General features: G+C 40.3%; 2 protein-coding genes across 12 annotated transcripts in view; one reads left to right on the top strand and one right to left on the bottom strand.

Moving 5' to 3' along the window:
* Positions 1–5,329, bottom strand: part of acanb (aggrecan b) — a 21,424-nt gene extending 16,095 nt beyond the window's left edge. The window contains exon 1 of one of the 3 annotated variants that reach the window (XM_023400326.2): positions 5,250–5,329. The gene's annotated coding sequence lies outside the window, so the exon portion shown is untranslated. The other 2 variants (XM_023400327.2, XM_087172334.1) reach the window with 2 other exon arrangements.
* Positions 5,330–17,399: 12,070 nt separating this feature from the next.
* Positions 17,400–70,204, top strand: LOC111650400 (inositol hexakisphosphate and diphosphoinositol-pentakisphosphate kinase 1-like). Of its 9 annotated transcripts, XM_023400288.2 has the most exons (32): positions 17,400–17,632; positions 24,534–25,117; positions 26,670–26,865; positions 29,000–29,090; positions 29,313–29,398; positions 29,800–29,954; positions 30,211–30,312; positions 30,468–30,629; positions 31,504–31,625; positions 33,122–33,223; positions 33,770–33,856; positions 34,212–34,287; positions 34,682–34,791; positions 35,106–35,129; positions 37,407–37,492; positions 38,175–38,300; positions 40,118–40,162; positions 41,197–41,318; positions 42,351–42,533; positions 42,750–42,891; positions 43,091–43,314; positions 44,014–44,141; positions 44,276–44,390; positions 45,406–45,513; positions 46,312–46,428; positions 47,757–47,897; positions 48,117–48,225; positions 51,229–51,378; positions 54,018–54,080; positions 63,418–63,555; positions 64,152–64,265; positions 67,444–70,204. In XM_023400288.2, the coding sequence occupies exons 2-32, from the start codon at positions 24,929–24,931 to the stop codon at positions 67,533–67,535; spliced, it is 3,705 nt and encodes a 1,234-aa protein (XP_023256056.1). In that variant the 5' UTR covers positions 17,400–17,632; positions 24,534–24,928; the 3' UTR covers positions 67,536–70,204. The 9 variants fall into 9 exon arrangements, with proteins under 9 accessions (XP_023256056.1, XP_023256057.1, XP_023256059.1 ...); XM_023400289.2 differs by lacking the exon at positions 35,106–35,129; XM_023400291.2 differs by lacking the exon at positions 40,118–40,162.
* The last annotated feature ends 1,885 nt before the right edge of the window (positions 70,205–72,089 follow it).

Below are 72,089 nucleotides of genomic sequence, written 5' to 3'. Positions count from 1 at the left end.
GAGGATCCTTTCCAAAAATAGTAAAACCTCTATGAAGTTTAAATTCCTTTGTCCTTCTTTAGACATGTTAGCTGAGTGGCTCTATTTATGTTGGTCTGTCAGTCTGCCACACTAAAATATTTTCACAACTATAAAATTCAAGGGCCTTTTTGTCAGTTTTCTCTGCTGCCTAATGTGGTTTCTTGCTGGGAGCAGGTAGTGATGATTGACTAGAGTTTCGGCTATCGCTGCGTTTAAGAGACAAAAGGTTATAATACGCCTTCTGAGCAGCGCAGGGTCTACAGGGCAGATCAGAGGCTACAGTGAGACGCTATCAGAAAGTGATGAGACCGGCCGGGGCTAGCTGGTTAGCGTGCTAAATTCAGTAGAAGAAAAGCTGTGATGGAGACAATAGTTTACATTGCGTTGCTTTCCACTGCTGGAGACAGCTGTTGGTGAGTAAAGGAATAAAGTTTGATGCTAAAGTTTCCTCTAGACTTGTAAATAAACAGCTGATAATGCTAACACTGGCTATGTAGCATTAGCAAAACTTTTAAGTACAGATTGCATGGTGCCCAGAGTATGAATCCTACTGACTTTGGTGATCCCCTTACTTTTCTTTTAGCAGTGTAATGAGGTCAAAATTACTTACAGTACTTAAGTTTATGACCAAGTACCTGCAAAACTGTTGACATTCCCATCAGCCACATCTCTGCTTTATGTTTAGGGCAAATTAGCAAATTACTAAACTAAGATGGTCAAAATGGTAAACACTACACCTCCCAAACATCAGCATGTTAGCATTGCCATTGTGAGGATGATAGGCTGAAGACATTAGCATTTAGCTCAAAGCACTGCTGTGCCTAAGTACAGCATCACAGAGCTTCTCATGTGTTTGCTCACACCAAATATATATAGCTCCTATATATAGCTCATATGTCTCTAGTGTCCAGAGTTTCTCTCCATTATCATGATAATTGATTTTTTTTTTTCTTCTTCTATTTTTGGATAACAAGTCAAACGTTTTTTCTTTTTTTTCTTTTTTTTTTACCATAAATCTGATTCATGATCATAAAGTCTCAACTTCAGTCCAGACACGTGTTTCAATATCACAAACCCACATCTGTCAAAACCTGATTTCTACATTGCTTATTTTCCCTCAACTTTCCACTGCTGTGACGTACAGACCATTCAAACATGCCAGTCCCAACTGAACCTTCATTGTGCTGCATTCACAAGACCAAGGCTGCAGAAAAAAGCTGCCAGTTAATTCCCAACAGTCACAGTGAGACATTTACAGCCTATAAACCTAGAGCTCACGGTCACCATGCGTTTGGAGTGGCTGAACTGAGGTTGGCACCTGGTGGTAAAAGGCCAAAGGAGGAAAGCAGTGAACCTTTAAGTTCAGCATTAAAAAACACCATTATGTACTGTATAATGTATTTAACAGACATCAATCAATCAACCAATCAATCAGTCAATCAAACTCTATTTGTATTTTTCATACAGGTTAGTGCAATTCAAAGTGTGTTACAGATGACTGATAAGCTAATACTATGGATCCAAGCTGATATCCACATGTAGAAACACTGTAGAAATACGTGATAACTTTGTGTTGACCCATTCATGTGTGTGTGTGTATGAGTGTGTGCGTGTGTGTGTGTGTGTGTGTGTGCGTGCGTGCGTGCATGCGTGTGTGTGTGTGTGTGTGTGTGTGTGTGTGTGTGTGTGTGTGTGTGTGTGTGTGTGGGCTGCTAGCATTCTCAGAGTTCCACACACATTACAGTAGCACTAATATTTGCCCTGCTGTCTAATATCTACCTGAGAGTGACTGTTGGCCGAGTTTGGGCGGAAAACACAAAATACCACACAGTATGTGTAGACACAGTATGTGTAGACCCTAACCCACCCTGGAATATTCACATACTGTTCATTATCTATGTGATGTTCAGTCATGACAGGTTGTAACTCATTGATGATTTGTTATTTTTGATATTCTCCACTTTTGGGAGAGATTCCTGACTTTTGGCCTTTTCTGACTTTTCTGGTTTAATCTCAAAATGTCAGTTATTCCTGACTTTTCCATGATAACACCTGGATTTTGGGGGTTTTTCAAACATTATTTGTCTTATTCTGGATTATTACCACATTTCTGTTTTTACAAACTACTTTCCAACAACCTCTCATGAACATCTCCTTTAAGAACATTGCTTGTGTGTGTGCTTAGTGGATTTTCTTTTGGCTACTGCCAGTGGAGATATTTCTATCTCTGCATCTTCAATGATGGACGTTGATTTCTTTTTGGATGATTGTTGAAAGTTGAAACGTGAAAAATGTCGAGTCAAGAACAAGGCCTTTGCGATATGATTTTTCTTTTTTTCTTTCTTTCTTTGTGCAGAAATGAAACTCTATTGCAGCTGTGTGAAAGCTATCATGTGATAATGTCACACGATCTTTATTGAGTCTCTCATCCATCGGATTAACAATCGGATAATACAGTGCATGTCCTACAAAAACAAGGTATGAAGTTTATCTCGATTAAAGAGCAACTTAACACCAGCTGGCTCACTAAGCAAGGTATTAGGTTTATTTTCATTAAAAAGCAACTTAACACCAGCTGACCTACACAAAAACGAGGTATGAAGTTTATTAAGCATGATTGATGCTGGGTGTGGTCAGAGGTACAACAGACTTGAAGCTTTCAACCAGAAAATGCAGTGAAACACTGCTTTTCAGCCTATTAAGTTACTCATCCTGCAATAAATGTTCAAATGTTTCCATATGTATTTTTCTTGTATGTTCGTGTGATAATGGGCAAGGTGATTCATTTTTCCTCCTGTGCTTTTCCCTAAATCACTTACTAATATATTCTCACAGTCAAGGTGGGCCTCCCAGAAATGGATAAAGACAGCAATCAAACTCGACTCACACTCTCACAATGCATGAACACAGAAAACGCCAGCAAAAACCTTCCCCCGTTTCCCTCACCGAGCCAACCAAAACCTTCTCATTGCTTTCTATCCGATCATTGAGCAGATCCCCGGCTCTCTTTAATGCATCATTTAAACTGTGGCCACTTCATAATGTGCACCAGCATTCGTGAGCAAGCCACGCCAGGGCAGGTCAAGCCAATCAGCCCTCCACAGTGTGCCCATTCAGTCGGTGGGATGGCTGCTGCTGCCCTTTTCGGCTGCTGTGGTATGTTCCGCTCCCAGCTGAGGTGGAGCTCAATAAGACCTCGGTCTGTTCCAGTAACGGACAGGGGGAGGGTCTTGGGAGGGGGGGAGGCAGCAACCCTGCCAAGGTAAACACACGGCGGGCATCCAGGAGAGGCTCACCACCTTAACCACCCCCCCACCGGCCCCCACCCCTCCTCCCACTCTCCTCCAACCCTCCAGAGTCACTCAGCAGTAGAACAGAGTCAACATTGATAGATACACAAACAGAAACACAGACCGACACTTATAGATCATGGAGGGGATGTGTGGGAGCGCACGTCCGACAGCCTTGGTAAAGAAAGAGGGTGTGTACATATGTCAGTATTGACACACACTGTAAGGCCTGTGTCTGAGAACACACACAGACTCTTGTACAGTCTGATGGGTGGAGGGGAAAAATCATATTCACAGGTGCTTATGGGTGCATTAGTACATGTCCTGATACTCAGCAGTGTAAGACCAAAGACATCCTTGAGGAGCATGTGCACATTAGCCACTTAAATGTAATTAAACATACACACCAGTAGACACACACTCACTGACGATGGCTGAGACAAACTTCAAATGTGAGTTTATTCTAAATGATATTCAAAAAGTGTGAAGATATTTGCTTTAACTGAGCCCACTGTCAATTGTTTTTTCATTTCCGACACCTGAGAATTATAATTCACAACATGCCCTCACACAGCCTGATGTTACCATAGTAACGGGATGTCACTCTTTGACAGTAGTTTCCTATATAGCATTGTTTTCCCCATAAATCAAACACTGTTTTGTGCTGCTCAGCTGTTCCCCTCATAATTTAAATTCAAAAGGAAAATAAAATATTTCCTGTTTTTTCCATTATGATCTCCAAGAACTTAGGATCCAACTCCAACATGGAAACAATATAAGTTGGAGCTTGTGTGACAGTGACTGATTCATCTCTACGGCTCAACACTGAGACCGCAGCGCCTCACATATACAGAGCTGTTATCATGCTCCGCTCAGTCATAAAGTCACCTGTGAGGAAGCGCTAATGCACATGTTGCCCGGGGGTCTACGTCAGTGTTGGATCCCCACAAGGGGTCGCAAGATAAATCTGGGGGTCATGAGATGATTACAAGAATGGAAAGCAGAAAAAAACTGTCATTTCTCAAAGTTTCCTCAAACCTTTGCTGTTATTTTCTTTTTTTAATTGCTGGATAATTCAACTTTCCATGTCTCTCAAAATTATTATAAAACAAGCAAAACTCACTGTTCGTTGGTTAAAATGGTCTGAACTGAAACAAGGGGCCATGAGTAGAAATTACCTCATGAACCTCTGAACCATTTTGTCTAGATGATCAATAAATATGAAAAATGGCCAAATCATTGAGAAAGGGGCAACTTAATGTTCATCAGCAATCTCATACAAAAACATGAGAAATTCAGGCACTGAGTAAATTTGATACATTAGTAACATGATACAGCTTCATACAAGCTACCCTCCAACCAGAGAAACCATCCAGAATCCAAACTGACCATTTAAATGATTCATTTCCATATTCCACATAAAAGTTTAACAATTTCCTGCTCTTAAAACTCCTAATTTAGCCATATTATACTGCACATTTGAAATCACCATGGATATATACTTTTCACATCAAAGTTATAAAGTGTTGTGAAATTGAAGCAACAAATCAAACATCACCACCTAGTTTGTTGTAAACAGAAGGTGATTCCTTCAATACCTCACCGAGGTCAATTCACCAAGGCTCAAAAAACATAGATAGACTTCCAGAGAATAAACTTCCACAAAATAATGACCACAAAAACTTGAAGTTAACAAATCACATTTTATCAAATGTTACATCAAATTTTAGTTCTATTAGTTAACAGTTAACTTCCCAAAGAACAGAACTGCTTGATATTGAGAAAGAAATTTCCAGAAGTTACCTTTGGTTTGACATCTGAGTAACTGAATCAATACCTGTTCCCCAAGCAGAGGGTGAAGAAGAACCAGAGTATCCCCTAAAACCCCCCTTCACAGTATTCCTTGTCAGGGACTCCGGTGGTGAGTTGAAAACGTACCGTTGATGCTCCAAAGCTCCCAGTGCCAGAGACTCCAGGGCCCTCTCGCTCCTGCCTGTGTAGGAGAGCAGAAAGAAGCTTTATTCAAACTCTACCACACATTTAGATGCTGGAAGGCGAGAGGGAGGGAAAGGAAGCGCGAGAGAGAGAGAGAGAGAGAGAGAGAGAGAGAGAGAGACAGAGAGAGATGTGGTCCTCTCCTGCCAGTTGGTGAGGCCATACAAACAGCCTTGAATATTAAAGCTGAAACTCAGAATCAGACGAATCCTGGAGCTGAAGAAAGGCTCAAATTATCCCATTGTTTCTGCAGTTATTTGCCAAATTGGTTTGAATGGAGGTTCATGCTGTTTTACACACAGAGCAGAGGATGTAAAATATAAAAGCTGTAGAGAAATGTAGTTTAAAAACTTTCATGGGTAGATGGGCATTTTTAAAATAAACTGACAAATATAATTTAGTTATGATTTAGCATCAGTAAAACAAATCAAACTTGGTTTTATGAAATTATACAATCAGGGGGGAAACTTCAAGTTACTGTGGACGTGTTTATTCTCAACACGTCCACACACAGGGGTCACTGAGGTGATTCATCAGCACACTCATTACTGCCACTGGTTAATGGAATATGCTGTCCTTCGGTCTTAAGCACAAAAGGCTCCCTCACTAGTCTTTAAGGTCTAGTTATAGAGGACTGAAAGTCATATGTGCTCATAGATGACAGTTGGTGGTGGAGGCAGATCATCAAGAACTCACAAAGTGTCATTTTTTATTAGCCATGCTAGAGGCGTGGCTCCGGGGATGAGAAAAACCATATGGTAGAGTTAAATGTCGTCATGACTACTGGAAGGATTGCCATGATGTATACAGACGATGGTACAGGCATTCATTCATTCTCAACTGCATGAACTGTGATAACTTGGTGATCATCTTGCAGCATCGTCAGGTCTGAATACCAGCTTGTCCCATAGCTGCAAAACTAGTGACATTCACACATTTAGTGCTAACTAGCAAATATTCTACATGTTCATGCTAACATGATACACTAAAGTGGCACGCATTGTAAAAAATTACATCCTAAAAAGTGCGTCTATGCACAGCCTGACAGAAGAGCCAGCGTGGCAGTGGACAATTACTCATTTTTAATCCTAGACTACAATCTACAGTGTGTTACTGATGAGAAGAACGTTTATATTTCAGCTCATTCTGCCTGAGAGCAAATAGGAAATGAATATGGATCAGTCTGCCGTGTCTCCCCTCAGTGCATGTAAGGTTTTTTGTAATTCTTGTACTCTGCAGGATAAAATGTACAAAAATAACAGAGAAGACAAAAATGAAGAACCTGAAGTTGTGTTTTCTGCCTCCTCTGGTGGCGTTTTATCTGCCTCATACTACATCCACGTACTACAGACACAAGTATTTTTCCATGGCTGTGGTGCAACACGTCCTGCTCGTTGCTTGGCTAATTTGCATCAAAGCTACCAAAACAAGGTGTAGTGCCTTCATTTTGTACTTGGCAAAATAAATGGGTTTGATTAACTGATTCTGGGCAGTTTCTCTGCTCGGCTGGAAACATAAATAACCCTGCGTCCTCTACTGTGATAGCTTGACGCTGTAGATAACATTACAGGTATCCACTCATAAAACAAAGGCAGTTTTCCCCCATTAAGGTCCCACTCCATCATGTTGAAATATTTATAGATTGTCAGCACTATGGTAAAGACATGAGGTGCTATATAAAAGCGATTTAATGCCAAATAAAATTGGAAAAAAAAACTAGCTGCAAATCTGTCTAATTATATTAGAGAACATGACATATGTGTTGACAGTTTCTGTAATTGTGTGAGTAGGTGTGTTTGTAAAGCAGCTGATTAAAAGGCCAAAATCATGAGGTATGTTTGTGTGAACACGTGTTTGCATGCGTGTGTGTGCCCAGTTGAGCGACCGTATATACTCCCACATGTGTCTGCCGCTCGCGTCTGTGTGCATTCAGTTTAAAGTTAAACATGCTAATGTTGGCCTGAGGTTGAGGAGAGGCATGTCTCCTGTTCGTCTCCCACCAAACTCTATTCAAAGGTGTAAATACTGGCTGTGTGCTCCGCGCACTCACTGACGCACACTCGCCGTCTACATCTTCAAAGGGAAATGTATTAACAGCCGATTTACTCTAATTTTGTGCTTATTTGCAAACTCACTGTTTATTCAGCAGCTGCACACGGATGAAATAGAAACACCAGGTTTACTCACCATCATTCATGTCAATCAGCTGTTGCTGGGTAACATATCTCAAAGAGCAGCACAGAAACTTAGACACCAGGACATTTTTATACCACGCCGCCTCCAAACATCTATTTTATAGGTTTATGCTGCAGCTTTTTTTACACAGAGAAGGTTTGCCTGGTGACACATGCCCTTCTTTATCGACATTCTGTTGCACATTCATAGTTATGTGGCCTCTACAACCACAGTTTTCTGATGTTGGCAGCAGAGCAAAGCTCCGCTGGAAAGCTGTTGAGCAAAGGTACTTCAGCAGGAGTTGCTGAACGGAAAGACGTGTTTCCCAGCAGGCTCAGGGATTCCAAATGGCTTGGTAAGTCATAAGAAAGTTTCTCAAATCTTTGGACCAAAAGCCCCAAAAATGTGTAGTTTTTTATAAAAGATGGTAAGCAGTTAGGAACTTTAAAAACTGTATCATAAGTCAAAACTCATTTAGCTCATTTACCAATGAGCGAAGCACTCTGTATGAGAGAAATGTGTGACATTCATAGTTTTGTTACATAGAAAATCCATTAATAACCACAAAGTAGTTCACAGTTGCTGTTGCTCAGACAAGCTTGTCTTGAATTGTGGGAATGAATTTGTCTCTCTCAAGGTGAAGCAGCTAAAACCGTTGGTAGCCAAACCCTACAGCTGCTCCTTTACAAGAAAACTGAATGTCAGATAAAGGAAAAGTATGTCAGCTCCTTCTACAAGACCATAGTCATTTTTTCCACTTTACTCTTTATGGAAGAACTATGTTTTCACATTTCTCTGAAACAAGGAGAGTTATCCATCTTTACCAAAACTGATTCACACTGAGGTAAACTATGACGCCACAGACGTTTCAGCCGACTGTCATCTCAACTTCATAAAACTAAGACCTTTCAGTCCAACTGCTGTTGAACACGATGTGGACAATTTGCTCTACAGCTCTACTTATGTCTTGAAATCATTAAAACATACATATAAACCTACACTATTCACCTTTCTATCTACGAACACACTGCTATGATCGGCCTGAATCACAAAGTGAGAAAGCAAACCTTTACATTTTCAAAAGCTTCATGGGTTTGCACATGTATGTTTTTATAGGTAGCATCTCTTGTGGGACTTCTCACAGTGCAGGAAGTGACACAGGACGAAGGAAGACAGCTGCTGCTCAGAGAGCCATCAAAATCTGGTATAGGCAATAGGACTTACATGAGATTTGCATTTCAGATCTGCAGGTGATGAACCCTTATGGATTTTTTTGTGAGCCCTTTACCTGTTTTCTTCGCAACACCAGTACGGCACAGTTTCTTCTTGTACACAAAAAATAACAAAAACTAAAGAGCAGGTTGCCATTAAATGTACTTTATCTGTTCCCCAGAGGATAAACCCTTTTGGCTCTAACTATCCCATGGCCTTCCACCACCCACAGAACAAACCTAACTCCTCATGAGGCTCTGGGAATAACAAATTCATCAGTATGCGCAGTTATTTGTGTTACTTTTGTAGGTTTAAGCAACATTCCAGCCTCCTGGGACCTCTGGTCGGGCTTTAGATTTTTGGATTTGTTAGTTGAAAAATAAGCTCTCAACATAGTAATGGCTTTAATCAGATTTATCACTGTTTGGATACTGATACTTCACTCACTATATACTATATAATATACTATATACTGTTACTCACCACATAACGTAAAGAAATCCTGCCCCATGGAGTTTAAAGAAATGAACCACTCTTTTGTTCTGTTTGTGGCAGCAGGAAAAACCCCTCCAGTATGTTATGGTGTCATTGCCCTGAAATTGCACTGAGGTTGTTAAAAGTGTTGAGTGTATTGGCTTTATGTGTTGGGCTAACTATATATTAAAGTGCACAAGGAGAAACAGACAGGTAGTGTGTTTTCACAGTCTGGGTCGTAAAGAGATTGTGAGGAGTAGAGCTGACTCACAAAATCAATAATATTTTAACATTCAACGTTTTAATTGGCTGTGATGTCCTGTTACTCACCAGTTTATACAATATAACATGTATAGTTTGACCATGAATAACCCTTTTGTTCCCCTCAAAAATTAAGAATAAGGTTTGTTTATTTTATGAGTTAACTTGAGTTGTGCTAAGTCATGTTCACCTGAAAATAGATTGTTCTTTATTTGTGTGTGTGTGTGTGTGTGTGTGTGTGTGTGTGTGTCATGTTCATCTGTTTCTTTGTTGACACACCCAAACCATTGGGTCACTGGTTGTAGTCACTGGTTTCAGCTCATTTACAGTCTCTGTGAGTTCAGACTTGACTTGCAATGAGGAGCATTACACAGGCTGCCCTGAAAGACCTCTCAGAGTGGACGAGGGAGGTCAACACAGAGACACTTGTTTTCTCCCTTCTCCGACTCAAATTATCCAAATATGAGCAGCCACACGCTGGAAACAAGCTGGAATATTGCTCACACAGGGTCGGACAGGATCAACTGGAACCAGACTGAGGCTTTTTCTTGAGGGTCACAAATTTCAAATTCGGAAAAAGTGCTGAGACGTCTCTTTTGGTTGATGGGTTGATGCAGTTTCTGTTCACACATAGGCACACACACACACACACACACACACACACACACACACACACACACATATATACAAAGACATCACACCCTTGCATATATGATGCATTATGCATAGATAAACATATGACTGATTGATATATGACTGATGATATGATTAAATAAGTTATTCACCAAATGGCTTTTCAAACACAAGGACTTTGTCCTCTCAGGTCACATAAATCGAACAAAAACACAAAGTTATAGCATATTTCTGTTGTCTGTCAGCTGGTCTGTCCACCACTTGTGTCCCCTCTGAAATATCTCAACAAGTACTGCATGGATTAAGCTAAATCTGGTGCTGATACTCATGGTCCCCAGAGGATGAATCCTACTGACTTAAGTGATTCCTGGACTTTTTCTATAGCTTCACCATCAGGTTGAAATTTTCACTTGTCCAACAAGTTCAAAACTAATTACATAACATCATCGTCACTTGTGGTTTGTTTTGCGTTTGTGCTAACTAGCTTAAAGGAGCTATTTGTAAGTTTTGCTATTGCTACATAGCCAATGTTAGCATTAACAGCTGTTTATTTACCAGTCTTGCGCTTCAGCCATCATTGTGTTTACAATACAAGAGGTCATAATACATCCTTTGGTCAGCACTACTTCTCCAGACAAGCCTGGATGCTACAGTGACTCAGTATCGGAAAGTGATGAGATGGGCAGACTGGGCCAGGGCTATCTGGTTAGCATACCAACTTCAGTAGAATAAAAGAAATGATACAAATAAAAGCAAAACAAGATGGTTGCTTTCACCACCACCATTAGAGACAGCTCTCAGCGAATAAAGGAATGGAGTTTGATGTTGAACTCGCAATGTTAGCATGCTATCACGATGTGTCAGCGTTTAGCTTAAATGCGCAGCATGTATTCGGCCGCTAGGGGTCTCTCAATTAAAACAATAAGACGGCGTTGGATTACATCATGAAATAGCATGGGATCACAATGTTGTCTTCACCACAATTACCATAAGCTTCTCCCAGTTTGGATTCCTTCAGTGACAGTCATTCAGGAATTCAAACAGACCCAGTGATTATGACCGTTAAAAAAACACAGAATAAAGCAGTGTTCATGTTTAAAGTCAGTGTTTCACCGACGCTGTAAGGAGGACAGAGCCGTCAGGGAAGAGTTGGGAGCTGAGACTGCTGCTCACCTTTGTTTTGATTGTTTCTCTGATAACTTATGACCTTGACATTCAGGAGGTTTTAATTATCCACAGAGGTGTCTTTCTCTCCATAACAAATGAACCAGGGGTTTAAAACCGGTAAACTCATAAAGCAGTTACACTTAAAAAAAAAAGAATTTGTGATTAGCCAATGTTGTTTGGCGGAAACAGGACAGGACTTTTCTACTGCTGGGAGCTGAACTGTCTGACATTTGCCTGGCTTTTTTCTCTGACAACTAAAGATCCAGACATCCGATGACCAAAATCCTTCATGTGGTTAAGATTTATACTCGATAACACTAGATATAAGTCGATTTTGAGATCCTGGCAGGCAACTACAATGCAGATCCATGCTCATAAAGGATATGATCTCATTGACAGTGGACCAAATGACACGGAGCATTACCATATTAAAATTATGTTTCTCTAGGTTTGCGAATTACTGGAAACATTTGGGAAAATGTAAGAACACAACTCAAAAAAATGTATAACATAGGTCTATTAATTTTTAGACATTTAATTGTGGAAAAGTTACATATTATAACTTTAAAGAACCGTGCTAATGTGCCGCCTGACAGAGTTGCTAGCATGGCCGTGGACTGAGTCTTATCTATTTTTTGAACACTGTAATGTATACACCCAGTACCCAGCTGAGAATAACTTGTACTTAACAATCTCATTTGCATTTGCAAATATATTACTTTGTAAATGTCAGTGGTAAGTACATCAGAGCTCCAGAAACAAAAGACCTCCACACTATAGAGTAAAACTTGTGTTACCTGATTTTGCACACACTGCAGAATGTAAATCAGCACAGGAAGAGAGAGAGACAGAGAGAGAGAGAGAGAGAGACAGAGAGAGAGAGAGAGAGAGAGAGAGAGAGAGAGAGAGAAACTTGGAGAGGGAGAGAGGCAATTAGACAGATAGATGGATAAGTCAACAGATAAATATTAGTAGCAAGTGGAAAATATCACAAGAAGAGAGACAGGCAGACAGAAACACTTAGGTTAGGCTTTCCCTGTCTGTTCACTCTAATGGACCTGCATGTCTCTTTAATGTTTCTTACGGGACCACTCACACTGAAATCAACAGCATCAGACAGAATATGTATTTAGTAACAGTCTAGACCATTTAATATGTCATGTCTCAGGGGTCCAGCACTGGTTTGGAGAAATGTAAACATACTTTAGATGCCAGAAAATTATAGTATTTCCCAGAATTCCTTTCAGTGTTATAAATGTGCCTGAAATAGACATTTTCAGTTTAACATTTTGTAGCTGCTTGTACACAGTGGTTGTGAGTTTTTTTTGGTGTATATATTAAGTATAACTATTTGCTCAATGTCCATTATACTCAAATACATTTTAGTACATATTAAGTTTCCTCTACAAATACATGCAAAAGTCTTTCTCATAATAAGGATGATCTCTGTGGCTAAACATGGACTATAACTGCTCTTCAGTTTTCCATGTTGCTGTTAAATACAAATCCCCATCCCCAGACATTTGACTCATCTGAGACAGGTGAGATTGTTTGGCCAAGTATTGTTCAAACCCAAGTTGATTTGAATTCCCAATGAAGATCCCTAACACTGGCCCCAAAATCTTCCACAAGTATTCAGCTGGGTGGATCTATATGATTCATTTTCATTCACATAAAACCATTCATCAAGCCCTGGCAATTAGTCTGGAAACATCTGCATTTGTTCATTTGTGTAGCAAATCGTGCAACTTTTTTCCTTGACCAGAAGATGGCAGCACCTCTGATAGGAGAGGAGGTATTCTGTGCATGCATTAGTGAGGAGTTAGAATGAGATCATACTGTATATTATCACAGGACACTGCATCCTGCAGCTGCTAACACAGTCTGGTATAAGGTTTTCATTTCTTTCTACCCAGGATGGTTGTTTGTTAATATATGGATGTGTGTGTGTGTGTGTGTGTGTGTGTGTGTGTGTGTGTGTGTGTGTGTGTGTGTGTGTGTGTGTTGACACAGCCTCTTGCAGTCTATCAAGTGGGAGGGCTGCATTTTTTCTTTACAGTCTCTCCATAGAGGTGAATAGCTGCTTTATGGCTATCAGGACCCACTCACCAAATATAAACGTATATATGTGTGGATGTATGAGCCACACTGACACACCGATAGTTCTATGGGGTGAGTCTGGACAAAATGTGAGTGCAGATGTACAGAGGATCGTCTTTTTTTCATTCTGTGATGGTCTTTAAAGGAGTGTTGATGTTTTATCTGGTTGTTGGAGAGGCAGAGATACAGAGGAAATAAAGATAAACATCTCAACAGGACTGTATATAGACTATGTTGAGAAAACATTTACTGTAGTTTTGACATGTATTTTTTATTAAAGACTCAGAGAATTAAAGCTGCAGGCACTGCAGCCAACAGGAAATGAATACTGTGCTGCACTGTACTATATGTCACTATTGTTCAACTTGAAGAGGAACTGTCTGGGAAAGTCAAGTTTCATTCTCATTTCAGCCAGAAGACACAAAAAAGGATTTGACCCCCAGTCATTGAGACTCAGTCTTAGTAATACTTTGCAGTGTTATACTCAAGTGCGACAGACGTAAGATAAATGCATGATATGCGACTAAGACTTACAGTATATATTGATGATTTTCAAATTTGTGATAGCAAAACTTATAAATACAATGCATTGATAAGGATTAAACCATGTAGCTCTCAAACATTTTTGGCTTTCTTTTTCTTTCCTCTCTCATTAGTCATTTCACGACCCCTCAAGATTTATCTTGTGACCCTTTGGAGGGGCCCACCCCAAAGGTTGGAAGTACTGGACTACCCAACTGTAAAGTAAAAATTACTTCACCTCAGCAACACACTAAAACACAAAAAAGTACATTTTGCTGATGAAAAGTTATGTACTTTTACTTAAACAGGATTTTGAATGAAGGACTTTTACTTGCAATTGAGTATTTTTACAAATTTTTATTTGATACTGATATTTTTACTTAAGTAGTTTTCCAAACATTGGCCACAATGTAAAGATACTCCATTAAAAGTGAATTTGAAATGGTGCCAGTCGTCAGTTACTAATGTACTGACATGTAAGCAGTATTTAAGTGTTGTAGGTGTGCGAGTTGGAGCAAGTTTTGACTTTTGTATAAACTCTTGCGTTGTTTGATTTACAACGTTATTTTAATCTCACAATAGGTTTTCTATGTAAAATCTTAATTTGAAGTGATGGGTAACTGTGGCTGTTAAATAAATGTACAATATTCTCTGAACTCTGAAGTGGAGTAGAAGTATTATGTAGTAAAAAAAAAGTACTCAGGTACAATTACCTCAAAGTTGTACTTAAATACAGTACCTTAGTAAATGTTCTTACGTTTCACCACTTTTATTATAGTTAATTTTGTTTCTTACTGACAACTGTGACAAATACAACTAAAGTGTATTGTTCTGCATCACTGTCATCACTGCACCTATTTTAACCAACCTCAACCATTAGTGAAATGTATTCCACAGTGACATGACCTTAAATGAGAAACATCAGTGCAGTCCTGTATGAAGATCAATCTCAGTTTCAGTAAATGTGGGAGAGTTTATGAGTCAATATTACAGCAAATATGTTTAATATCTGGAAGAAAGGCACTTGGAAAACCCATTCACCTCATTATCCATCATTAGTAACTGTCCACACTTTTCATCCATGGAAACTACATGAAGAAAAAGTTTCCTGTTTTTTTATTTGGGTAAGGAAATAAACTGGTCACAGCAGACACATTCTAACTACTTCCTCTCCATAGGTGTCTACAGTAATTTGACTGTTGACTTATATGTCTAATGTTGCAACGCTGGACACTTCTGACAGACCTTTTCACCCCTGTTCCCTTTCTGTGTCTGTCTCAGTGTACGCTGAATTTCTCTGAAAGTGGATAAGGACTTGTTTGTCAGCAGGCTGCAGAAATCCAAAATGGCCATCACTGATAGTGTGCCCATTGAATCAGTGAAGACAGAGCGCTTCACAGAGCATTTAGACTTCTTTTTTTTCCTAATGCATTACATAATTTTAAGTGTTTAAAAAAAAGAGATTTTTGGATGGATTTTAGGCGGTGAGAGAGAGAGAAGATGGGGAGAGGTCGTTACTGGTTTTTAGTGAACACTACTTTCTTATACTGCAGCACAGACTGGCCTCTCATGCTCTGCTGCATGATGGGACAGAGAGCCAGAGTCAAACCAGCCACACAGGGCTGTCTTGCAGCGACCAGGGCCAGGCTGATGCTGGGAACGACTCAATGAGAAGCAAAGCGAACTGTGGGATTATGGAAATCTATGTAAGGCTTGTTTCATACCTCTGATGACTGTGTGTGGTTTCTGTGTGAGGCAATGAATACATTCACCTGATGAAAGAAAAACGTTGTGTGTTATGTGTTATAGTCTTCAAATGACAAAAATTAGATTTACATTTGATGCTTTCTATACACCAACTATTTAGTTTAGGATTACAGTAAATACAATCAGAGGGAGGCCTTGAAGTGGCTTTAATAAGTGTTATAATATAGAGAATATAGAGAAAAGAGAATAAATGTCTTAATTTCGCTTTTTGCCCACAGCACACTACTATCTGATGACTTCCTGATCGCCTTTTCCCTCATATTTCCACTGTGAGCCGTAGAGACCATTGCTGGTCTAGATATATCGAGTGTATGTGGGAGTGCTACAGTCTGCAGTCTTTATATTACACCCAAGGGAGAGGTCGTAAAAATATAACTGAACCAACAGCGTCCATAAGTTTATATCATGACGCTGCCTGTTTTAATGTTAATTTTAAATTATCTTCACAGAGTCTCCACAATAAGGAAACAATAATGTACAGCAACCTCTCCTTGTTTATAGACTGGAAAATGTAAAGGGATAATGCACAGTCTGTGGTTACATCTCCAAGCTGCAAAAGAGAAACCGCAGCCAGCCAGGGAAACCTCTTCTCCAGTGCTTAGTCTGACAAAGAGGATCCAGAGGAGGCAATTAAACCTGAGCTGAGCTGTGACTCAAGTTTATAAATGATCCTTTTCATTTAAACAGACAAAAGCAATGGAGAAATCATTTGCATATGAAGAAAGAGATGGAGCGCTGTGGTACTAGTATTAATTTAAAAACACAACAGATTATTTTCAGGCATAATAAAATACCATTTTACACTAAATAATAGTATTCCCATTTTCTGCAACTGTTTACTGACACTATATTTCATCTACAGTCTCTGATTCTAGGGAAGACCGAGCATGTTATACATAATGTCACTATGACACAACGACAAAATGATCGACAAAATAGTAAATTGTGTATTGCACAATTTAGACAGGTAAGCTGTGACACAGATCGCAAGTTGAACAATAAAATAATTTCGAGTAGCCTGTCTCTGCTGTCCTCAGGGTGTATGTTGGATACACATTACTGTCAAATGTTTGGACACACCTATCCATCCATTGGTTTTTCTTTATTTTGACTATTTTCTACATTACAAGTAGAGGAAATCAGAATCTGAAGACATCAGAACTATGAAATAACACATATGGAGTTATGTAGTAAACAGGTGTTGATAAAACAAACAAAATGTTTCATATTTTAGATTCTTCAAAATAGTCACCATTTACCTTGATGACAGCTTTGTACAATATTGGCATTATCTTAACCAGCTTCATGAGGTAGTCACCAGTAATGATTTTCAGTTAACAGGTGTGCCTTGTTAAAAGTTAATTGAGCGGAATTTCTTGCCCTCTTGATGCGTTTTAGACCATCAGTTGTGTTGTGTCGTGGTGGTGTCAGTACACAGTAAAAAGCCCTATTGGACAACTGTACAAATCCATATTATGTCAAGAACTGCTCAACTAAGTGGAGAGAAACGACAGTCCATCATTACTTTAAGACATGAAGGTCAGTCAATACGGAAAATTGCAACAACTTTGAATGTATCCTCGAGTGTAGCTGAAGAGAACAGCCTCAGATATCGCCAGTTAACAGCACTTCAGATTAGTCCACATGAACCCTTCACAGAAAACCTGTATTTCTTGACGCGGCAGCGCTGCAATGCACCAGTTTAGCCGCTAGATGGAAGTGACGACGCTGCTTCAAAACCCCTAAACTTTATGTATAAAAGAAAAAAAAAAAAGAGGTGAAGAGAAAAGGAAGGAAGCTAGCATCAGCGGCAGCGGCAGTGACCGGGTGTGAACTTTAGCGGGTAGCTCACAACTTTACTGTGGTTCACGAAAAAAAGAAGAAGAAAAAAAGAAACTAAACTCCGGCAGCGGCAGCAGCGGCAGCAGCAGCAGCAGCAGCTTCCTCTCAGCCCAGTCCAGCCCAGGGGAAACGAGGAAGTGAACAGCTGACTGACTTCCATTTGTTTTCCGCCGGTAAGTCCCGTGAATTTGAAGACTTTTGTGTTGCCCCCTCACGGCGTGGCTGCGACGGAAGAAAAGTTGGATTTAGCTGTTGTTTCGGTGGAAATACGCAAAAGCAGGCAAGCTCTTAACGAAACTTTCCCGTGTCTGTGGAGAGTGGTGTGTGATGAACAGGCCGACGCACTGATTCATTTATGTGTGTTTAGTTGGGTTTATTTCTCCCGGAGGAGCCGTGTTTTACTACCAGACCTCCATCTGACTCATTCATTGTGTTTTATAGTGAGTTAAAATGCAGGTTGTGGCTTCAAACACCTGTGACGTGTGGTGCTGATACAGTTTGTATAAACCACCAGCAACTACTTAAACCATGAAAGCGTGTTTGACCACTTCTGAATGTGAGTTTAGTTTATACTGATAGTGATAAATGAATGACACTGGGAGGGTTTAGATATTGTGTGTGTGGCTGCCGAGGGTGGGAATAGGCTACATGTGTGCCCCCGCCCCCCATCATGCACCGTCATTAGAGCTGAAACAAGTGGTCGATAATCAATTAGTTGGTCAACAAAAAAATATTCCACTACTACTTTGATAATCAATTAATCTTTTCAGTCATTTTTCAAGCAAGAGTTGTGAAACAATGCCAAATATTCTCTGATTCAGCTCCTAAAAAGACAGGATTTCTCTCCTGGACGAGCAAAACAAGGCAAATGAAGACTCCTTGTTCTGCCCTACTGAAGTTTTAATTATTATTAATGATGTTAATAATATATATATATATATTTATGTCTGATTTTTGTAAATCAAATTACTATCATATTTGCAGCCCAAATTCTCATGTCAATTTAATCTGCGGATTATTTTCTCCAATAATCGTATCTGTGTGTATGTGTGTGTGTGTGTATTTATATATATATATTTATATATATATATATATATTTATGTCTGATTTTTGTAAATCAAATTACTATCATAACATGCAAAGGTGAACCATCACTCTTGCTAATCTAAAACAAACAAAGGCATTTTTTAACTTTTGATGACATCAGCTCTTGTTGAAGTCGAATGCACGTATTATTAGTAACTTAATGTAATGTAATATGATCAATATGGTCAGTGCATACAAACTGAATAGATCCAGCTGTTATTTTGGGGAAGATATATCCTGCTGTGATCTATTCTTCTCCTCATTCATAAATTGTACTTCCAGTGTTCTGGTGCTGAAATTTTCACCTTTGTACCATATTTATATATAAACCCCATCAGCTATATCTGTGTTTATATTCCTGTTTATCCTCTGTTTTGCTACTGTTGCATCTTTTTATTGTCTGCTGCTGCAGCAGCCCAGATTCTCCCAAGGGTGCCATTAAAGTTTCATTTTATTGTAATCCTGAAAGCGGTATGCCTGGCAAAAGTTATTTAGCAGAAGCTCAGAGGGAGGAGAATACAGTCATGTATCTTTCCATGCTCCATAAATCATCTTGTTAACCTTGCAGTGCTTTCATCTGCCACAGTGAGAAATATTTGTGTTGATGAGTGGGAAGTAATGGGTCTGTTTTGCAGGGCCTGCGGTGCACCAGCAAGCCGATTATGGCCTCTGTTTTCAGTGATGATGGCAATTTGTATTTGCAAACAAAGCTAATTTCTCCAGTGCTCAGTGCATAATGAATTTATAAGCTTGTCGAGCCAGCGCTAACTGTTCTCCCACTGCTAGTTGTATTCTGATAACATCACCAGCATGTTATCTGACCCTTAAGGGTGATAATGTTTTCTTACGGCTGATGTTAGTGTCACGTCTCAATAACTTTGTGCACTTCAGCAGTGAGTTTTATTGGATATAATAATTAACTGTTTTGTTAATGATTTAATCTTGAACTCCATTTAGATAACAAGCTACTAATTTATTCAGCATCAAAGTCGCTCCAGTAGAAAATTTGTGATACTGGACATAGCAAAATGCATTGTCTATTAAATGTCTTTCAGAATAAAAGCCTGAATCACAAATGCATCATAATATAATTCATAATTTCTTTTTCTTATTCAATCCAACCACTAAGTATAACTGACAGAAAAACCATTGCCATTTGCAGTGTGTTATGATTTTTTGTAATTTGCCAGTCAATCAGGGAAATGGTGATTGTGAACAGGATCTAATGACCAACTCCTCCTCGTCATAAACACAACGCTGGCTTCCTGTGGCAGACAGTCTCAAATGTTAAAAGCCTTTTATTGGAGAAATGTTGTTGATCTCCAGCCCTGCGGCGATGACGGAGGTGACTCATCCATGGTTGAAGGCCTGCAGGTGACAGCTGGGGATGTTTTTAATCAGGCTGCTAATTTATTCATGGGGGATAGAAGGTTTTATTTTTCTGCAGGTGAACAATACAGATGGCAGAGAGGAGACAGTCCGGCACAATGATTTTTGTCTGGTTCCCCGATCTGTCTCATTTGTTTTGTCCTCAGTTAAAGGGACATCAAGTCATTTATGATGTTAATCATCCTCTGTTGGCATCCACTAAATGACAACATCGCCTGCGAGCCCTGGGCGCAGCTTGTGTCGGCCCATGATGGACAGAAATATGAAAGTCATACTTTCTTGAGAAAAACAATCATTAGCGGTGGGTGTTGTTTGTCGTTTTTATAAACCAGTGGGAATATGGAAGTTTAGTTTGAGAAATATAGTTTGACCCAACTAGCTTTTTGAGGCCAAATCTGATAACAATTTTTTAGCAAAAAGAAATGCTTTTCATAACCGTATAACATTACATTCTTGAGAAGAATCCCTTGAATTTGTATTTTTAAAGGAGCTATTTGTAAGTATTGCTATTGCTACATAGCCAGTGTAAGCATTAACAGCTTGTTACTTACCAACAGCTGTCTGCAGAGGTGTAAAGCAACACCGATTTTAACCCTTATCTCCATCACATCTTTTCTTCTACTGAAGTTAGCATGCTAACCAGCCATCTTGTCATTTTCAAGGTACTGTAAAAGGACTTTGCCTAAATGAAAAGTAAAAAAAATCCGAAGATGTCCAATCAAAGAACTAAGCTAAGTTTAAAAATCTGACCAAGCTTTCATCAGTGCCAGCTGAACAGTGACAGTTTCTTACACTCAATTATATGGGCTCCTTTTGATGCCCAAGTCCTTCTCAAGCAGCAGACTCTTAAGTCATTAGTAATTAAACAAATACTGTGCAGCCCAACAATGCTCCAATCCACAGAACTTTACTTTAAATTCTAGTCGAGGTCCCAGAGTTTACAAAGATACCACACTGGGGCTGAATTTTGTAGAATTATATAGAATATTTACAGCTATTAAAAACCTGGGAGTCGGCTCGGTATAAAAACACATAGTTTTAATGAAGAACTGAAACAAGCTGATAAATGATGCGATCAGACAGAGTGGAATGAGAAGATTTTTGTTTATTTGTGTTTTAACACTGTTGAGTTACAAAGAATAACAACCTTAAAGCTACATTAGGGGAAATCTGAGTGTAAATGGTTTAAAGGTATTTAGGTCATATACCCATAGCCCTTATAATGGTCATACTGGTACCACCTGTTACCAAACTACAAGTATAATACAATGGAAGTAGTGTTACCCAAAAGGAACAGTAGATTATTTTTGTTTTCAGAATTTATTTCACTGCACAGTTTGAAAACATTGTATTTATAGGACATGGCTCAGATATATAGATGTTGTTACGGTCACGTTCAGTTTCATTTTGTCAGAAGTTTTACCATCTTCTTGATCTGTGACAAGGAGTGGTAAGACTTGTGTAAGCACCATGCATACCTCCCAAATCACCAAATCAGCTGTAAGAGGAATTTATTTTCTGGGGAAATGTTCCTTCAGCCACAGTACACCTGGAAAAATTACAGTGGCAGGCCAAGTTGAACTATCAGTGCTGTTGCGTCATGTGCAATTGAATGCTAAGTGTTTTTCCTCTCCAGCCAATCATGGCACCAGCTGATTTCATTGCTGAAAGTTATTTTAATCATTGCATGATTAAAAGCAGCTGGTGTGAAGTGTTTGCGTACAGGTGTCTCCACCCATCCTGCAGCGTTGTCCTCGTAGTGCTTTGTCGGCTTATCCTGGCAGTAGAGTAAAGTTCATGTCCTTGGTGTAGTAAAGACTGAATAAACTCAAGCTCACAGCAGTTATAGGTATTTATTTACAAGTTTATCTCTGTTAGTGTTCTTCGACCCCGGGCTGGCAAGAAGTCTTCCACTTGGTTTAGTGCAGCCTGTCATCGCCTAAGAGGTTAGTAATGATGAGTTGTCTTTGGGTAGCGTAGCTGGCCCATGGCACCCAACACTCGTGCCTTGGCTCCACCCCTCACTTCCCATTTGCCCCTCACCCATCCCTCCTCAGGACACAGTTATTTTTGGGTACCAAGGTTAGGCTGGGTCGTCTGTGGTGAGACTCGGTTCAGGTATGTCTTGGCAGAAAGTCCAGGACACTGGAAGACGAGTCGGCTCTGTAGCAGCCAAATCGTTTCATGTTGCCAATTAAGTAATCTGCGCTCTGTGTGTGAGTGGAAGTGACTTTAAATAAGTTCTTGTAGTCATTCAAAGACTGCGTGCAGAGCACAATCGGCTTTCTGGTCCATCATGAGAGGTGATATGATCTGCCCGTCTGTTTCTGATGCCTTTTCCCCTCGAGTCAGCTGTTTGCTGTAGATGGTGGGGTGAGGGTGGCGGTGTTGTTTGAAGGGGGGAGTTGGACCATACTGATGAGAGGCACATGAACTGGCTTTGACTGTGTCTCATGTTTGTGGACACGCTGCCGTAAAGTAGCAAGCTTCTGCTTTTTAGCTTAGCTTTGTTTCACACCTCGCTCTCTGTCTTTGGCAAAGTTACAAGAGAATGACGTAACAGCTTTGTTTCTTTATTGTGTGGTATCAGGTCACAGATAAGCAGCGACCACAAACACCCACTATAATAAATGCACTGGAGTTGCAACTGTTTGGTGAAATCTGACCACTGTTCACCGTTTAACAAATGATTTCGCCTTGATTTTTGTCAAGACAACCATGGTCTCCTGATTTTAATAAAGCACTAACATCTGTTGGTTTGGTGTGTGTGATTATGTAACAGCTAACCGTTCACTTATGACATTTTTCATATATTCTGGAAATTGTTTCAAGGAATAGAAAAGCTAATACAAACCGGACAGTTACTCTATGGATTAGTTTATTCTTGCATATGTTTTATCCTATTTCTGTGAGTTTTCTTGGGAGACAGTGGAAACTGAGTCTCTAGGGATCATGGTATTAGAAGAGATAGATAATGGAGGTTCATGTTTCATAATATGACAATTCTACATGGATATTCCCTCCATTTATCAGTGAATATTAGTTTTATTGTACTTATAGAGCTACTAGTTTTTGTGCATTCAGTGCATTTTAAATACTCGTGACTTATACTCTTACGCTTGACAAACAAAGAGTGTTGAATCCTTACTAACTGGGCAGGGAGAGTTAATGAATGAATGAGAGGCTCTTGATTTGGTGTGATTATGTCCGCAGCCAACAATTATTTTCATTACCAATTAATCTGCATATCATTTTCTCAATTAATCAATTAACTGTTTTTGTTTATAAAATCTAAAAAAAATATTGAAAAATGCTTGTTAAAATTCCCCAGAGCCCTTAAGATGTCTTCAAATGTCTTATTTTGTTCTTACAACGGTCCAAATTTTCTGTCGACTGATAGATGAATCGACTAATTATTGGAGCTCTAGATTTGATTTCAACTTAAACAACTGAAGTCCAGAGGAAATTATGCAGTTATTTATTTTAAGATTTAATAATTATGATAAAAAAACAGTAGTCAGACTGTCGTCAAGGATGTTTCATGAGTGGCTCCGTCTGAAAAGTGAAATGCAAACCAGGGTAACATGAACTACTTTAATGTACAGTACACAATAGAGACACAGCCTGGCTACTCTTCAGGCCCTGTCGCCACGGCAACATCAAACAGCAGCAAGGACTCTTTAGAAAATTAAATGTGCTGAGTGATCAGCAGGCTAACGTGGAGTAGGTTGATGTTGTGTATAATAAGACAGTTTGGTGTGTGTGTGTGTGAGATGTCAGAATTCTGTGTGTGTGTGATGTCAGAATTCTGTGTTAGAATTCTGTGACATCACATTGATCTAGAACTTCGGTATCAAAGCCACATTAGAATGTGTCCTTCCATTGACTGTACATACAGCTGGCAGACACACTTTGGACCTGGTTGGATTGATGAGAGCTGCACTTCTGAGTTTTTACTCCTTAGTGAAGTTTTTCTTCATGGCACATGGAAAAAAAATCCATAATTTATGGGAGAGGAAGAATACATGTTTTTTTTTTGTTTTTTTTATTCATCACTGTCATGATAAAGCTTTTGATAATTGGTTCAAGTTTTGCCGGTGAAATTGGTAAAGTCTTGCAGCAGGTAGATGCAAGAACTTCTTTGACGCAGCCAAGTGTGTGTGTGTGTGTGTGTGTGTGGTGCATATATCTGGCATGTCTGTAAAAATAACCCTCACTATGGATTAATGAATGTGTAAGCTGCTATCATCTGTCAATATTTCCCCCGTCAACATTGCAGGGGTTCTTTCTATCTTCATTTAAAACTTGAGTAACATTTTCTCTTGACTCTTGAGTGTTGCAATGACCCAGTTTCCTCAGAAATCAATAAAGCTTGTCTTCTATTGTACGGCTGATGGTACAATCTTATTTCGCAAATGGTAGCTCCACTACACCAGCACTGTGGATACTCAGATATCTGCCAGTGAGTTCACACAGCTGTAACTGTCTCTGCAACTGCCAGCTGTTGTTTAACTTGTCAACTTTTACTCTTTTGTGTAACAGGGTTAACCTGTTTTTAAACTAGTTGCTGAACCAGTTTCTCCTTGTTTTTTGTACCAGGGCAAGAAAGATGGTGTACAGATGTTGACTGTGGAGTCTCCAGACTGGGACATGTTGTCTCTCAGAGCCAGACCTCCTCTGTCCTGACACAGGGAGTTTTACAACCAGGATCCGGACTTGTCTACCTCAACACACGTGGAGTCCACTCCCTCTGTTTTACCTCTTAGGACATCCACTACTCCTTTTCTACCTCAGCACGTACTGTACCCTCACGTAGCTGTTATCAGCCAGCTGAGAAACGCCAACAGACCCTTCACTTTATCACCACGGCTCTCAGTAGTCAGACATCCAGCGATAGTTGAGAGGGTTTCTTCCTGCTTTGCCGCCATAATCGCTATCTGACCCCTGTGCTGGGAGGAGCCACCTGAAGCAGCCATGTTACGTGTTGGTCTGTGATGTCCGAGCCCTGCGAAGGACCAGGAGCTGGATCAGGAGTAGAGGACGGAAAGGGGTGGGGTGACAGAGACTTTCCTCGGTTCGTGGTTGGCTGTGAAGATGATGAGCAGGACATGGGTCAAATGGAGGCAGGCATGAAGAACGAGATGTTTCGAGAAGAAGAAATGGAGGATGATGAAGATGAGTCGGTAAGTTACATGTGTTAATTCAGGTGTGCACATGGTCAAAGGTTTCCTAGTCCACAGGTGTATAATGAGCTGTACCTTGTACCTTAAGGTATTAAAGGACTGTTTTTGGTTGTTAATAGTTGCCTAAATGTTTCACCTCAAAGTTAATTTCCCCTCTGTAAAATGAGTTGTACTTCTTGACTAGTTTGTTTTTCGACCTTTTTAACACATAATAGTGTTTGAGATATCAGTCATACATTTTCCAGTGACTATTTACCATGGAAAAAGACAAGTTAATTTTGGAAAAGAACAGGGAGCTACAGTACTGGTCATTTTTAGGCAATAGGAAGTGAACAGGCAAATGGAAATTTTAAAGAGGAAAGTTTTATTTGGAATTGGATAGTGGAAAAAAAAAAATAGAGACAGAAATATACAAAGGTTGGCATGAGAACAATGCAGCATATAAACAACTGTAAGGCCTCTGGTCTGTTGTGTGCTTCTGTAACTATAAAAGGACTTCATGGTAGTGCTGTGCTAGCTGCTAGCTGATATGATTTCCACTCTCCCTTTTGACTCTGTATCCGAACAGTAGCTGAGGGTTTGCACATAGAGAGCTGATTCATACATTAACTGTCACTGCAGCCCCTGTGTGGCACAACAGCAAAGCCTTCTCATTAAAGAAAGTACCAATGAACAAAAACTACCTGGTGTAATGCTGTGAATCAAATACGTGTGGTAAAGAGTGTCTTCTGATAATGTAAGAACTTTTCATATATATTAAAAAATTGCTACATTTTCAGGTTTCAAAAAGTAAATACCTGAATCAATGATCTGACATTAATTTTAAAAAAATCAATACACAGCTGTCATCATCTGTCAAATCTTGGCATAAGATGTGATACCATAACGGAACAAGAACAAAGTCTGTAGCAATGATAGCAGCCCTGCAGCTCATTGCACACCAGATGCAAAATTGATTGATCGCTGAAAAGTGGATTACAAACTGTTTCTGAGGTCATTACCATTAGCAGGCAAATATGTACCTAAATTAAGAAGGTTTTCTTTTTTCATACAGTGGCCATTTTACTTTTGGATTTAACCAAGTTCACAGGGTCAGTGCCACGATTACAGTGTAGTGGCCACAGTTGAAATTGCAGGTCACATGATTATTTTTTTGCCCTACACATCCATTAGAAAAAAAGACTGTGCGGTTCAATTGAAAAAAAACAACACAACAACAACACAAGACCCCCAGGGCTCCTTGAGTTGGTTCCTTTGGGTCCCCAGCCAAAAGGGGACGACCATTTTGGACATGGGTTTATATCATGTTCATTAATAAAAGCAAAAATCTAATCAGATGAGGGACCCTGGGACAAAATCTTATTTAAGGGGGGTCCATGGTCTAATTTTTGTCAGTTTAGGGGTCCTTCATGTGAAAAAGTTTGAGAGCCACTGAACTCTGCTGTCCTGCTGTGTTTACTCTCCCATGTACACGGGGAACACGATCTGTTTTTATTACATTTGCTCTGTCTCCTTTATGGCATGTCTCCATCCTCCCTGTCCTCTCCACCAGCCATCAGAGCGACAGATTGTGGTCGGCATATGTGCCATGATGAAGAAGTCCAAATCCAAGCCCATGACTCAGATCCTGGAGCGCCTTTGTAAGTTTGACTACATCGACGTGGTCATCTTTCCCGAGGAGGTGATCCTGGAGGAGCCTGTGGAGAAATGGCCGCTCTGCGACTGCCTCATCTCCTTTCACTCCAAAGGTAAAGCTTAAATTCATTAAGAGCATCCTCTCGCATGAGGGGGAATGTGTTTTCTTCACAGGGGTTTTGCAGCTTTTCTAGCTCCACCTGTTATGAGGAGTATATCTGCATGACCTGCAGATGAATATTTAATTGGTTTAACCTCCTCTCTTGTACTCCTGAATACCTGAATGTCATAAAAAATGGTCCACTGCTTTAAAAAAAATTGTGCCTGATCTCCCTTGAGAGCTGAGCTGAAGGTTATTAAAGATAAAATGAGGAGAGGAGATGAAAATCCACCTATATTGTAACAGTAATGAATAATAAATGCCCTCTCCTTTGTTCTTTGACATGAAGTTTCTGTTTAGAAATTCCATTTTATGTTAGCAGAAAGAAACGGAAATGAGTGAAACGCCTCCCTGTTGCAGTAACCAATTTATCCTCAGACTGATGGTCATCTGATATTTATTTAAGTTAAATTGACATTAAATTGCCCCTTTTTTTTATTTTTATGTAACAGCATATAAATCTGTTAAATAAATGAAATGCTCTGTGTCCTCTTGAGAATTATAAATACCTTAAAAGTCCTACCATATATTGGAGAGTTTGTGTCAGGCAGTGACCAGTTTATGGGAAGGTCTCAATGGGAAACGAGAACTGTGGGACTGGAAATATCTATTTAAGGTTGGTAATTCATTGTACTCCTCAGCCAACCATGTGTGATTTACAGAGGCAGTGCTAGATGAATAAGAGAAATACACCTCTATATATATATATATATATATATATATATATATATATATATATATATACACACAGTATAAAGTATGTCCTCTGTCTTAAATGACACTTATGAACACGTTACTGCACACACATTTACATTTAAGCATCAGCTCAAACATTAGGTCCAGTTCATGTTTTTATCACTGGCAGTTCAACGGTCAAATAAGGCAAAGGATGAAACCACAGTACAGCATCTTTAAATTTAAGTAATGACTCTTTGACTCTGATCTGTCTCTGTGTATTTGAGTCAGAGTTGATCACATGCGATTGCTCTTTTCCATTCTGTTTTTAATAGAATGAGATTTCATGAATGATTGCACAAGTCCTTTGTTGTTATTGTTGGAAAGAAAGAAAAAAAATGTTGAATATTACCCACAGACCTGGATGTTTGACACACTCTTAACTAGAGGATTATGGTGAATAGTGAGCGCCGTGACCTTGAGACTGTCTGTCTGTTTTTAGGCACTTGTGACATATAATATGTGTCAATACCTTTACCAGTACTTGGCTAAGTGTATTTAAGTACCTTCCCCACACGCTGCAAGCCTGTTCAAATAGTGGTAAAGATAGAAGTTCTGTTCCTTGACTTTTCTGTTAATGGAACATTTTCCGATTCCTTCTTCATGATGGCAGCTGCTGCTCATACACAGTTCCTCTGAGGCTCTGTTCAGAGTTACATTGAGTGATATGACACCATGCAAATGAGTACCATAGCAAACATGCTGTGCTGCCATAAAATGAGCTACATTGGTCACTTATCTACTGTAGCTCACAGTGAATCCTACTGAAATTCACTGACACCTGATATAAAATATGGTTTAAACCTGTTGAAACTCTGCAGGAGAACTGACAGGTTCTAATGCCTCAGGATCAAACTGTCTATCGGGTATTTAGTCAAAATAATGGCAACCAGCACATTAAAGGAAAAGAAGCAATATTCATTTAGAGTCATCACCTCTGTGTAGTCAACAAACAGCATACACTGAACCCAACCTTGATAGCTTTTGCATCAAGTATTTCTGCTTTAGAGATTGATGGGATGGAAAACCATCAGCTCACTCAACCCCTCAGCTCAACCCTCTCAGGACACAAACCATCAAGACCACTGTTCGACCACTCTTGCCAGGACACTGTAAAAACTAGTGTAGTGAAGCAAACTCAAAGAAACAACCAAAATACTGAGCCAGATATGGACCCAACCACTATTTTGCCAAAAAATCAGGCAACAGAGAATATCAAAGCAGTAACGTATGTTCATGAAAATCCTTATTACTTCAGTTATTTGTAAATGTTGGCTGAGTTTTGATTGTTGAACATGCTGTATGGGCTGATACACTTTTTTTTTTTTTCTATTTGTGTGACACTTTTTCAGGTTTTCCTCTTGACAAAGCTGTGGAGTATGCCCAGCTTAGGAATCCACTGCTCATCAACGACCTCAATATGCAGTATTTCATACAGGACAGGTACGTTCTGAGCAGTAAAATGCACACAGCCTAAAACTATACGACTTGTAGAAAGTAAAGCAATCCTCACTAGTGCTGTCTTACACATCGCTCTTAGTCACGTTGTATCAGCCCCTTGAGACGGGCACCAGTGTCCGTTTTGAACACCACCTGTACTTTTTACAATTTCATCGAGTGTTTATAAGTCAGTTCTTTAACAGTTGTCTGATGATTCCTTGTCAGGAGGGAAGTGTACCGGATCCTACAAGAAGAGGGCATTGACCTACCTCGTTATGCTGTGTTAAACCGAGATCCCGACAATCCTGAAGGTGTGCAAGAGTTCTTATTTTATATTTAATACGTTTTTATGGATGAACTCTTCTTCTTTATGGCAAGCTAAACACGATAGTATATCAGCAGACACAGCCGCAGTAACCAAATAATCTATGAATCAGTGTAAGCAACATTCAAAGTAACTGAGTTTGTTCGTCACTATTTTTATGTCATCCTCTTATAAATACAAAACTGTGGCAGTAGATACTGAAAAAAAGGCAACGTTGTTTATTATTTATTATTTCGTCTTTGGCCAGGTGCCTGTTGGAAAGTAGATAGTGAATCTTACTAGATGAAAATGTAAACTTATTTGTGCATTTTCATTGTCTGTACCATCAGTGTTGCTGATTGCTTGGGAATATTTTGGGCTTATCTGCTAAAATTTGTCCATATGCAGAGTGTAACCTTGTGGAGGGGGAGGACCATGTCGAGGTGAATGGGGAGGTGTTCCCTAAACCCTTCGTGGAGAAACCTGTGTGTGCTGAGGACCATAATGTCTACATTTATTACCCAACCTCTGCTGGAGGAGGCAGCCAGAGACTCTTCAGAAAGGTAGAAACTCAGTAACAAAAGGTTCAGTCACTGGCAGATACTTAGTGTGAGCTTCATCGACGTCCTGAACTCCTGCTTCCTTGTTCTGACTTCTAAACTGTGATGTGATACATCTTGAATAGGTCACAATGATATACACTATTTGTAGTTGGGCAATCAGACAGTGGCAAAAAAACATCAGTGGCACAAGTGAAGGTTGGGTAATGAGGTGAAATTCAAATAATTTGAATTCTCTTTCTTGGTCTCTCTGCTGTAGATAGGGAGTCGTAGCAGCGTTTACTCCCCAGAGAGCAGCGTACGAAAGACTGGATCCTACATCTATGAGGAGTTCATGCCCACAGATGGTACTGATGTGAAGGTACTGTTCACTTGGCCATTGATGCAAGTTTTTAATTTCTGGAATATATTCATGCACTAGTGACTGACACGCTGAATCATACAGTTCAGCTCAGTGAAATATAGATATCATTATCACCTGCTCTGAGACAATTTCTGTGTCTCTGGACGTCTCAGGTTTACACAGTGGGTCCAGACTACGCCCATGCTGAGGCCCGAAAGTCTCCTGCTCTGGACGGAAAGGTAGAGAGGGATAGTGAAGGGAAGGAGATCCGCTACCCCGTCATGCTGACCGCCATGGAGAAGCTGGTGGCCCGCAAGGTCTGCCTGGCATTCAAGGTAAACTTCAGTCACCATGTAGGAAATGTAAGAAAATAGATTAGGTTGAGATTAAGTTCATTTGAGTTTTTTTGTTGTTGTTTTTGAAAACTGCATTATTTATGAGTGTATGGTCCTTCTCTTATGCTTGCCATACAAGCCATTAGTGTTGGAAACACTCCACTGGGTGCCTTTTTTATGTGCAGAAAACACAAACATTGCATCTGACTGTAATATCTTGTGCTATTAGCTCATTTTAGTCAGGAGAGAGTGTCTTTAAACCAGTTACTGAAATACAGTTGAGCAGCCTCCATGTGGATAAACTGTTGATATTGAGTAGTTTTACAAACTTCAGTATTTCCTAACATAAATACACTTAGTGAATGGAAGCAGCTAGAAACATTTTTCCTGAACCTTGCTACCTTCAGAATTATTCACATCACACTGCTGTGACCAACATTTAAACAGTCCGGCAATCAGCAAACATAAAAAATCTCTGATGCTTCGGTTTATTCAAAAAACACCTTGGATTCCCAATAAAAACAAATAAAGACGACCAGAGCACAAGCCAGAGAAAATCAATTATTCAGAAGGTCCTTATATGGTCAACACACCTCTGAATATTTAGGCCCTGTGTATTGGACGTTTTGAGGACATCTGTGTTTTTCACTGGTTTATGTCAAAATGTTCACCTTATTCAGAAGCTCTGATTATAATCATGTGCTCCAGACCTCATCCCTCCAGATCCTTAGTCTGTTTTCTCTGTTCTGTGTTTATAGTCATGTTGTTGCCTCATTCTGATTAAAAACAGACGGTCATGTCTCAAACTGTAAAAACACAGTATCTGATGAGTCTGTATCAGCACTTAAACCCAGTGTGCGTGTGATTTTTTTAGCAAACGGTGTGTGGGTTTGATCTGCTCAGAGCCAATGGCCACTCCTTCGTCTGTGACGTTAACGGTTTCAGCTTCGTCAAAAACTCCATGAAGTACTATGACGACTGTGCCAAAGTCCTGGGGTAAGTGACATCATCTCACACACTGTTAAACACTGACCTGCAACTTTTCTACTGCATGAAACACTTTGATTACTTTGAGTGTAATATTGAAATATAATATTTAAAACAGTTTATTGCAGACATAATAGGAGTTTTGTGTTGAACCATAAGCACAGCTTGTCAGTAAAGATCATGTCATATTATTGTGTAATGAAAGTGAACACTACCGTGAGGCCAGACCAAAGCCCTCGAGGAACAAACATAATGAAACGACAAATTAAAGCTTGGTTTTAGTTTACTTTCACATGTTTTCCTGTTTGAAAAGTCTTTTCTGTGTTTAATGAAGAAGCATCTTCTTTTTGGCTAGACTGGCTTTGAGCGACTTTTTGGACAAACCATAGCTACTTTCTGTAGAAGAAAGTCTCCGGTGTCGCCCAGCAAATGAAAATTGTGTGTGTGTGTGTGTGTGTGTGTGTGTGTGTGTACAAACAGGAGGAGAGAAGCAAACAGATAAAGGGCTGAAACCAGCTGACGCTAGACTGAATGCAAATTTGATACGATGATGTCGAGAATATGCTAATTAGTGTATTGCATTATTTAGCGGCTTTTCTAGCAGCTATAGCTAGCTTAGTACTTGTTTACTTGGTTGGGCGCATACCACTCAGGCTCAGTGCTTACCCAAGTGGCCCGGGTTCTTTGCTGCATGTCAACCCCTCACTCTCTTTAGCCCAACTTGGACTCAAAGATGAACTCATTAGATTTTGGTGGTCAGAGGTCAAGGTCACATGTTTTGACTTCATTTGCTAATTATGACACAATTTAACACAAATGTTGAATAAGATAAAATGATGAAGTGATGACATTTTATATCCAATCCCTTTTCCAATCCTCCAACTTTTATATTAAATCTTGCATATTAATAATTCTTATTCTAGTCTTGCTGTAGCTTTAGAGTAAGTTTTGCCTTGAAGCTGTCAGTTGTTATTGATTCAGAGCTCCAGACAGCTCAGAAGATGCCGCTGTCAGCTTTATATCTTAGTTTGTTTCTGATTTATCACCTCTCCTTCCAGGCAAAGTAACTCAAGCTTTATGACTACACACTCATAAATTTTACACATAGAAAGACAGATGAAAGCTTCCCTCCAATAACGGACACTAGCATGAACATAATTTCTCAAGGTGTGATGCTCAGGCGGCAGGAACTCATTCATTTCTTTAAGGCACAAAACGGGGAGGAACACTATAAACAAGCAAATATTATGAAAGTACTAGTTTTTAATTGATTTACTGTAGTTTGTATAATCTAGACTGCTGCATCTTGGGAGCGTCGTGTACATGAACAAAGCTTTTTGTATTATCTTAATGTGTCTGGTTTCTTTTGGTTGCATAAAACACATCTTAGTTGAAATCTGAGACACAGCTTTAAAGCTTACTTTTGCTTTGTATGTATTTTTTCCTTCTGTGATACTGACCTCTTCAACCTGATTCCTTCTTCCTGCTTTTCTCTGCTTCCCCAGGAACATGGTGATGAGAGAGTTAGCCCCCCAGTTGCACATCCCCTGGTCCATCCCCATGGAGGCTGAAGACATCCCCATCGTCCCCACAACCTCAGGAACCATGTACGTACTGATAAACAAACTCTGGAAAATATGTTGATCAAAAGACAACTGTGCATATGATACATAACATACGAAATATGACCTTATACAGTACTGGATGTGTTTAAAAGATTTATAGTTAAAGTGTTTTTGATCAATTTTAAAATGTATTATTTCCGCCTAATTAATTTACTTAACACTAATTTCAACAATCCTGTGGTTATCAGTTATTTTATACCTTAAATAGTACCAGTTCTGGTACCGTAAATTTCCAAGGCATCAGAAACTTTCCTTTGACAAATAAAGTCAGGGGGAAACAGCCCTCACACATTAACACAGAGAAATTCAAGATCACTGACCCACTGACCTCCTAGCACGCAGACACTCAGTCCTCACTGAATCTGAAATCTCATCCCTCTCACTGGTGTCAGTGACACTGGATGATGAGCAGTGCGTTTTTCAGGGTTGCTTAAGTACTTAAAGGTGGTTTGCTGAGGTGAAAAGTGAAATACCTGAGTTTGTGTTGCATTTTAATCTCATTCCAAACCCCTTATCTAATTTCTGCAGGATGGAGCTGCGCTGCGTTATTGCCATCATCCGCCATGGAGACCGCACACCAAAGCAAAAGATGAAAATGGAGGTCCGACATCCTCTGTGAGTATCTTCCATTCAGCATTAAGATGTTTCTCCATCTCACTGTTAATACAGCTTTCAAATATTCAGTGTGTCACATACACAGCACTGAAGGACTAAAGGCAAAAACACATCCCCACTGGCTCTGTTTGCTTTGGACAGTTTGCATTTAATCTATTCTCAGAAAAAAACTCCATTACGTTTCTGCTTAAGCTGCGTCACCAGTTGAAACTGCTTCACATTTAAGGGGATAAAAACAGTCCAGACTTCTCCCAGCTCATTAGTCTTAACCCACTTTTTTTTAATGAAATAATTTAACATTTCCCTCATATACCCTCCCTCAACCCTGCTGTATTATTCTGTCTGTCTTTCACAGATTCTTCGAGTTGTTTGAGAAGTATGGAGGCTACAAGTCAGGGAAGCTAAAGCTAAAGAAGCCAAAACAGCTACAGGTGAGTTTCTTTCCCCCACACTCTCTGCCCTGCCTGTGTCTTTCTGTTTTTGGTAGATTATGAGTGAATCCTTTAAAGAATAATGACTGTTTTTTAGACAGGATGTAGTGATGTTTACATATACAATACCAGGCTTCGTAATTATTATGGAACATAAACCATCATTGCCTTGTTGTCTAAATATTTAGACTTAGCTGTCTGAGTCTTGTCATCCTGTCACTGTATCATCTTCTATATTATAAAACATTTTTGAAGCTGCTATCTTCACTGTCAGCCTTGTCATGCACATAATACTCATTCAGGACATTTGCAGAGGATCCAGTGTCTGTTTAGTCTGGATGGTGAAATTAAAGATAAAAAGGCAAATTAAGGATAAGTGCCTCTTTGTGTCCAGGAAGTGCTGGATATCGCCCGCCTGCTGCTGGACGAACTGGGCCAGCACAACGACTGTGAGATCGAGGAGAAGAAATCTAAACTGGAACAACTCAAGACTGTCCTGGAGATGTGAGTGATACGTCACATCAGATGCACACACTCTCTCACACAAACACAAACACACACACACACACCACGTCATCCTCCTGTTTCCTGCCATCATCATTCATCCACTCATCTGTGATTCACGATGCAAAACTAGCTTCATCTTTCAACACTCCACCAAGGTTCAGTCATCCCTCTCATACTCACAGCCACACACATGTTTACTGTGATTCACTCCCTCCTCTCTAGTGTCTCTAACTCTTTGCTTTATTTTTTCTTTCCCTTCTCTATCCCTCTCTTCTCCTGCCCAACCATCCCTCCTTCTTTCTCTCCAAAAGGGAATCCAGCTTGAATGACACTCAGTACGCACCCTCTCCCTTCTCATTTTAAAGGATGAGGTTTTACCACCCTCCTTTTCTCTAGTCTTCTTAGACTGTATGTACAAAACATTAGGAACGCCTTATCCCTGTCTGACAGAGACCATCTGACACAGACATCAGTATAAACTGGGTGAAGAAGGTAGTTAAGTTGTACTTGGTGCAAGATCAGAAATTTGAGATAATGTTTGGAAGGTATTCGTAATGTTTTGTACGCTGAGTGTATCATTTCCATTAACATCCATTCCTTTGTAGCCATTAACACTGGACACATACACAGTCAAATGTCTGTGATGATTTCACTGTGTTTCTGTGTGTGTAAATCAGTGTGTGCTGTGCTACTTAGTCTTGCATGCCATCCTCACCACATATCAGCAGGACTCTAAATCTTCTAATGTCTTCCTTCCTCTTGCCTCCCATCAGCATTTCTACTAATCGTGGTGATTTGCTGGTGCATTTCTTCGCATAGATAACAGAATAATATGGAAAACCTAGAATATCAAAAGGTTCAAAACCAGAGTAGAAAAAAAAAATGTCTATGTCATGAAGTGAATGGGTATAATAAAGAGGCTGGATTTACAGAATTAAGAGTGAGTGAGGCTGAAACTACAGCAAAACATAAAAGTAATCCACTTCAGTGAGAGATATTTGGTTTGGCATGTGTTTGCCAGCTCATATACAGTCCTACACAAAGGGTTTAACCACCAAAACTAAGGATGTGAGGATGCTTGCAGAGATCCTGCCACAGTTCTTCTGTGGATTTAGTCTCTCTGTCTTTTCATGTAATTACTTCACCCATCTTGCAGCTCCTGCAGTGTGGGCTCCAGATTCATTACAGCATCTATCTGCCTTGGTTGGCACTGAACGCAGCTGCACCACTCGTCTCCTGTAGTTATGTTTGTGGTGCTAAGTGCTGCACTATCAGTCGAGTAGTCAGCTGTTGCCATCAGTCTCTACCTCCCAGCATGACTCTGTTGTATGAGCTGGAGTATTCAGAACAGTTCTATTCTTGTGCTTCAGACGTATATTCACACTTGTCCCAGACACTGCAGATTTCTCAAAAGACTTCAGTCCAAAGTCAAGAGGATGTGATATGCAGCTCAACAAGCTGGCAAAGCAGTGTAAACAGAAAAGCGTTACCCCACATGCAGACTGGCCTCTGCCTTTCCAGAGACTGTGAAATTGATCGCTGTGAAGCTGTTTATAAATAAGCTACAGTGCAAACAAGTGGCTCATTGATGTGTTTTTAATAGATTTGTTGTTTTTCAGATTTGTTGACAATAAGAAGAATATAGAAAATCACCGGCCCTATCCTATAAAATATGAGCTCACTTCACACACACACACCCCCAAACCCCCCCACACCACCACCCTCAAAACGTCTTTCTACAGGCACGTACATCTCAGAGGCTTCACAGCCTGTAACTGACTGCTCTCCCTTTTTTTCCCCCTCATTCTCTGCAGACCCCATCCTTAAATGTAAAGCAGCTGTAACAGGTTGTGAGTAATTAATGAGCTGCTGAACAGACAAAATAAAATTACATGCATCACTATGATAAGATCAGTGGAGTAAACCACTGGCATTAGCCCAGCCAATAAAAACAAACCATACTAATGCAGTAAGTCCCAGCTCTAATTCTCTGGCTCTCTGCCTGAGGTATTTATCCTGGTTCAGGGTCCATCATCATGAGGCTTTTTGAGGCGTCCGCTCAGCTGCCTATCCTATTACAGAACACTATGTGGTCATTTAGTCTGCAGCATGTGTCAAATTCTTACTACAGCACAACACGTTGGGCGAGTGGAGGCTCCGCCTCTGTGTGTGACTTTTAAGAATCACAGCAGGATTAGTGTTGGTATTGATTATTCCCCTCGCACCATTTTAAAAGTTAAACACTCGGAGTAACATTTTCTCTTTATTCTCATGTTCTCCTGCCCACACACACGTGCACAAACACACACTGAAATCACACTGGAGCTGCTGGTTTTTTGCTGTTTAGTATCTACTGAGTGGATGAATTATCATGTAACCATCTGCTAATACGGGTACTTGGTTGTGTGTATGATCAGTGTGTCAGATTTAAAAAGTTGTTGCATTGTTCTGTTCTTTTGTTGGAGTGGAAGTGTTTGATATTTTAAACAAAATAGCTGAAGATGGGATAAATACTTTCTATGTATCTATGTGTGCTTTACTGTCTGTTTGTCTGTCTGTGTGCACATCAAAATTGGTTGTGTCTGCTTTGTGTGTGTGTTCATCCCCACCAGGTACGGTCATTTCTCAGGTATCAACAGGAAAGTCCAGCTGACCTACCTGCGTAACGGCCAACCTAAAGCCTCCAGCGAAGAGGAAGGTACAAACAAACTCACACAGAATCTGTGTGTGTGTGTGTGTGTGTGTGTGTGTGTGTGTGTGTGTGTGAGAGAGTGATTATTTCTATAAAATAATGATTATGAATAATTGCATGTAGCTCATAATGTTTAGTATTTTGATATTCAGGAACAACCTTCTGCAAACATTGTGAAAAGATAAGATGGAGGAGGAAGTGAAACTATTGATGCAGCTGGTAAAACTGATTTATATCAACAGCAAAACATTAACAAGACACAACCTGGAAAATTTCAATCAATAAAACAGTTTCAGCAAATGAAAGGTTCTAAATTAGTTGATGAAGCAGTCTTTCACTTGTGTTTGATCAAAGTACCACACAGTAAACCTGGGGCTGTTTATTTTACCAACAGAACGGTGACAGGGGCTGAAACAGATGGTTAGAAGGAGCAAAGCAGCTTCTTTTGTCTCTGCGCACCCAGGCACATTCATCCAGCCACTGCTCACCAGCACCCAAAAAGAAGACATTTAGTTCACTGATATGAAATTAAAGAATTTCTGTGACTTTAAGTCTTCAAATAGTGTTAGTGAACGGACAGAGATGACACCCATGCTTGTGCAGCTTGCCAGATGAAAGCTTGGAGACATTTGAAAGTTAGTGATTACAGATAGGAATAAGACGACTGCTGCTGCTTCTGTTTTTCCAGACTCTAAGAAGGACGGTCCTTCTCTGCTGCTGGTGTTGAAGTGGGGCGGGGAGCTGACACCTGCAGGCCGGGTTCAGGCTGAGGAGCTGGGCAGGGCCTTTCGCTGCATGTATCCTGGAGGTCAAGGTACCAATCAGACAAGCTCAGACACACACACAAGCTGTTGAAGGACTCACAGGGGATCTTTCCTCTTTGGCTCTGATGTAAATGAACTTTTTCCATGGTATGAAATTCTTTGTTTTTTTGTTTCTTTGCCCTGGAGAAAACTTTTCTAGAACAGTTTAGCTGCTCAAAAACACTATTCAATGCAAAAACATGTTATAGGAGACAAGTGGTAGAACACATTCAGATATTTTCCTCTCCTGACTTTTCCTGTGTGAAATTCAGCTCTCACAGCTCCATAAGATAGGAACTGCTTTTGTGTACAGATGCTCGCATTCCCTGAAGGAAGCAAACACACAAACTTACACACACGTTTTTAAGCTAAAACTCACACAGACATCCACCAAGGCACAAAGGTAATTTCTTTTTAACACAGTTAAAATAGCAAATGATTGTCATAAAGCCTTGACTGTCCTCAAACATGCACCTTTCTTTGCTCATGAAAGTACAACCATCTGCGGTGTCAACACTGTGTAGCTGACGTACAGCAAATCACAGAAGGTTGAAGGTGGGGTGGACTATTTTAGAGTTGTCAAGCCAGATTTGAAGGCTTCGCGCAGCCACTGGGTCTTTTTTTGTATCATTCATTTAGTAGGTGTGATGTTATAGAATTGCTGCTGACAGAAAAAGAAAGGTCCTGATCTCAGGTTGAAATAAATTCTTTAATAACACTTCTTCTCTCCATGATGGATTTCTGTGGGAACAAAAACTCGCAGAGGCTTCTGGTAGTTCAGTCACAATAACAGACGGTGTACAGTCTATGTGTAGTACAAGTCAAAGTCTCGTGGGAAAAAATATATTTTCTCTTGTGTAAAGCACAAAGTCTGTGGACAAACAGAGTGTTGGGGAAACAACAATTGGAAACAAGGTGCTGCCTGGACAGAAGTGAATTTCCTCTGTTTAAACACAACAGTTCCTTCATCTCCTGATAAAGTCTGTGTGATGTGGCCAAAAGCACCACAACCACACCATCTAATTGAATCCAATACAACAGCCCAACCAGAAATTCTACAAATATAAAGAAAAAATAATGTTCAATTTTTGCTGTAATAGACAAAGGCTGACAATACTGTTGCCTTGAAATAGACACTGTAAAAATATCTATCACATTAGATAATGATATTTAAAAGAGTAAATACACCCAGGATGAAAATACTGTTTGTGCTGCCATCTAGCTGTTGCCACATGTTGTCCATAACTTGCGCAGTGCAGTACTTCACAGCGGACAATTGTGCAACAAGCACTACATCACATTTGGAAGTGGACTCCCTACCCACACCCAGCTGTGACACTGGGCATTGTTCAGTTTGCAAAAGACAGCTATGCTTTGCTTTTCCTCAATTCAAAATTTACTGTGGAGTTTCTCTTTACCACACACAGCACCTTTACCCTGACCCTTTGAACCAGACTGAAATAAAGGGATTAACTGGACAAACCTGCTGGTTACACAAAGGTGTTTCTCCACTCTATCTCCTCCAGTGGTTTTAAGTGAGGAATACCTCAATGCTTTTTATCGATCACGCTTTTTCAGGCTTTCCCTCTTAATGCTTCGTTTGCATGAAAACCAGCTCCTGAATTGCAAAGATAAACCAGCTGAAGTCGAACTGGAAACACAATCGGTGGTTAGATACAATCTGTCTCTTTCCTGCTTCTTTTTGTATGAAAAGAAGGCTATTCTCTCACCCCAGCCACTGCTTTCATACCTCTTTCTCCAACACAAGTTTTGTCTATTAACTCTGCTCTTCTCTTCTTACCTGTTGTTGCGCTGTGTAAACTACTAGCCGGTAACCGCCGGTCCCTTGGCTGTGAGTCCCCTATTGACTTTGGTAAGAGAAGGGTTTCCTGGATGTCACCGCTCTTCCACTGTTTCTCTCTCATTCTGCGCGTTTGTCGCTCCGTCCACTAACGTGCTCTGATTCCTCCTCCTCCTCATCTCAACATGATTTTGTTCCATTTCACCCGGAGACTAGTCCTGTTTGTCCCACATTGAGATTGCTGTGGATTGTTTGTGTCGTCGTTGATGTGCTCCCGAGTTGATCCACCGCAGCAAATGTTGTTTTGGTCACCTGCTCGTACACACACATGCAGCTAAAGTGACTGCAGTTTTGGTGTTGTAAGCTAACGCGGATCATCTCACACTAATCCTACTGCATTTCTTTTATTTTCATGACTTCTTGTTGTTTGTTTGATGAAAGTCAGTACGTTTTAGCCTGGATCAGAGCCTAGGACAGGGGTAAGTCCCCAACATGTACCACATCTTCCTTTGTCAAATATGGCATGTAACCCAAACATCAGGCTTATTGGCTGTAGACTATATGCATGAAGCATCAGTGTGATTTGATCTGTAGCGCTGGTATGCATCCACCTCCTGTAGCTCCTTTAAGTACATTTCGCATGTTAAAAGACGTGTATCGTCTTTGTTCTAGTAGGTAATCCAAAGTGTTTGATCTCATCTGCAGGGAAGCTGTCCTCATTAATTTTTGGGATTTACTCAACATCTGTTCACTTCACTTTCACTTCATTTATATATATATAGCTTAAACCACACAATTTAATTTTGCATTTACGTGAGCCAACCATGTAAAAACTGATACAATCTTTTGAGGACGATGCATTTGAACTGAAAGTGATGTTGCACCTGCACAGGCGCTGTGTTGCCTGTGTGCCTATTTTTAATGGAATGGAAATCCTTGGCACTTTTGGGTACAATCAACAAACCGTTGTTTTTTTGTTTCTCTTTTCTTTTCAACTACCTCCCCGACTCAAACCTTTCTTTAAATGTGAACATTACTTTACAGTATCTCGGCGCTGTAACAGGTCCAGTTAACTGTGATGCTCTACTTTGTGTACGATCTTCCAGGTGACTATGCTGGGTTTCCAGGCTGTGGCCTCCTGCGCCTGCACAGCACTTACCGCCATGACTTGAAGATCTACGCCTCTGACGAAGGCAGAGTGCAGATGACAGCTGCTGCTTTCGCCAAGGTAATTCTGTCCCTATTACCTGAGAGACTGTACCTCATGTATAACTCACTGATGTTACTTAAGTAAGAACTCTTGACACGTGGAGGATATAATCTCTATAAAGATGCTTGAGATCCACTTGTTGCTACACCATGTGTTGGTGACAAATAAGTGAAATACTGTGATTCCCAGTATTTGTAATATGTGCTCCTTTTGTTAGCAGGATGCTTATACCATCACCCATGGTTTACAGTATGTTCATGCTGGTCAAAGGTAGTCAGGTAAAAAGTAAAATATTAGACATGTATATCTTTAGGTGTTCTGGCTGCCTCACATCTTTTGCATATTGGAGTCACACACATGTATTATGTGTGTGACGTTTTGCTTTGGATTCAGCTGCAGTTCTTCTGAAGATGCAGTACACAGTGTTCTACTGCGGCTTGAAAGCTTCCCTGCAACTAAGGGTTGTTGTCATTATAAATTAACTTGATGATTATTGATCATTTTATCTGTTAACTGTCTGAAAACTGTGAAAAATGTCCATCAGTTTATCTAAACCCAGGGGGATGTCTTCAAATTACTTGTTTGGTCGAACCAACAGTTCAAAAATATTGTCCCCTTACCTATATGACAAAGAAATCCAGTGAATCTTGACATTGAGACGCCACAACAAGCAAATGTTTGACACTTTTTCTGAGAGATTACAAACAAATCTTTGATAATTAAAATGGATATTGAATAATTTCATTTTGTTTGGGTAAACAATTAATCTCCTGATCATTTCAGCTCCACTTCAGAGAATATAGAATCTGATTTGAGAATTTGACAGAAATAAATTACAGTATTTTCAGCATTAAACACCAGGAAATCAGGCTTCCCTGAGTAAATAACGTGATTTTAAAGAGGCTGTAGATCCACACCAAGAAAATTGAAGTCACTCAAAGTAAAGGTCCCATACTTCTTCAAAAACCCCAACTAATCTTGACTGTAGCTTAAATAGAAACAGACATGCCCAACAATAGCTTCAGTTAGAGTCCTCTGGTTTCTCTGCAGGGTCTGCTGGCTCTAGAGGGAGAGTTGACACCGATCCTGGTCCAGATGGTGAAGAGTGCCAACATGAATGGACTGCTGGACAGCGACAGCGACTCTCTGACTGACTGCCAACAGAAGGTGAAGGCCCGGCTACATGAAATCATGCAGAAGGATCAGGAGTATACTCCGCAGGACTACGAGAAGGTATTTGTCAAACGTGAGATCCTGAAATGAAAATTTAAAATGACTTGAATTTGATAAGATATGACTTGTGCAATGTCCTGTTTGCAAGTAATTCTCTGTGAGTTAAACAGCTGGACGTGATTCTCAGGTCTCCATTTCAGAAATATTTCACCTTATCCACAGATAATGTGAATATGTAGAACATTTTATCAGTGTCCTTTTTCCACTGGGCTCCAGTTGGCCCCAACAGGTAGCCCATCACTGGTGAACTCCATGAAGGTCATAGAGAATCCAGTCACGACCTGTGACAAGGTGTACGCCCTCATCCAGAGTCTGACCTCACAGATCCGAAAGAGACTGGAGGACCCCAAGTCTGCAGGTAGCGTGAACCTCCAGTACCTGTGTTTAGGTTCAGGTTTGCAAAAGAGAAACTATTCAGCTGTGAGATCTTTGCTTTGATCTGCTGTATCAGACAGATGCAGACAAAGCTAATGTGTCCACGTAGTGATAAGTGAAACTACACATTCATTAAGTCTCTGCGAAAGTTTGACGCCAACTCATCCGGTGCTTTGCTCCAGACCTGCAGCTTTACCACAGCGAGACGTTGGAGCTGATGCTGCAGCGCTGGTCCAAACTAGAGAGAGACTTCCGCATGAAGAACGGGCGCTATGACATCAGCAAGATCCCAGATATATACGACTGTATCAAATATGACTCGCAGCACAACGCCTCGCTGGGACTGGAGGACACGCTGGAGCTGTTCAGACTGTCACGTGCCCTGGCTGACATAGTTATACCACAGGTTAAAGCAGAACACTGGCCCTGCCAAATATAGAACATAATATAGTGTGTCATTTATAAGGTGTAGAAAATAGCATGCTTTAACCGTATAGAAATCTATCATTTTGTGGTATGGAGTTGTGTGGTAATATAGGAATATATCCCAGAAAGCCAAAGCTGGGAATCTGTTGAAGTCAAAGATTTTAACAAATGGGTCAAATTAGAGAAACGTACCAAGAGGCATTTTGCAGATAATTGTGGTGGAGATGAAACAATTATATTACAGAAAGGAACTGTAATGTTCCCTATGGCAAAATTATAATGTTTGAGCTAAGAAGGTAATAAGATCCAGCAGTAAAAAAGGAACACTTCTGTGCAAATAAGCATTTCATGCTTATTATTATGGGATTATTACTGTTAAACACACCATGAAAACAGTATAAAAAAACTCAAGGAATAAAATCAAGTGACAGAATAAGTTTTTAGGTCATGGTAGTTCTACAACATAATTTTGCAAAGTCACAGAAAAGCTGTTGAATTTTATATTAAGGCCTCCAGGCATAAATGTGTCACTGATAATCTGCCTTCGCCTTGTGATGCTGAAGAGAGTCCGGCATGTTTCCTTGCCTTCTGAGATGTGGTCAATCTCCTCATTACCATGGAGAAGTAGATTAAAACGAAAGTGAAATGACCTTTTCTTCCTCTATATCTTTCACATCAGGAGTATGGAATCAGCAAAGCTGAGAAACTGGACATTGCTCAGGCATACTGTGTTCCTCTGATGAAGAAAATCCAGCTGGACCTGCAGAGGACCCATGAGGATGAGGCAGTTAACAAGCTGCACCCTCTGTGAGTGTAAAAACCACCACTGAAGCACAAACAAGCATGTTAACGTGCAACTGTGTTTGCGTATGTTTACAGTAAATACTGGTGACGCACTGACTGATGAGATCCTGTGTCATTTCCTGTCCCCTGGTGTTCAGGTATTCTCGGGGTGTGATGTCTCCTGGTCGTCACGTCCGGACACGTCTCTACTTCACCAGCGAGAGCCACGTTCACTCCCTGCTCAGCATCTTCCGCTACGGAGGACTGCTGGATGTACGCTCTGCTTTTATCCTCTCTGACAGATCAGTTTACCAGACTGATGGTGTCCGTTCTTTCTGTGTCTACTGATGATAATTTTCCAGAATAAGAGCAGATCTACAAATTGATGTTTACATCAACGTTGCACTGACTGCAAGTAGGCGAATATCTGTAAAGGATGGAGACAGTTTTTGGAGTTGAAGTCAGTTTGGTGGCTATAAGGAACTTATCATCAGAGGCCTGCAGTTTTCACTTAGTGACAAGGAAGGACCACTCGAGTGATTTATTTTTTCTTAGCAATTTTTTTTATGGATGAGTTTCTTAAAAGCAAAATATGTGATTATTTGTCTTTTGCTAACAGAGGCGACTCTCCTGATAAGTGTAACAGTCCTACACACTTCTACAGCAGTGAGCAGGGCGATTACAACAATAGGGTTCTGCATTCAGTATAATTGTATATTTAAAGGTCCCATATTGTATAAAGTGAGATATCCTTGTCATGTCTTTATTAATACAGTGAAAGTATCAAAGCCTCAGTCCACAGAGAAATGCACACAGCCTGTATTCAGAAACTGAGCCTTAAAACCAGCCGTCAGGACTTCTGTAACTTTGTGATGTCACAACAAAGCAGTCACCATCCTCAGCCATGCCCCAAGCCCCGCCCACCTGGACCCACAATCCAACCTTGCAGGATTTGGTTTCTCTGAGTATTTACCTGAAATCTGCTATATTTTTATTGGATCACTCAGAAAACAGTCAGCCAATCAGAAGAGAGAATCAGAGTCTCCTCTCTTCTGATTGGCTCACTGACCTGTTGTTACTAAAGCTCCAGAGAGAAGCCTGAGAGAGGAGATGTAGAACTTCATTGAGATGGTTTTTGTTTCTTAAAACCACAAATATATGGGAAAGTGTAAAATATGGACCTTTTTTAAAAAAAAAAAAAAAAAATTATTACCTCATTGTTGCTAAATACAGGCCAATGTCTCACACCAGTTGCATGTGTTTACCATATGTATGTTCTGTGTATCAGGAGGAGAAGGACCAGCAGTGGAAACAGGCGATGGATTACCTGAGTGCTGTGACTGAACTCAACTATATGACACAGATTGTCATCATGCTGTATGAGGACAACAATAAGGTCAGCCTGCAGAGAGCTGCATTACTGGGGTTGCAAATAAGGACCAACCGATTATTGGCCTGGCCGATTATTGGTGGTAATATTCATCATTTTCCGATTATTGGTATCGTTATTTTTTTTTTTTTTACTTATAACCAATAAAATAAAAAGAGTTAACGTGTTACTGCATTACATTTTAATAGGGCAGGTGTAAAACATTTTATTTGGCGGTGATGATAATAATAATAATAATATATGATAAAACTATTGAAGAGCATCTTTAGGTTACCAGGTGAATCAGTTCACAGGTGAGAACAGCACCAGATCAACCAATTAATTCAAGTCAGGCTCTTTGAAGTCTGTGCATATAACTGATAATTATTAATATACACTCAGTTTATTAGGAACATGAAGGTAACACTGATGTAGTCTAATGCAACAGTCCTGCAGTAAATCCTCCTTCATGAAGGTTATAATGTTTGTTTGTAATAAACCTGTTGTTGATTATCATTGTGTAGGATGTAGTGTTGAGCTGTGTAACATTATAAAAAGGTGTTTCTGTTATTTGCCCTACATTCATTGATATAAATGGGGTGTAAAAAATTATAGAAACAGCTGGACGCCACAGTGAGTGTCCTTATACAGCAGTAGTTTTGTGTTGGCGTATCGGTTTCAGTCATCGGTTTCGTTGATTAACGATAATCGGTATCTGCCCTGAAAAAAACATATTGGTTGATCCCTAGTTACAAAGGTCTTTCTCATTTATGTTCAGTTTTACGTATTGATTTCTTTATGTCTTTATATCTGCACGGTGAGCAGGACCCGTCCTCAGAGGAGCGTTTCCATGTTGAGCTTCACTTCAGTCCGGGAGTCAAAGGATGTGAAGATGAGGAGAACGTGCCTCTTGGCTTCGGCTTCCGCCCAGCTTCCTCTGAGGTGTGTGTGTGTGGTTGTCTTGCATTTTTTTGTCTTTTATAAGTGTTATACATTAGTCTGAGACAGTCTGTTTCTTTGGTTGCTCCATTAACAACCATTTTAATATCTGATGATGCACAAAATAGCAGAACTGTATCTGGAATTAATGAATGGTTTAGCCATTTATCTCTGTTTTTACTTGCTACTGGGGCTTCCTCTCCTTCCTCTCTACCTTTTTTATTTCTTTTTGGTCACATTTGTTGTGTGGTTCTATCTTAAAGAGATAACGAGCTCTCCAGGGCTCCCAAATTGATTAATTGTTAATTATGAATTGTAAACACTGGAGATTTTGCCTGTTCCTCTCTCTGCTTACATGCACACAAAGTTTGATAGTGTTGCATAATTAGACTCAGAAGTTAGATGCCTTTTTAGTGGGAAGTTATTTTGAAAAGTTAGTGAGCTCTTGCTTGCGCAGTGATGACTAACTTTTTAGTTTTGAGGTATTGTGTGGTAAAAACATAACTCTGTCCACAGGACAGATATTTAAATAATCATGTAGTGTCACTAGGTGCGTTTCCATGAACCTGCTTAATGCGCAACTTGAAACTGCGAACATGTGAATTTTGGAAAAACTCTGATGTCGCTTGCACAAGATGCTTTTTCTGACTACAAGACAAAGCAATATTGCACAAAATTAAAATGGAAACAAATGTTGTGGCGCCTGCTCTATCATGCCAGTTCCAATCAAGAGTCAGACTGTTGGAAATCCGTCATCAGTTTTAATTAGCATGACATCGTGAGAGGAGAAAACTCAGCTTTGTTTGTATAACATAATGGAACAGAAAAGCTACTGTGTTTTGTTGAGTTTTTTTAAATTTCTATTTTGCACGAAACTGCAACAGAAACCCGACGACTGCCTCTAACTGCAGTTACATTTTAGTTGTTCGTCAACATCAGGCTTTTGTCATGTGCAGATCTACTCTCATAAAACCTTTATGTTCTGCCACACTGGTATGTAGGCCGTTATGTTGTGGCAGCATCTGTCTATCTGTGTGAACTGTGTTTAACTCTAACAATACATTACTGAAACACTTAAAGCACATGTTTCTCTTGTGAGTGTTTCTTGTAGTGTTTCATCAGATTTTGCTGATTTGGTTGGTTCCTTGCGTTGAAATAGTTTAGTTCATGACATTCGTTTTGCCTCGTGAAAAAAACTTGAAAGAAATATTTGTTGTTGCATTTAAGAAGTTTGGTTGTTTTTATCATCCAGTGCATGTGAGTTCATGAACACAAATATACCGTATATGAAATGGTAATAATTTCTGTCCTGTGTTCTCTGATCAAATCAGAACCAGGACAAAAAGCCGAATCAGGGCAGTCTGGAGGACCTTTCCCAGGACCAACCAGACCAGGCACTTCCTGTTTCAGAGCCGATCAACATCCAGCGAAGGTCTCCCATGATTCGCAACCGCAAGACCGGCTCCATGGAGGTACCAGTGTAGTAGTAGTAGTGTTTAAGCAGAATGTAGTCTGAATAGTGTTAAATGTAGTCTGTCTTCAGTTCAGAGGTTGTGCTTTTGTCTTTTCTCTCTTTTCCTTTATATCAAACTGTTTCTGTTTTTGTTTAAATGAATGGGAGACATCAGGTCCCTGATTTACTGGGGTAACCGTCTCAGTCTTAACCCCTGGTCTCCATGGCCCCCACTCAGGTCCTCTCTGAGACCTCTCCCACCCAGTCCTCCAAAGGCTGCACGTCCCACCGACTCTTCCCCTCGTGTTCACGCCAGTCTCCTGAGATCAAACCAACCAGTGGCTTAGGTGGGCACTACATTTCTGGTGTGTGTGTATGTGTGTGTGTGTGTGTATGTGTGTGTGTGTGTGTGTGTGTGTATGTGTGTGTATGTGTGTGTGTGTTTTCTGTACATGTGTGGGAGGGAAAAAAGAGTATGAGAGAGAGAGTTTTTATGCCAACAGACACACTGACCTGACCTCACATCACATTTATCTCCAGCTGTCTTCACCGATCCTCTTCCTCATCATAAGCCCTGACTTTGACTCTCCCTCACCCTCCCACCTCTCCACATCTCTCTGTGCCTCCTGCGTTTCTTTATCTGTTTTTCTTCTCCTCTTTCCATCACCCCCCTCCCCTGCCCTCTCTCGCTCTTCGATGGTCACATAGCTTCCTCCCCGGCTTAGCTTAGCAGCAGCCAAACAGGATCAGACTCCAAACTATTTAGGCAAGAGGTCAGTGGGGAGAGTTGCATTCACAGCCAACTGCAGGATCTCTGGTGTTACGAAGCGTTCAGAGAGGTACCGATCCCCCCCGCCGGGTGATAAGGTGACAACATAGTGAACATACTGTAGGTGTTTCTGTCCGTTACGTCTGAGGTCTGCACAGGAATTGAACAATGCCTCTTATGATCACATTAAATCAGTGGACTTTGTTTACTGGAGTTTGACATTTTGCTGTTTAATTAACACAGCAAAACCAATGTGGGAACATAACCCATGTCCTAATTACTACATACTAATTGTGTACACTACATAACATGATGAAAGAAATGCAGCATGTCAACAATAAGTAAACTTAACTTAACTTAAGATTTTTTTTGTTTTTCAAGATCAATTTATTTCATTTTCTGCCGCTGTAATTATTTCCTTCATTTTCTTTGTGCAATGCATTATGGGACAACAGTGCACATTAACAGCAGACTCAAAAATCAAGCATTTCTCTGTGTGGCTTCTGTCTGCTTAGATTTAGCTTATTGTTAGAGGAGTGAAATCCTGAAATAAAATATATTTAAAAAAAAAAATAAATAAAAAATGCTGGTCATAAAGCTAAAAATTAAAAATACAAGGCAATATAAACAAAGCACATATTACAGTTTTATATAAAATTGCATCATTTTATTTGAAAGAAAAGGTAGCTCATGCACACAATGAGAATTAATAGCAGGTTAATAACGGTACAATCTTACACACTTGATGGGCCCGTTAGGTTGGGGTTAAATATTAGCTGATCACCAATCAGCATTGTTGTTGACCAGTAAAGAAGCTATGTGTGAAAAAATAGGGTGTAAAAACACTGACTTTAAACGCTTAAAAATGTCTTCTATGTTGCACCAAATATGGTTCATTCTCTTGCTACAATGAACCCTTAATAAATTAATTTAACATTTGCATTTTATCAAGTAAAATGTTCCAGGTTAGTTGATCTAACCTCCCCCCATGAAAGGACCCTTGAAGGACTCTTGTGTTGCTGTATTAACAGTTCCCAAGGGCATGTAACCTCCAACAACCTGCTAACATGGTGACACTCACACAAGCAGGAAAGGTCGGTGGCTAAATCAAGACGTGTGGACAAAACCATAAAACTATGAATGTGAGAACGGGGAGTGGAGTCCCTTTGTCCAAACAGTTTTGTCATGTGCGTTCACTGGGAGTCTGAAACCCATGTACTGTATCTCACCCGGCTACAGGAAACAGCTTCACTACGTAGATTGATATTACACAAGAATATAAGAAGTGCTTATAAAATCTTTTAAAGCTCTAATTATTTAAAAAGTCAGCAAGTCTTTACCTCTCTTGTGCCAGAGCAGTAAATAGATTAAATGATGGAGTATTTTATTTACCAATACACAATTTCCTCCTGGAAAAAAGGGTAGTTCTAGTTAATATGATTACATTGCTTCTGTTTGCACAAGCAAGACCTAAAAGAGATAATGAAAATAAATGAGTGCAAGAGAAGAAGGAAGGCAAATATAAGCCTTTCCGAATATGAAAAGAATCACAGGTCCAATCAAGTGTAATCGTAAACATCAGGCAAAAGGGCAGTGTGGTTGTAGTGCATCTTCTCCCTCAATATGTTATCATCATCACGCCACTCAAAGCTTGATTATCACAGGTCTGAAAGTAGCAGTTGGTTCTGTGTTTACACGACATCAAAGCATCTCCATCTTAAGCCTCTGGGTATTCTCTGAGTGGAGCCTGCCGGTTTGTTTATGTATAGTAAGTGTGAGGCTGCCGAGTGACCCCTTCCCCGTTCATCTCCAACACCAACAACACTGACGGCTCAGGTCACAGACGCGAGCAGCAGGTGTCGGGGACGACCTTAGTGAGCTGCTTTTCATACCTTCTTACTGTTTATAGAACAAAGGAATGAGGCGCAGACTCAACACTGAGGCCCTTTAATTTTTTTTTCTTTGCAGTTTCAAAGATATTTCCTCCTCTGTGTGGTCTACAAATTCAATATTGATATGAAAAAATAAATCTTTTATTTATTTTTTTGAAAAAGAGAATTTGGCTGTTTGGTATTGGCAGCAATAACTGCAACTACAGATGGTTTGTGCACAGCAGGGGCCTGAGACAGTCCCATTTCCACACTCGGCCTGTTCATCACGCCTCTGCTGCTTTCTGCATACAAAACACACATGTTCTGTATGCACTATGTGGGCGCATACATATGCATGCACCCACATAAGCACACACGGGTCTTATAGATGCAGTCCCTGTTGTGAAAACCTTGTAGCTTGTATGTCATCATGTCTAGGAACAACGTTTTCTGATTGTACATTTTTATAATCGTTTTTTTTTTTCACAATTAAAGTGAAAACATGAAAGTCACCCAAACTGTACTTACAAGGTTTTCACACAGGTGTACATCCTTTGAGATGTACACCCACTCATGCCAAAAACTGCCCATAGCAACAGTTTGTTATGACAATAATGGCATGGTGTGTAATGAAAACTAATACTCACCCTTCACACCTCCACCCATCCCCTGACCCCACACACCTCCCACCCCGGCTCCTCCTCACACAGGCTCGCTCTGCTCTGGCCTCTTCAGTGCCTCTGCCCTTGGGGTGTCCTGTAGCGCCCCCAACCTGCGGGACTACGTCCGCACTCACCACCACCACCACCGAAAACCACCTCTGTCCCCCGGCAGTCTGCCATGCCAGATTGGCATGTTCGGTATGTTCACACCATTGTTTGTCTTCCTTCACAAGGCGGGTGTTTTTTCGTTTTGTTTTTTTTTTGTTTGTTTTTTAATCTCTATCGTTTTTGAGGTCTCCAAACTCTCTTTCTGGCTTTAAAACTTTTTTTTTTTTTCTTCCTCTTTTTTTCTCCCCAAGCTTCCGATACCTTTGATTTTTTTGGGACATTCAGTATTGTCACTGCTTTTTGGATCAAAGCTCCTTTTCCTCTCACTCCCTTTTCCAAAACAAACCAGCAATTTCAAACTGTTGCATCACCTTTTTGAGCGATTTACCTTAGTGTGCATGACAGTGGCACTGATTTGACAGCAGAGATGACTGGCTGTGCAGCAGATGCTGGGCATGCAACCTTGCATTGGATTGTGTGACATTATAGGTGATCAGTGTTTTTCCAGATCAGCATGACCACACACTGATCACACTTCCGTCTTCTTGGGTCCAAATGTGCTGGAATGTTCTCTCTCTGTGCATGTTGTAGTACATTATGTACATAGATCCTCTCACAGGGAATTTCATTTCATAATTAAGTAAAGTAGTTTTTGTGTCTGGAAACCAGAAGCCCGGCTTTTCTCATTAATCACAATTCAAGGTAATCCTCACATTAAGAAACTCGGCCTGTTATTTGGAACAGATATATTTTCAAGACCCAATAATCCACCTTTACATAATCCCCAGTCACATTCTCCCTCTCTACACTTTCCCCTCAGTTTTATGTTGCCAATGGTGAGTACAAGCAAATTGTTTTCACAGCCACCAGGGGTCCTTATATTGGGTTTAATTATCCCAAACATCTGTGTTGGATATCATTCTCATGGTCACATCTGTTTAGTTTAACAAGTTTGTTTAGTTGCTTCCAAAGATGAATATGACACCCTCAGGCTAAGTCAGCAGCGGATCATTTTACTGGCAAATTATATGTATCCATATGGATATGGATACATATAAATTATATGTATCCATATGGATACATATAATACACACTGGCTAAACTAAAGGGAGTTTCCTTCCCACTGCGGGTTTGAAACGCAGGAAACTGAGGTGTTGAGTTCGTCCACTGGGTGTCACTCTGACTGCAAGGCTACACACTGCCACGAGCAAACCGATGCTTTCCTCTCTCAGCTCTTACATCATGTTATATGCTGCTCTGTGAGAGACAGGTCGGGTTTGGACTGACGTCCATGCTGTTCATTTAAGGGAAGAGACAGCTGCTTCCAGACAAAATATCAATCTGTTGTTACAGGAAACATAGAAGGAAGTCAGTCCTGGTTTGAATGCAAACCTGAATGCCAACCTTTTATGTTCCCCCACAGCCCTGTCAGATACATACACCTTAATCAACACCACCCACCATGCTCCCAATGTTTTTTTGAACTGATTTTAAACTTGATGTAATTTAACACTAATAATGTAATGTAATGTAATGTAGTGATCCTGGATCCTGCAAAAGAGATCAGGCTTAAACCTCAGTTTTTCTCATTAGGGTTGGTCGAGTTTGCGTTGCTACCACTTGGAGTTAAAGTGGCAGAAGCAAGTCTTTTGTTAAATTCAATGATATAGTTACAACTGGCTATAATCAATATTTCTATATTAACAGTGGATCACATGACTAATTTTGTATGAAAGGGGTCACCTGTAGTGATAAACCACACAGAGCCATAACCTGACTCTTCAGTTCCCCTCAGCATCTCCATACCATCTTTCATCATTTTGTTTTTTCAGGCTGCAACTTTATTGTTTTGATCCACTCTTAGCTCTTAAAGCACTGTACACTACCTGCTCAGCACCAGGCAATATACAGACGGGGTTAGTGGTGAACATAGTGAAGCATTTAGCAGCTACAGAGCCAGTTATTTCCCTCAGGAGTTGGTGGAGACCAAAAACAGAGCTAATAGAGTGAATATTAGACCTATTTGTCAGGTGGTCAGAAACATGACTTCAGTTCTTGTTTGGGTTTAGAAAACAAGAAATAATATGTTAATTAATGAGATTTAGAGGTACATGTAGGTAGATTTAGCTGCTTTTGGACAAAACCAAGCTACACGTGTCCCTCTGTTTTTAGGCTTTATGCTAAGCTAAGATAACAGGCTGCTGTCTGTAGCGACGTATTTGCACTACAGACATAATAGGGATATCAATCTTCTCATCTAATTCTTGGCAAAAAGGTGAATAGGTGTATTTCACAAAATGTCAAACTACTGCTTCAAAGCCAAAAAGAAAGTCGGAAGCTGATTTTAGGTCAGGTGGAGAAGGGAGAGTGGATTCTCAGATTGTTTCCAATCACAGAGTACCGCCCTTCAGATTAAGACTCAGCATCACTCCTCCTGCATGTTTATTATTCAACCAAAACATCCATCATTTACTCCATCCACCTCATAACCTTTCCCTTCACTTCCTCTGATAGCCTATCTCCTCTTTGTTTATTCAGAGATTACTCTCATTTTCACGCATGTTGTTTGGCAGACAGACATTGATGAATGGACAGGCTACCTCTCTCTTTCATCCTGTTTTTCTCTCTTCTTTTTTTTCCTCCTCATGTTAACACATACAAACAGGCAACCAGGCAGACACAGGTACCAGCAGTCCCAGTAATACCAGTTACCTTTCTTATCTCCTCAGAGCTGTTCTCTATGCCGGCAGTAAAGAGATTTTCTGTGTCGTTTGCCAGGCATCCGACTAATGGTATGTCTGTATTTATTCAAGTTCATTTCGACACTCCTCCAGTTTTCCTTGTTATCTTGCATGACCTTTTTGTGGGAAAACATCTCTTGTGTTTTCTGTTTTTGGGGGGTTTGACGTTTGGCTGCGTTAATTACATTAAACGTCTCCAGGATTCAAATTTTTCTCACAAGTTTCTGTTTCTCCGCACACACCCTCGGTGTTTGTTGTACCCTGTGTTGTTTTCGGCCCTCACCTCTAACACCACCTGCTCTGCCTGCATTTGTTTAATTTGCCTCTCTGATCCCGCTGTTTCTTCACGGTATGGATGTATGTGCCCTGTGTGGGATATATCTCTCCTTCCTCAGATATATTTCCACGTGCAGATAATCTGTGCACACATCATAACATATCCTCTCCTGCACTTTTTGTTCATTTTAAATCATTTATTCTATTAATTTCTTAGTTTTGACTACAAACTTTAAAGAGTCATTTAAAAAAGTTTCCACATGCATCATCACTGGTGGCTGTGGTCAGATAAATGTCTTGCATCTGTAACTGCACCCAACAGTGTTGTCATGATGCACTGATCACACACTGGAGTGCACCTCTACGTCACTGCCGCAAGGTGAGAAGTTAAACCACTGGATGTCAGAGGAAACATTTTTTTCAGGGGGTTTTAGGTTGATCTTTAAACTACAGGTGAGCTGCATCTCAACAAGTGAATGAGGAGCTCTTCACCAAATCACACAGTAAGACGTCCTGTACTGTGATGTTTTCAGTGTTGTGGTTTTTGACTCGCATGTTTCAAGTAACTGGAATTTTTTTTTTTACCTGCACATCGAACAGGACAAGGATGAGTTGTGTTCAACTTCATTTAGCTGGGACAATAAGTCTATTAGTCTTAGAGTTTTTTTTTTTTTAATTATTTTTCATTGATTTCTCAGTTGTCAGCAGAACTTCTGCTCACCTGTGAATCGACAGGAGTGTCGGTGAAGCCCATGGGCCGACTGAGGTAGAGCTAAAAACTCCTGCACACTGTGCACCACATTCTCAGCTGGAAAAAACTTTATTGGCGATGTTTCAGTGCACAGGCTTTCATCAGGTTATTGTTGTTATCATCAGGTAAAATAACCTGATCTGTGCACTGAAACGTCAATAAGTATACTAGACAATGTGCCATAGTTTCTTTTTTGCTCAACCATTGATTTCTCAGTGAAGAGGGTTTTCTTTTAATCACATTGATTTATCAAAAAGTTGCCATTTCACTGGCAACTTTTTCTAATTCTGATATAATTGACACAAGCTGTAATAGTTAGCCATTCCATTGATTAGTTGATTGAAAAAATCATTTTACATTGGCAACTATTTTTATGGTTGTTTAATCATTCATTTTTTAAGCAAATATACTCTGGCTGTTTCTCCAGCTGCTTTTCTGTCCTTTATATCATTGTATTAGAATATGTTTGTCTTTTGGGCTCTTGGTCAGACCAAACAACACATTAGAATATGTTACGTTCAGGATATTATAATAGCACTTTCACCATTTTCAGATATTTCAGAGACCAAACAATGAATTGATTAACCAAGTAAATAATCGTCAGATTAAGCGATAATTAAAAAATTTGCTAGCTGTAGCACTATAATTGAAAGAACCTACTTGTTCTGCTTTTTTAAAATCCCACTTGATACTGAGTGTTTGTTCAACCTGTTGGTTGTGTCACGACCGGCTCAAAGCCATGACAAAGAAAACAGGAGGCAACACAAGGAGTTAAAGCAAAGAGACAATTATTTATTTTTAACCAACGTTTAACTCAAAGAATCAAAAATACTGTGGGAGTCAGTCTGTCAGTAGCGGTGAGGGGTTTAAGTAGCCCAGATGTGCCCAGGTGTGCCCAGTGAGCCGTTACCCAGCCATACCAACTGATCTCTAGAAGAGAAGAAGTAGACACAAGCGAGCCTCCTGGCCGCAGTAATCCACTCATACAGCCAGACGCTCGAATCTAACTGACTATTGTACAAAGAATGAAGGTTCAGCAGTTAATGAGCAGTTTGCTGACTTAGTCTCCAACATGTTCGTGTCCGTTTGTCTTCAGTGCCGTCTCCCTGTTTCACCGGGGAGTAGCCAATGAGCTTGATGTGAAGTTTTCTTTATTGAGAGTAACTCCTCAGTTATTTGTTTCTTATCATTATTAAAGCTGCAGATTGATTCTTGAAACGTGGGTGAGGGAGTTTTAATCCACCACTGTGTATGCGGGAGATCATTCATGTATGAGCTCCCTGATGGCAGCCCCACTGGCTCTTTTAGACTGAGGAAGAGCAAATTAAGAGCTGCTGCACATCACAGCACGTAACTGACAACACGTCCTGTGAGGATATGTGGATGTCACTGAATGGGGTTTAGGATTGAGATAAATAGCTCAGAAACAGCCCATCATGTGTTGTCCGCCTGATTAGTGTTGACTTGACCTCAGCAGGAGAAATTACATGTCGTCCAAAGTGCCAGGATCATCTGACGCGTTCAGAATGACGAGCAAAGTCTGTGTCATTCAGAAATCTCAGATAATGTTGACAAGTGTTTGAACAAACTACAGCGATGGATGTTTATCTCCAGGTTCTTTAGTCTGTCAAATAGAAATTTAAGACCTTAAGTAATAAAAATGACTTGGGTATTCATGAAAGGTGTTATAGGGTTAGGATGATAATATAATAATAATATGATATATTACAATATAATATGTATAGTAAATCATGTTTATTTTATAAATAAGCTGTTTTCCTTCAGCTTTGTTTCTTAAGCTAAATTCTGTGATCTGCAGCTACTTTTACTTATCAACAGAGATAAAGATTATATAATATAAGGTAATGTCTGTAGAAGTAAAACACAGGGTGAATAACAAATAGAGTGTGTAGTTGCTGGGGACTTTTATTGAAATCATTTAAAACAAAACATTGTCGAGAACATTTTCAATTGTATATTTTCTTTTAGATCGAGTCATAAACCAGTCACATGACATTTTCACAGTCAGCGCAGTGTTTCAGAGTGACATGCTTCTTATTACCTTTTGACTAAAGTAGAACCAGAACTCAGATGTTTGGTTGACATTTGTGCAGGTAACACACACACACACACACACACACACACACACACACACACACACACACACATTGTGTGCACACATTTTTATCCATTTGGCCGCGGCCTGAGGAAACCTGTGGCACTCACTGAGGAAATTAGCAGATTAGCACTTATGAAATATCTATTCTGATTCTCAGTGGGCAGTTGTCTTTTCTCATAACCTTGTTACTTGGTGAAATATTGTATCACATAGGGAAAGCAATATGTGTACTGTCTGAGTTTTGTCATTTGTTTATGTTGCGTGTTTGAGCAGCAGAAAGGAATTTGTGATTTATTTCTTGATTAGTCAAATATCAGGAGATATTTTGCTCACTTGGTCTTGCACTGTCTCCTTAAATCGTTTTCCTGTCGTGGCTGGATTAACTGACCAGGGAAAAAAATGAACTGTAGTTGTTTTTGTTACATTTTTTCTTTTTTTTATTAAGCACAATGTTATTCTGTATGAGCTCCATATACACTGAAATAAAAAGGCATTAAAATAGATGTACCTCAGGTATAAGGGACAAACAGCATGGACCTCAAGATGGTAATAATGCATGTGCTGCCTTAAAGTGCCTATAATCGATGTTTTTATGAGAATAATGTATGAAAGGGCAACAGAGCGAATATGACGATGTGAAAGTGGTTGCTCATAGTGATGAACCCACAGAGGATTATCACCTGGATCTGCAGCTCCCCTCCTGACCGACTCAAAGTTGTTTTCGGCCACAGCAGCTAGATGTTTTTACAGAACAAGCTCTAAAAACCCACTGCACACTCTCTTCTCAGCGCCAAACATCTGCCAGATACACTTGGTGACTAGCTGGTGAACAAAGTGGATCATTTAGCACTGAAATAGCCAGATGTTGGCAGCTGTTAGACACCAAAAACAGAGCTGAAAGAGAGGGAATATTAGACTTACGTTCACCATGTGACTGGAAACGTGTTTTGGAGGCGCTGGGAGTTTTCCTGGTAGTTCATCCAGCCTCATCACAAAGTCACAGGTCTCATATACACATTCTTTATTTGAGGGAACCGTCACGGCACCTGTTTGTTGTCTTCCACACAGTTGTTATGGGGGGGGGGGGGGGGGGGGCTGCAAATTATGGATGTCACTGTTATTTCTGGTTTATAGATTTTCTCTTTGAACAATATTATTGCTGATTGCTGTTGTGTGAAATATATCTGTTTCATTGATTCCTTTTTAACTAGTGATTTTATAGATTATTGGCTGCTGTCTCTATTTGACGTCAGGTTTTCTTTTGTCTAAACCTTTTGCTTTGAAATGAGAGGGAGTGTGTCAGTTGTTTGTGTATGGCTGCAGCAGTGCTCAGGCATGGTTGGTCTGCTTCATTCACAACTTAAAGGTCAACACGTGTATTGATTAAATGAAGTCACGTAGATTGAAACTGCAGCCCATTCTCCATTTTCTCATGCTTTTTTTTTATTTTATTTTTTGTCTATTTTTCTATTCAGCCTCTTTACAAACACAGTCCACCTCCCTGAAGCCACACTGCTCTTTTAGCTCTGTGCTCTCATGTGTGGCACAGCTCCTGTCACTCCTCCTGCTCCACTGTACTTTCTCTGTCTCCTCTTCTGTCCCTACTCTGCCTCTCGCCCCTCAGAGCCCTCAGACGAGCTCCATGTCGTCCAGCTGCTGGAGGGGCTTCCCGCTGAGCTGGCCCTGCTGGGGTTTGCCCCTCTGGCTGTGGACAGGGCCATGGCCCACCACCTGCATCACTGCCCCTACCACCTCCGCCTCCTCAAGACCTGGCTGATGTCTGGTCAGGAGCTCCCAGAATCCCTTCACGGTCAGCTCCCGTACTCCCCCGCTCACTTCCTGTTGCCTCCCCTTTCGTTCTCCCGTCTGGAGCAAGTGGGACGCAGCCAGTGCCAGCTGAGCTTTGCATCGACTGTAGTTTAGACTGTGGTTTTTCCAGTCTGGTTTTGCGTCTGTGCATTCATCCTTTTTCTTCTTATGCTCCATTTCATGCCCAACTGTAAACCTGTTCCTACTTCTCTGTGTTGTTTTGCATGACAACCAGAGGGTTAACAGTGGCTTTCAAAGCGAGAAATGTCCATCTTCCTCATCATACTTAAAGTCACAGTGAAACAGCAGTTATTATGTGTTGCTTAAAAAAAAATCGATATTAGATGATCTTGTCAGGACAGGAGCAGCCTGAGGACCACCTCCTTCTTCTGCTGACTTAAAGTTAGAGCATCTTCTGCAGTGTCACACATTGAAGGAGAAGGATCTGATCACTGATTTGAACGCGTTGTGCAAAAGTGACACAGAGCAATGCAGAGAAGTAGAGAGTTGGAGTTGGAGAGTTAGGGAGCAGTAGATGACTGAGCGCCACCCACACCTCCCTCACCTCTACTGTTACATCTGTGGTCAGAGATGAGGGTTAAGTGAATAAATTAGACCTCTACAACATTCTTTGGAAACAGATCTCTGATCTCCAACAGCTACACCCACCCATTAGCTAACGGTCAAAAACTGGTTTTATAGGATGGCTGATGTAAGCTTTTCGCCCAAATCACATCTGATTGGATGGATTTATGTATATGTCCCCATGTCAGTCATTAGTTTCTATCCACATTCAGTCAAATTTTAACCACATCTTCAGTTTATCTGTAAAATAAAATGCAATTTAATTTGTACATGCAAATATTGTAGATGCTGCATCAAGATAAAGAGTATGTAGCAACCCTAACTGTAGCTAAGTCTGTAGTCAGGTCTCTATAAACCTTTGCAGAAGAGATGATGTCATACAAGAGTGACAGTCAAGCATAGAAAACATGAACAAGAAATATTGCATTTATGTTTGTTTCATACATTAATTTGAAGATATTATCATTTGCTCCACACAGATCTGATGTTTTCATCTGCTGCCATGAAGCATAAAAGTGTAAAAGTCATGTGCTTCATGGCCGTTAGGATTTATTCACCAAGTCTGTTTGTTGTATTTTCTTTTTTTATGATAAACCAACTTTCCCACCTCAGCCAAGCATAAACAATGTTTGAAAACTTTTCCGGTGTTTCCACCCTACACACAAATCAAAAATGTGCATAAAAACAGTCGGATGGAAACGCACTCACAGAAAAAGAAAAGCAAACTACTTGTATATAAATATTAATTAAAACCAAAAGATAACTGAACAATGACGCTTGTTAGAACTTTGTATTTCACTGTGGCTTTAAGGCTTAGGTCTATTTTATCCCCTGTCCTCCTTTGCACAAAATTACACATCTTTTTTCAAACAAAAAAGTTTTTATTATGAGGAAACCTCCATCAGTTTCTATCTTTTCTTTCTAAATGTTAGAATCTGCACAAACAGGACTAATTGCTCTACATGCATGCCGGGTGGGCACTTGATGACCAGTGAGACAAACTCTTCTCTGGAAGAAGAGTTTCAGGCTTGTCTAACTGCATTGTGTGCATGCTCCATCTGGAGTAATGGTTTCTGCACAGAACATGCCTTTTTTTAAACTGGCACTGGTCCAGTAACGAGCTCTGTCTGTAGACTGGAGTCAGAGGTGTTGATGGCACCAATTTGGCCTTCACACAGCAAAGGTCGGGTACTGGGCTTCACCGTGTCTCCCCCCAGTGTTCTGCAGAATGTGCTTCCTGGCCAGGTGGCAGATATGAGAGTGTCTGTTGAAAGATTTGGGTCATTATCTTATCCCTCATTTTAATTGGCTAATTAAGTGGTAGCCTGCTCATAAACTGCTGATTTTATAAAGTGTTTCTGGAGCACGTCTTGGCATGTTGTGCAACCTTAATGGAGCTGCACAATTTGTAGGGATAACGGCAATATAAAAATAAAAAGAGTTTTTCTTTTGCTCTTTTAAATATCATCGTTCTTTCTTTTCTGTCCTCCTCTCCTTCTGTCTGCCTGTGTTGGCAAGTGGCTGAATGTATGGTGCAGTGTAGCATCAGTGTTTTTCCTGCTCCCACTGCATCTAGTGTGTGAGCTGAATTTGATATCCACACGAAGAGGCTGCAGCAAAGATAAGGAGGAGGGAAATGTGATGAATGCCATCCAGTTGCTGTTATTTTTATACTGCTCCTGCTTCATTAGACAGCTCAGTAAAGACAGAATAAACAGTTAGAGGGGAGGATGAATGTCATGTAGTAAACCTTAAGAGTGCCATCAAACTCATAAATACGTGATATACATCTCTATCTGCTGAGTCATCAAACCACTTCCTCCTTCCCTCCACATCCTTATGATATCGCAGGTATTATTTTTGCTTTTGTCGTCAGAGCTTTGGCAGAAAGATGTTTTGGTGTTGAACAGCAGTCTTGGCTTGGTCTAATGAACAAAGCTGCTTTGGCCAAAATCCAGTACGGAAAAGATTGAAAGATTAAATACGCCCTGTAACAACCGTTAAAGCAGCTGTCTGTCATGTGTCCTGCCCCTGCAGTCCTGTTGTACTTTGTGTTGTGGTCTATATCAGACAGTTAGTCGACAAAGAAATGTCATGTAGAGATATTTACATTGTCGATATAAATCGGAGTGAAAGCAGAAAAAACACAAGCCTCAGAATCATTTACATCTTTCTTGATGTCCATGAATGATCCCATGAGAAACATTAACACTGAGCGACTGAACAAATTACCATCTGGGGAAATTCATATCTGGACCCTTCAAGACCTTGAACGGTTCTTGTCCATTAGCTGCTGACGACAGTTCGTTCTGCTCGTGTCGTTAGACTAGACGACTTGTTTTAGGGAACAGCCGTGAAAAAAATCTGGAGTCGTAACACATTAGTCAAGGAGACGTGCGAGGCTGATCAGCATGCTCTCTGGGGAGATGGATGAACTGAAAGCACTGCGTCAACCTCCATCCATTCCCCCTTTTTTTTTTTTTTTTTGTCATGGAATGACTTCATCGTCGTGTTCGTTGTCAAGCTGCACTGAATGTCCGTGGACTGTTTTTGCTGTAGGTTTGTGTGTCGGCTCACCATGGCACCGCTGTGTTGGTTCTCAGCAACATGTAGTTTTCCAGGTATTTATGTAAGGAAAATGTATTAAAGTACATGCATGAATATACAGTATATCCACATAACTTTGTCAATCAAGATATATTCATCTTCAGCATAATAAATATTCTGAACATAACTATATACAACCTATATAATGGACAGCACATCTGTTTTCAAGTCTTTTTTTAAGATACCAGGATTGTGGTCAATTCACTTTCAATCCACTTCATATCAAAACCAGTAAAATGATTGTTACAAAGGAGAAATCATCTTTCATGTTGCCCCCGTCATCATCAAGGTCACAGTTCATGACAATTACTGTCCTCGTCAAGGACACTTAAGCGGCCCAGATTTTTTTATATATGGGCCAATTTTTTTTCTTCCCTCATGCTGTCAGGATTATTGGAAATCCAAACTGACCTAGGTAAAAGAAAACATATATGCACCTCTGTTTTCCAGAAGATATTTCAGATATGTTATTTTAACATTGACAAACAAAGCTGCATATCAGCAGAAGTTTTCCTGCAGTGTAAACGATGCACCGTCTTTTTGCTTCCTGATGGCCCATTATTGTTGGCAGCACCTTGTGTCTAATGTTGGGTCTCATATCCAACACTCACTTAAAGAAAAAGCCCTAGTATGCATCACCTGTGCCTTATGTGCACATACAAAGCTCCGTAAAGTTTATTTTATGAGTAAATTAACAACCAAACAGCAATCAGAGCACAGTAATCTGTGGCATAATTTCATCACTTTCAATACAAGTCAGACTCCAGACGTTAAAAGTCTGTCCAGTGTGCCAATGATTAGATTAGAAATTCTCTTCCATGTGGTGTGAATTAGAGTGAATCGGTGCACATCCTCTTACTGTACATTTATGACAGTGATCAGAACAAATCATTTTTGTTGACATGGTCTCACTAACCAAAGTATTAACCAGTTAACATCAGCCTTATGACTCATCATATGTCTGCCGACATATACTCTGGTTAGTTACTTTGACTACTTTACCAACTGTCTGTTGTATCAGCTGCTGTGAATAAGTAATAAACTACTAACTGTAGATCTTACAGCAGCCTAAAAGTTTGTGTGGCTAGTTAACAAATAAAAATGGCCGCCGCGCTGAGAGAGTGAACAGCCATCACGCAGAGAGAGCTGTAATGTCACCGCTCCTCCACCCGTTCTGTCAGATGGAGAAGTGGTACGATCAGCTGTGTGTGTGTCTGTCTGTCTGTGTGTCTGTGCTGCAGGGTTTGAAGGCTGCTCCATGGTGCCCTCTATCTACCCACTGGAGACGCTGCACAACTCGCTCTCTCTGAAGCAGGTGGACGAGTTTCTCAACACGGTGTGTGAGAGCAGCAGCGAGGCCCACGCCAAAACCATGAAAGGTGGGTCAACACTGTGACACAGCAATAGATAGAAACTTTTTTCTATTGTTTAGTTCTCCACTAATTATAAAATCCAGAAGGTTTCTGATTTGGAGGCAAAAAAGCACAAGTTGGAGTCAAATCTTTTAATTATAAATAATGTAATTGAAGGTTATTTTTTGTCCAAACCATATGCAATATTTGAAAAACTGATTTATTGTAAACAGGACAATTTTGAAAGAAATTTGTGCCTAAAATTCTGCATTGATGCCTCAAGTCTATTTTGATGTGTTTTCCTGATGCAAAGTAAAGTGCAAACACTGAATATTTGGACAGTCACCCTTTTTTGTGTTTGTTGGGTGTTTACATTCATACTGGGTGAATGAGCAGTTCCCAAATTAAATTACTATTCAGAAGGACAGTGACCCTTCCTCAAAATAAACAAATGATGGACGACACAACATCACCAGGGAAGCTCAAGCTAATCCAAATATTAAATATGTTTATTAAAGATGACTGTTTGAGTTAATACTAACTTGTACTAATATTCCTGTAATATTGCTTTGATATGTGACATCTGGAAACTGATGTAGATGTGTTTTCTGTCTTGGCTCCAGCGCTCTCCAGTCTGTTTGACTCTCAGAGCCAGACGTCTCTGTACAGCCCTCAGCAGCCTCTGTCCTCCTCCGGGTCTGAGACGTCTCTTCGGCCTCCAAGTCGGCCTCTGTGGCGTGAGTGTTTTAAGGATTCTTATGTCATTTTGTTGACCTGCTTTTATTTGTTCTGATCTTGTTATATACAGTCTATGGTTCTGATAGACGTCTGCACAAGACAGTTTTCTAAGAGATGAAGACGAGAAATGTCCTTGTGGACATAAACTGTCACTTCATAGAGAGTAAACATTGCTGTGTGTTAACTTTGGTGAGAGATCCAGCTGCCTCGCAGTCAGCAAGAGGGCAAGAGTCATCTACCCACATGCTAACTAGCTTTCAGAGATCCTCAGACTGCGGCATGTTGTTGTGCTGTGTTTCCTCTTCGGCCTCTCCTACTACATCATGTGACAGACGGGTGGTTCATCCAATCACCTGCCTTTTTTTCTCTTGAAACGCCTTCCCAATTTCCAAACAGTTTCTAATGAAGCCTTCCCAGATGGTTCTGTGTTACAAACCATCTGGCACATCGGTTTAGCTGTGTGTCACTGTAAAAAAAAAAAAAAAAAAAGATTTGTTCTGTTTGGCACTAAATAGCTGTAAAGTTTATGGGTATTGGGTTAGTGCCAGTTGATTATTTTTAGAGACATTCATTGTAATAAATAAATGAATAAATATATAAGAAACCTCATACTGGCCGGTAAAACCGGAATGATTCTAACAGCCAAAATAATTCACTTACATTTTCAATCATAGCCTGCGGTCACTAAGCAGCTATCAGTTACAGATTCTGTCTTGAACAAGGCTTTTAATCCGGGGCTGATCCAGCAGAGCTGCTCGTCTCAGCGCCGTGTGTGAAAATGAGAAACTGTACAACTGAGAAGCAGAGTGATGCTGGAGGAGACTGCTCAGCAAAATCTCCATGAAGATGAATAGACCTCGCTCACCTCCCCCACATTCAGCATGACCTTCATGTTGAAGGTAGCAGATGTGACCTGATAGGCGTTCATTTATCTGCCATGACCTGGTGGTTACAGATACTGAGTCATAGCAGAAAGGTCACATCCTCAGCCCTCGTCAGCTGCAAGGCATCTGTCCTTGAACCACACTCAGAACTAGACCTGTAGCTAACCATTATTTGCTTTATATATTAATCTGATGATTATTTTTTTCAGCTGACATATTGATTTTTAGTGAAAAAGAAAAAAAGCGGAGCTGTAGGTGCTGGCAACTGCAAGATAAATGAGGACAAAATAAATCAGCAGTGTTGGTGATGGTGATAACACCGACCAATTTGTGTGTTATTCAGTGATGGTGCACAGGTTTTTTATGCCTCCACCAGGGACAGAGGTACTATGTTTTCGGGTTGTCCATATGTGCGTACATCCCTCTGATATCTCAGTAATGCCTTGAGGCAATTTCCTCAAATTTGGCACAAACATTCACTTGGACTCAAAGATGAAATTGTGAACTTTGGTGGTCAAAGTTCAAGGTCACTGTGATCTCACAAAACACGTTTTTGGCTATAACTCACAAATTCATACACTAATTCTGCCACAATTTAACACTGATGTCTAATATGATAAAATGATAAAGAATTTAATATCCAAAAGTTCAAAGGTCAACTTCTCAGGAAGGGGAGCCGGCTGGTTGGTGGCGGCTTACAACTGTGAGGCGGTAACTTTAGTTTTTCCTTCTTTTAGTTTAGAAACTATTAGAAAATGATGAAAAATGATCTAAATGTTTGTTTTGTCCAACCCAACAGTCTAAAAACCTAAAGACATTTCATTTATACTGATATTAGACAGAGGAAAGCAGCAGATGATCTCATTTGTGAAGCTGAAACCATCAAACATTTTGTCATTTCTGTTTGATAAATTGCTAAAATGATTCACTGATTCAGGATTGTTTTTAACTGCTGTTTACAAGGTCAGGACTGAAATGTCAGGTTTTACTTGAATAATTAATTGTTTATCAAAACTGTTGGACATGGATTTTCTGTCAATCAACTATCAATCAATGCGATCACTTGTTTCAGCACCAACCTGAACAGCCAGTTTAAGTTTCTCTGGGTAAAAGCTTCATCTGAAATGAATAGACTATTGCATATAAGATAATAGGAGGTGGTCTTTTCATCAATACTACAAAATGAGTTGTATTTCATTTAAAAGATTTAAAAACAAAAAGGCCCCAAACTGTCAGATGAGCTCAGTCACAGCAGAATGTAAATGTGCGGCAGACCATCCTGTGGGATCAGTTATAAAACTCCAGTAAAACAGGACTCAGAGAACATCACAGCCTCTTTAACAGCCCGTCCCTCCTTTTCAATGTTGTTACCCTCCTCTTCTTCTCCTCCTTTATTCAGTCTGTTTTTCTCTTTCATCCCCCTGGGTCGTGAGGTGATTAATTTATCCTCTTGCCGCCGTTGTTGATTGATGAAGCGCCTGCTCTCAGATCTCTCTTTGACTTACCTTCTCTTGTGTTTACCCTTTTTTTCCATCCACCACTTGTGTACTTTATTTACATTGGGCTCACGCCGGGTGGTTTTTCAGCTCTCTGTTCATGTCTCAGTCTTTCTCTGTCCCGTCGGTACCTGATCCAGATCCGGGCCACTGTAACTGCCGGGAACTCTTTTTAGCCTCATTTATCACGCAGCGTGCAGACGGGGATGCTGGAGGTCAGATCCACATGAATAGGACACTCGTTCTGCTGTTGTTATGACGCTGTTTGTTCTCCTACTGCCTCTAGCTACAGGACAGCTGCTGCAAGTGCAGAGCCACAGTATGTCACTCGTGTGATCTTAGTCTTAACTTCAAAGACCATATTCTAGTCAGATTATCGATATATGAACTGACGTACATGTGGCTTGATTCATCAAACCCAAAAAAACTGTTTTCATAAAGTTCTCCATGGCAACAGAAGATGAAGTGTCGAGGGGATGACGCCGTTGCCTTCCTCTTTTTTTTATACCGGATCACTCCCCCCTCTGTGTTCACTTTGTATCCCTCCACATGACGCACGTACAGTACCACAACAAACACGCCCCGACTCTCAGAGAGGAGCGGGGGCTCAGGGCGGCAAGGAATGAGATTAATGCTTCCATCACGGGTCGACAGAACTTTTAAACATTGTAGGATTTACTACCAGAGAATTGATCTGTTTTGAGATGTGTGTACAGTTTGTGCAGATCGCTGAGTGTACTGGGATCAGCGTGTTTCTGAGTTACAGAGATAATTGACTGAATTTTCTGTTTTTTCAGATGGCAGCATCCCCTCCAGTGCTGTCTCCAGTGCAGGCCCCTCTTCCCCGATCACAGAGAGCTCCGGCCTCAACTTCAGCTTCAGTGAGTAGATTGTTTGTCTGAAAAACACAAGGACTTCTGGGTTTCTGAGGGCACGATCTGAAGACCTCGGTGTAACCGTCTCTCCGGGCTTTTCTTCATCTTTTCCTTTGTACTTCTGCTCACATTCATAAAAAAACACACTGGAGGGAGACGCTGATTCTGCAGAGAGGCCGCTCTGCCTCGGGTATTACAAACACTCAGGCTGTAAATATAACCACTCAGACTGTACACGGACTCTTCTGGTGCACCTCCACTCCAGCTCTACACATCCACACCTTCCCTGCTCCTACTGTGAGAAAACACTGGACCTTCATCAACCTCTCATCACCTCCATCTTCCTCTTCAGTGTCTCTCTACACATTCATAAACCAGCTCCGACTGCGTAACAGTGCATCAAGCCAACATTCAGACCAGTTGTGCCTTTACTTTTATTTTGATGCTGCCCACATTAAAACACAAATGCTATTTTACAGAATCTTTCAAACACCAGCTGCCTCATGTCTGAACTTGCCTGCAGACATTTACGGCTAAAATACAGAGTCAAAGTGTCAACCGTAACCATGTCCTATTTTTTTCTCTTCTGTTGCATTAAAACAATACATCAGCCCGGCATGAAAGAAAATGGGCTGTTTTTGAACTTGAGGTGAAACTGAGTGACAGTTGACGACTTTGGCTTTCAGCACCAAATATTAGAACCTGAAGTGAGAATCAAAGCCTAAAGAAATGGTGTAAGCTCGGGGAAATATTTATATGTACTTTGTTGAGCTGAGAGTTTTATGAGAAGATTAATACCACTCTCATATCTGTATGCTAAATATGATGCTAAAGCCAGCAGCCAGTTACCCTCGTTTATTGGCACAAAGACAGGAAACGGGGAGAAACAGCTAGTCTGGCTCAGCCCACAAATAAAAGAACAGCATCTGTAATTATTAACACCATATATCTTGTTTGTTTAATTTATACAAAAACAGTGTAAAAACATCCATTTGTGGGTTTATGTACTGTTGTGTGCTAAATTATTTATCGGCTGGGTGCTGTAACTTACTGGAGTCTTCTCACAATGTAATTTGTACACCGCATTTTTCATCTGAATTAAAAACAAATAGGATGTAATGTGTTAATCAGTGAGCTTTAGACTGGATGGTGGGTAGATGTTACACCCTGTTTCCAGTGTGTGAGCTAAAAGCTAAGCTCTGTGGCTGCTAAATTTATCTTCATATTTAGTGTGATGACAGATGTGGGGAGCGATGTCGATCCTCTCCCACGCCTGGTTCATAAAGATGGTTCTGCTTGAAAAGGTTGCAGATTGAAAACCCAGTAATGGACCTCATTCTCAGGCCATTTTCAACTCGTATCAAACTCTAAACAAAGGAGCAGGTACAGCCAAAAAGTGGCCAACTGTAATGTACAATGTTCAACATCATGCAACACCAGGAATCTGACACTTGTGTAATTTACAAGCTGGTTAATCAGAAGAATCTGGAGGGATACAGGTTATCATTTTAAAGTTCTACATGTTGCCTACGTTAGCTTGGTACCTGCTAAACTCGGTTAGCGGTAATTTATTCATACAACCAGAATAACAGGACTCCATTTTGAACTGTTTCGTAAAATACAGGTATTTGTATAATGTACACCTCGAGCCAGCTTGATCAAACTGTAACAGTCTGTTCAGTGATCATCTGCTGTTAAATGGAAATACAATTAACCTGTAAATGTGCCTTTAAATAACTTGCGAGAGAGATATTGAAGTCAGAGTATTCTACACACTGTGGGTCTCCTGCTGTATTTTTACCTTTTCATTGGGGGGGGGGGGTAGCAAATGAAAATTGAGGAAAATCTGTGGTATAGAGTTATTCTAGAATTAAAGGGAAAAACCACTTGATTAAGTATCTAGTATAAATGTACTTTTACACAATGACGACTACCTGAATTCTGCATTTTGTTTTGTTTTTGAGTTTTGAAGCTGAATTCTCAGCCTGTTTGTGTCGACATGCAGTCTGCTATCACACCAAATTACATGTGTATGTTTAATGTTAAATTAATCAAATGATGGTTTGTAAAGACAAGTGATGCTCAGGTAGATTAATCATGTATCTAAAAATGGAAATTGGTTTTATCAACATGTGACTGAACTGGGGTCAGTTCACTTTCAGTTCATTTGGAAAAAATGTGTTAAATTTTACCTTAAATCTCTGAAGAAATACTTTTATTACTTTGACCAAAACATGTAGAGTTACAGCTCTCATATCATAGAACAAAGCTGTGCAGTTCTTTTATAGAGAAAACGGCTCCCTGCTCACGTCAGCCGAGAGAAACTGAAAATTAACTGACCCCCAGAACCTGCAAACACCTGCTGTAGAACAAACATATCTGTATATTTTAGCCATCGTGGAAAGACTTTTAGACTTGAATAGAATTTATTAATTTTTACGTAAAGGAGAGTTGATGTAGGTAATTTTAGTTGTGTATTTATGTGATTATTTAATGAGCTATTTAATGACAGCCAAAGAGATGTGTGTGTGTTCTGTGAGGAGTTTGGCTGCTGGAGAACAAAGTCGAGGTTTAATGTGTAAAATCTGTGACATATCTGTCGTGTTCGATCCTTCAGGGTTCAGGTTGAGATGTGATGTCGGGGAGGGGGGGGGAATAAAATAGAATTAATTAAACTGTTAAACATTGTTCAATGTGTTATCAAGGACAACAAATCACGTGTTCACATCTGCCAGCGGTCTGTTAGACTGTGTGTGTGTGTGTGTGTGTGTGTGTGTGTGTGTGTGTGTGTGTGTGTGTGTGTGTGTGTGTGTGGGTGTGGGTGTGTGGGTGGGTGGGTGGTTATTAATGGCCCTGAGTCCAGACACATAAGCCTGTTATTGCTCCATAAACAAAGCTCTTAGTCACTGCTGTGCCACACACCTCTACCTCTCTCTCTCCTCTTGCTCTCTGTTTGTTTTCCATTTTTCCTCCCTTGTTCTTCAGTGCTCTTCTCTTCTTTCTCTCCTCTCCCACTCATGTCTTTTTCGTTGCCCTCCTCTTCTTTTGTCCCTTCCCTTTTTTAATTAACTCTACTCTCCCTAACCCTTTCCTGTTCCTCCACCCATCTCCTTTTTTTTCCTCCCACTCTTTCTTTCCTGCTTCCTCTCCTCTTCTACTTTTTTCAGCTCTCCCCATTTTCCTCTTATCCTTTGTTTCCTTTTCTATCTTCCCCTTGTTTTCTCTCCTCTTCTCTTCTGGTTTCGTCTCCTGTCTTCCCTGTTTCCATCTTTTCTTTTTACCTCACCTCATTTCTTCTTTCTTACCCTCTCTCTACTCTCCTCTTTTGTTTTTTCTTCACCCTAGTTTTTTTTCCGTTCATGCTTCCTGTCCTCTTCTACTTTTATCTCTGGCTCATTCAACCTTCCTCCTCTCCTGTTTCCTTTCCTATCTACCCTTTGTTTCCTTTCCTCTTCTTGTTCCCAAACCTGGCTTCCTTTTGTTTTTCCTCTTGTTTTTTTCATCCCATTTTCTTCTCTCACCCTATTTCTCCTCCTCTCCACTAGCGTCTTTCCCTCCTCCACTTGTCTCTTATTTTCTCATCACACTTTTCTTCCTCACTCCCTCTCCTATTCTACTTCAATCTCCTTAACTCATCCCCTTTTCCCCCTCCTAATTTTTCTATTCTTTGTTCAATCTCTTTCTTTCATCACCTTTATCACCTCCAATTTTACCTCCTCTCCTCTCTTCTCTCCACTCATCTGTTTTCCTTCACCCAATTTTTTCTCGCTTGCTTCCCCTCTTCTCCCATCTTATTACTTCACTCAATTTTCCTCCTCACCACATTTTTTGTTGTTCCCTTTTTTCTCTCCTCTTTTTCTTCTAGCATCTTTTTCTGCCCATTTTTCCTTTCCACTGTTTTTTTTTTATTTATCTTTCCTTACTCCCTCTCCTCTCATCTCCCTCTTTTTTCGTTTCCCCATCTCTCCTCTCCAAACAGCTTTTAAGAATAGTGATGACTCATGCCTCCTCCTATTGCTGCCATGTGTTGCCATGGCGGCGCCCCCAGATGTAATTGACTCCTCCTGAGCGGCGCTGGGTGAACGGAGAGAGACAGACAAGAGACCGCCGACTCACCGGAAGCCAAAAGCTGATGTCATTCACTCTGTTTGGATGACAAGTCTTTTTCTCAGGCTTTATTTCCAACATTCAACACAAAACATCCATTCATTCTGTCTCTATCAGCTCACACACACACACACACACACACACACACACACACACACACACTTCATCTACAAACGCAGCCTTCTTCTTGCTTCAGTACACAGTGGCTACTTTCATTTGCAAGTTTTACAAGGTGACAGACTGTTTGGCTGCAGGTCGTTTTGTGACCTTTATCAAATGTACTCCCTCCAGTAGCAGAGTGGAAAAGAAAAAAAATGTCATTAATGCTAGAAAAAAAAGTGTTTCAGCTCAGTCTTTAGAGTTGTTATTGAATATAAAGTGTAGTGAAAAATACCAGTGCATGTCTCTCTGAGTGAAGAGCCACTGTATGCGACGTGACAGGAAGTGAAGCTCTGCCCTGT

Source organism: Seriola lalandi, unplaced genomic scaffold (assembly GCF_002814215.2).
Source record: "Seriola lalandi dorsalis isolate HSWRI2012SDOR001 ecotype SW California unplaced genomic scaffold, Sedor1 jcf7180002052274, whole genome shotgun sequence".
Taxonomy (NCBI): domain Eukaryota; kingdom Metazoa; phylum Chordata; class Actinopteri; order Carangiformes; family Carangidae; genus Seriola; species Seriola lalandi.
This window is presented reverse-complemented; position numbering and strand designations above follow the sequence as displayed.

Excerpts from the sequence above, each read along its gene's own strand:
- LOC111650400 (XM_023400288.2), top strand. The coding sequence starts at position 24,929 with ATGTCCGAGCCCTGCGAAGGACCAGGAGCTGGATCAGGAGTAGAGGAC. Across the intron at positions 29,955-30,210 it reads GCCAGAGACTCTTCAGAAAG|ATAGGGAGTCGTAGCAGCGT; the intron begins GTAGAAACTCAG and ends TCTCTGCTGTAG. Across the intron at positions 38,301-40,117 it reads CATGTATCCTGGAGGTCAAG|CCGGTAACCGCCGGTCCCTT; the intron begins GTACCAATCAGA and ends GTAAACTACTAG.